General features: G+C 38.0%; 1 pseudogene; it reads left to right on the forward strand.

Moving 5' to 3' along the window:
* Window positions 1-33,660: 33,660 nt before the first annotated feature.
* On the forward strand, window positions 33,661-37,103 carry LOC131817619 (AP-3 complex subunit beta-2-like; annotated as a pseudogene).
* Window positions 37,104-72,089: the final 34,986 nt, after the last annotated feature.

The raw sequence follows: 72,089 nt of genomic DNA on the forward strand, positions 1-72,089 counted from the left end.
AAAAAAAAAATCCAGAGATATTCTTGGCAAAAGACTCATTTGATAAAACACACATGCCATTGGTTCTTCTCTAACATTTAACATTTGTGATACTGTTTGCTGAACGAAGAGAAATGCTAAGACTCCAGACCAACTGTTTACTGAGCAGATTATTCCTGATGGCCTTCTGCTTAAAAGTTTAAAATTAAAAATAGAACACTATTCACTATGTGCCCCTGCCAATAGTGTGGGAGCAGCAGCACAGGCTGCAGGGCAAGGCTCCCAAAGCTTGAAGCTCAGCAATACATCTTCCTTTGCCCCCGGTGTTAATATCCTCTCTCCTTTTCTTTCAGCACAGAAAATAGTAACTAATAGCTTTAATAGCTGCCACTTTCATCACTTTAACTGCGAATAAACTCCGTTTTTCTTCCATCCTTCAGAATCTACAGACCATGGATGACCACCTATGGCTGTATGGAGTCCTGGAACTGCTGCTTTGAGGGAATTACCGCAGTGCTTCCCCAAATATGTTTCACCACAAAAATGATAAATAGTAGCAAAGAAGCAAGAATAGGATCTTGGGAGACTGTAAATATGTCCCTAAGTTCTCTGAATGTACTCTGGGTTTCTTACCTCAAGGGAATGTGGCTGTAGTTGTCTTACATGCTGGGAGTAAATGAGAGTGCTCTTTTCTCTTCTAACAAAACTTGGAGAGTGGAGGGATTTTGCCTGGAGAAGAGGTAGAATAAAATAAAATATTTCTGTTTGTCTTGATCTATTTAGCCAGGGAGAAATGTATGTGTTGGTGGAGACACTGTTCGTGATTCTGCAGTCAAATGTGTTAGTGTGTTTTATGAGCATCAGGTCACACTGGAAGGAGAACTAGAATGGGGGGAAGCAGGCCTGGGTTTAATCTCCCTCCTTGCCACTTGCTGGCTGTGTGATCCAAGGAATATAATGAAAGTTCTCTGAACCTTATTTTTTCCAACTGTAAGATAGGGCTGCATTAGCCTACCTTGCAGAATTCCCATGGAGATACAGTTGCCAGATTTGGCAAATAAAAACACAAAGCTCCTAGTGAAATTTGAATTTCAGATAAACAGCAATTTTTTACTATGTCTCAATATTGCATGAGATATACTTATACTAAATGATCTGTTATTTAATTGAGATTCAAATTTAAATGGGTGTCCTATTTTTTATCTGGCAATAAAATGCTTGACACAGATTTGTTGCTGAACAGAATTTATTTCCCTCTCTACCTCCTACATTTTAGTTCCATGCTCCACCCAAGGACTCATTTTTTAACTGTCAAATGAGTCAAAATTTAATTTTTTTCAAGCCATACATTAGGAGGGCATTTTATTTTTTTCTTTGGTTAGCACCACCTAGGAATAAGAAAAGGAATTTCTGATTCTTGTCATCAAAGATTCAAGGTATCAAGATTGAATCTCTTTTAGTAACTAGGGTAGGAACTAAACCAGTCTGTCATCTAGAAAATATAGATTCGAATACCTGAGTTTATGTAGACACAGGTATTTAATCTCATTACTTCATTTGATCAAACAAAAAGGAAATAATAGCAAAAGATAATTCTCCATTTCATAGGTGGAGAAATTAAGGCACTGACTGATTTAATGAATGATTTACTCACCAAAATACAGCCAATCAGAAGGTAGAAAGAAAATAATATTAAAAGTTGATTCCCTGGATTCTAACAAAGTATTATTTTTGTATTTGACTTCACAAAATGCAGAGAAGAGGAAATACAACAGAATACATAGAAGTATTTGAAATACTTCAGGAAAAAAGAAAACGATATAACTGAAAACATTGCTATTATGTAGAAGCTAAGTATGCCATAATTAAGTCTACTTTCCAACATTCTAGTATTAAAATGAAGAGCTAGTAAGCCACACTTAAACAACATTTAAATTATATTAATGTACACAAAGGTTGGAAGTATGAAATATAGTTCTAATTTTCATTTTATAGTTGAGGTTGGTCTAGCATTCTCTCATTGTGTTATTGAATTTAATTAAAAATATTTTCTCTGCTACTAAAAGTAGCCATTTCTTCTTTTAAAAGATAATGATTAGAAACATACCTTTATTTTTAATGTTCACTTACTAAATGTAACATACACTACAGTAAGTGTATATTTGTTTTACCTACTACCCATAAGCAAGGTAATTTTAAACTATCTTTAGGACTATTGTAAAAAAAGGATATCTAGAATTCCTAGATATCCTTTAGATTTCAAGATACATATGTTCTAAAGCCCAAGGTGAGCAGAAAAAGAAATAATAAAGAGCAGAACAGAAAGAGATGACATAGAGACTAAAAGAAAAAAAATAATAAGAGGAAAAAAAGTCAATGAAACCAGAAACTCATTCTTTGAAAAGATAAATAAAATTAATAAACCCTTAGCCTGACTCATCAAGAAAAAGAAAAAGAATTCCAATAAATAAAATCAAAGAATGAGGGAGGAGAAATAACATTGATGTCACAGAAACACAAAAAAATAAGAGAATACTATGAAAAAATATATGCCAACAAACTGGGAACCTGTAAGAAATGGCCAAATCCCTAGAACTAGAAAGAAACTTCCAAAACTGAACTAGAAAGAAACAAAAAAACCTGAATTGACGAGTTACAAGAAACAAAATTGAATCAATAATCAAAAAAACTACCAAAAAATAAAAGTCCAAAACCAGATAGATTCATAAGTGAAGTCTACCAGACATTTAAATAAGAGTTAATACCTGTTCTCTTCAAACTATTCCAAAAGTGAGAAGAGAAAGAAAAGCTTCCAAATACATTCTATGAGGCCAGGATTACCCTGATAAGACCACCAGAAAAAGAGAGCACAAAACAAAACAAAACAAAAAACAAAAGATACAGGCCAATATCTCTGATGAATACAAAAGCAAAAATCTTCAACAAAATATTAGCAAACAATATACAAAAAATACATTAAAAAGATCATTCACCATGATAAGGTGGGATTTATTCCTGGGATGATTCAATATTTACAAATCAATCACCAGTATACACCACAACAGCAAAATGAAAGATAAAAATCATACAATCATGTCAATTGCAGAAAAAACATTTGACAAGATTCAACACCCAGTCATGATAAAAAATTCTCAATAAAATGCATTAGATGGAATATACCTCAATATAATGAAGGCCATATATGAAAAAGACAGTTAACATCATCCTCAATGGTGAAAAACTGATCTTTCCCTCTAAGATCAGGAAAAAGACAAAGATGTCCACTCTCATCACTTTATTCAACATAATACTAGAAGTCCTAGCCATAGCAATCAGACAAGATAAAGAAATGAGACATTAATATTGGTAAAGAAGTTAAACTATCACTATTTGTGGACAACATGCTACTACACAGAGAAAGTCCTAAAGATTCCACAAAAACTATTAGAATAAACAAATTCACTGAAGTGGCAGGATATACAATTAATACCCAGAAATTGGTAGAATTTCTATACATTGACAATGAAGTCACAGAAAGAGAAATTAGATCACCACCACCAATTATAAGTGCACCAAAAAGAACAAAATACCTAGGAAGAAACTTAACCAGAGAAATGAAAGACCTATACTCTGAAAACTAGAAAACAGTGATAAAAGAAACTGAAAATGAAACAAATGTAAAGGTATTTCAGGCTTATGGACTGGAAGAATGAATACTGTCCAAATGTCCATATTATCCAAAGCCATGTACAGATTCAACACAATCCCTATCAAAATACCAACAGCATTTTTCACCAAACTAGAGCAATTAATACTAACATTTATATGGAATCAAAGAAGACCTCAAATAGCCAAAGCAATCCTGAGAAAGATGACCAAATCTGCAGGTATCACAATTCCAGATTTTAAGACATAATACAAAGCTGTAGTAATCAAAACAGTATAGTACTGATGAATAGAGACACATAGATTAATAGAATAGAATAGAAAACCCAGAAATAAACTCACAACTGTATGGTCAATTAATCTATGAAAAGGAAGCAAAAATATACAATAGGAAAAAGACAGTCTTTTCAATAAATTGTGCTGAGAAAACTGGAGAGCTACATGTAGAAGAATGAAATTGGGACACTTTCCAATACCATACACAAAAAAAAACTCAAAACCAATTAAAGACCTAAATGTGTGACCTAAAACCATCAAAGCCTAGATGAGAACACAGGCAGTAATTTCTCTGACATCAGCCACAGCAACATTTTTCTAGCTGTCTCCTAAGGCAAAGAAAACAAAAGCAACAATAAACTACTGGGACTGTGTCAAAAAAAAAAAATTATATATATAAAGTGTGCTGCCGAAGCACGGGACTGTGTCAAAATGAAAAGCTTTTGCACAACAAGGGAAACCATCAACAAAACAAAAAGTCAACCTACTAAACGGGAGAAGGTACAAAGGACCTGAGTAGATATATATATATATATATTTTTTGCCCAAAAAGACATACAGATGACCAACAGAGAGTACGAAAAGATATTCGACATCATTCATTATCAGGGAAATGCAAATCAAAAACACAATGAAGTATGCTCTCATACCTCTTAGAATAACTACAATCAAGAAGACAAGAAACAACAAGAGATGATGAAGATGTTGAAAAACTGGAATTCCTGTGCACTGTTGGTGGGGTGATCAAATGTACAGCCACTACAGAAAACAGTATGAAGATTCCTCAAAAAATTGAAAATAGAAATAACATATGATCCATTAATTCCACTATTGGGGATTTACCCAGAGAAAATAATACTAACTAAAAAAGATACATGCATCCCTAGGTTTACTACAGTATTATTTACAATAGCCAAAACATGAAAGCAATCTAAGTATCTAATCAACAGATGAGTGGATAAAGAAAACGTGGTATATAAAGACACAATGGAATATTATATAGCCATAAAAAAGGATGAGCTCATGTCATTTAAGATGGATGCTCCTAAAGGGTATATGCTAAGTGAAATAAGTCAGACTAAGAAAGACCAATACCATATGATTCTACTTTTGAGTGGAATCTTAAAAAATGAGTAAACAAACAAAAAGTAGAATGAGGACTATGACTACAGAGAACAAACTGATGGCTGTCAAGGGGGATGCAGATGCGGATTGGGAAAAAACAAGTGAAGGGGAGAAGGAGAGACAGGCTTCCAGATATGAAATGAGTAAGTCACAAGAATGAAAAACAGAGCATAAGGAATACCGTCAATGATACTGTAATAGCAATGCAAAGGGACATATGGTAGCCATACTTGTGATGAACACAGCATAATACTTAAATTTGTCAAACCGCTAAGTTGCACACCTGAAACTAAGCAAGGTTGTGTGTCAACAATACTCAAAAAAAGGTAAGCATTTCCTGTATTTGATATGGAACTTGGTATGTGTCCTGGTTTGTATTCCATTTAATTTATTTTCATTTTTCCAAATCTAAAGTAAAGACTACTTTATTCTGGCAGTGGATTTGTTTATTGTAAACTTAAAAAAAAAAAAAAGATGAGCAAGATGGAAATAGCATTTAAGTGGCTTATAATTAGTTTTATGTTCAAGAAAAACTGAATAAAACTAAACATATAAATTTTATATACAGTGATCAATTCTATATTGCAAAACTGAACATTGCTAAGAGAATAGACCTTAAAAGTCCCCATCACAAGAAAAAAAATTATAACTATGTATGGGAATAAATATTAACTAGACTTACTGTGGTGGTCATTTGACAATATATACTAGTATCAGATCATTATAATATACACTAGAAACTGAAAAAATGTTCATGTAACTTCAATTGAAAAAAAAAAAACATTGTGAGGGAACTTATCTTACATTGGAAATTGGCATCACAAACTAGGATATTATTAATCATTAAAATGTTGGTTATGTTTTTCCAGGTATCTGCAATTGTGCTTTTTAGCATTTTGGACAATTCTCTGCAGTCCAGGTCTTTTTAAGGAAAAGGGATAGTCAGTGGTATTCTATCAATGCCAAGTAATTTTTTTTCATATTTCCTTTTTTTTCAATCTAAATATTTCACGTTTCTATTTTTCTAAAGGCAGTGTGAGGTCCACAGGAGGAAGTCTTGGCTGTTATCTTGACTTATAGATACGATGATAAAAGTTTAGGCTCACAGCTTGTTGCCCACTCCTCTGATAGAGTGCAGCCTATAGCAATGTTCAGAGACAGTTTATCCATAGTTGAATGAAGTTTGATTTTAGTAGTAAACATAGCCTACAGTTTGAACATATTGAATTTAAGTTCAAGCTGCAGAGAATAGACAAGTAAGACTATTCCAGTAAATAATATGCGCTCCAATTAACTCTGTGCCTAAGACCTTTGTTTCCACCGGCCCCCTGCAATCCTTAGGAAGTTAAACTCCAAGTATAAATGGTCGATATACACTACAGACATACTGATGAAATATTTAGCCTGGATGCAAATGGGTTATAACATTAATTCATCCAGAAAATAGCTTTCTTGAATGTTCCATACCTGGCAGACACTACTGTAAGGGCAAAGTCTCCAACCTTTTTCAGGTTGATGATCTAAGAAAATAGGCAACAATCACGCAAATTACAAATAATGAAGCAGATTATACTGGGTAAGTGCAGGACTCTATGAAATAAGACAGCTAAGTATTAGGTAAGGGTACTCTGATGAATTAATATTTAATCTGAGACTCTAAAGAATAAAGGAATGAGCCAAGTAAGTAGAAGGAAGACAACTCTTATCAGAGTTGTACACCCTGAGGTACTGGGCCCAGGGTGTGGTGCTGACCAAGAGGAGGCAAGATCTTGGTGAACCACGTAGGCCATTAAACTGAACCTCTAGAAAGTCAGTAGCAGGAGGACAACAGATTGATTTAGAGTTCCTCTCTTTATGTGGATTAAGAATGCACCAAAGCTGGCAAGAATAGAGGCAGATGAACCAAAAAAGACACTTACTGGAACTGTATAATGGTAGTGGAGATGGAGCGGAATGGGTTGTTCGGAACACAGGTGCATTTTCTAAATGGATAAGTTTGTAGAATAAATATTCTTTGAGTAAACTTGGAGAAGCCTAAAAATCATACTGACAACCAAGAACGTTACAGAAACCCTCCAAGATGAACGACATTAAGAGATGAAATTAAGGGACGCCTGGGTGGCTCAGTTGGTTGGGCAGCTGCCTTCGGCTCAGGTCATGATCCCAGTGACCTGGGATCGATTCCCACATAGGGCTCCTTACTCAGCAGGGAGCCTGCTTCTCCCTCTGCCTCTGCCTGCCATTCTGTCTGCCTGTGCTCGCTCTCTTTCCCTCTCTCTCTCTGACAAATAAATAAAATCTTTAAAAAAAAAAAAGAGATGAAATTAATATTCTATCCCCTGCAAAGGCATCAGGGAACCACAACCTTCCATCAACGGAGTGAGCTCTCTGCTCCTTACCATGTACTTCTTGTATACCACCCTGTAACCATACTACTCTGTAATGTAGAGCAATGATGCACTTCCAATGTTTGCCACCCTCAAAAAGGTCTTAGTCATGCCTACCCTCCTACTGCTTTTCTATCCAGCTCCATAAACAGTACCTTTCACCGAGCAAATTTTCAATACATGTGAACAGGCAGAATAAATGAATGACGGTCTGTCTCTACATCAAACGACTGGAATGAATGTGATTTAACATAGTTGTTACCAAACAAGTCATACGAGATAGGAACTCGCTCATCTCTGCAATGCTCCTAAATTATAAGAAACATGTTATTCCACAAAGGCAAAAAAGCACAGCTACAAAAGAGACATAGCAGTGATGACTACATGAGAACTTGACAGAAAATGACTATAAGACATTTATAATGCTCAAATTAGCATCATTAAAAAATTTAGCAAAGTGATTGCTTAGAATTTTAAAGGTAAAACAAACCAGATCATAGAAAAGCTATACCGTTAAGTTAGATATTCTGGAGAAATGAAATGTTTTCTCTCTTAACAACTGATATAAGGATTTTTGCTGTCTGGAGTTATGCATCTTAGGATTGTTATCAACTCCCTTAAGTTATTAAGATTATTAAGACTCAGAAAACACTCAAAATATAAAGAGATAATAGCAATAAACTTCTGGTAACAAGTTTGTTGCTAAAACTTATTTTTAAAGAAGTTAACCATATAGTCCCGTATTTCACAACACAACGCCATCCTAGACTCATGGTTAAGTCTTAGTTTAAAAGCAATTCCAGGGCGCCTGGAATTAGGCATCAGGCATCTGCCTTCGGCTCAGGTCATGATCCCAGTGTCCTGGGATTGAGTCCTGCATCAGGCTCCCTGCTCGATGGGGGGGGTCTGCTTTTCCCTCTCCCTGCCTTTACTCCTGCTTATATGCTCTAGAAAATAAAATCTTTTTTTTTTTTTTTTTAGAAAACAGTTGTTGAGTGGCTTCAGCGAGAAAGAACAGGGGGTTTGAAATGAACAATTCAATTGGAAGTTTAGATACTTGAACTTCGCAGGGTCTATGTGTGGTATATTCCATTCCAGCAAAACTGCTTTAAGGGTCCCTGCATTCTCCAACTGAGCCACCAAGTTTCATCTCTTCAGAGAACCACTGATTATCCAACTAAACCCACTAGTTTTATCAATGGCAGAGGGGGGCAGAGTATCTCTGGAAAACTGATTATATGTTATATTAATTATACTCTATTATTTATATTTATTTTATATAAATAATTGTAATACTGCACGACATTCCTCTAATACAAATTCCGCCATGCAGTTGCTACCTCTGCACTTCAAAAATATGGACAGAATGGGCAGGAAAGGTCAGGTAGAGGTCACTTATCACCATTTCAGAGAAACGTTAGGTAAAATTTATGTTGTGCTAAGAACGGGTGATCTTCCTGAGCAGTTTAATCACATGGCAATGTGCAGCAATAAAACTTAGTGGGCAGGGAGAAAGTGCCAAAAATACAGCCCTGGGTGCTATTTGTGAATGTCACTCTGACGGGCAGATTGTTTCAGGGAGGCACTGGCCATCACAACAGGGCATTCAACTCCAAGAAACCAGATTGTGTTTTTTCACTACTATCTTCTACGTCTAACCAACAGTCTGCAGCGGTGCTTTCTGCATTTCCCCCCAGCCACTGAACCAGCTCCACAAATAGTTGAGTTCTCCGGCCTGATCTCCCGGTTTCACACAAAGGATGTTTCGATATTTGCAAGAAGAACGAAATCAGGCAACTTTATTATCTATTTAGGACATTAGAGCTGCAGGGAAACTGCCTTTGCCCAAATAAACTTTTTGAAAACCCTCCCTCTTCATGTAGATCCTTAAATAACTGCATGTAAAAATTCACCAAACAAGGATAAACATCAAAACCTACTCTTCCCACGTCTTTTGCTGAGGACCTGGCTCTCAGTAGTATCTCAGCCCTTAACCAAATGGAGAGGAGAATTTAAGACAATGCCTGTCGCAATGCTAGCACTTGGGGTACAAAGGAAAGCAATTCAAATGTGTCTCCTTCTCCCAAGGTGCTGACGGTCCCTTTCCATTATCTACACCATTGATTATTTTTCTTTAACATCCATTTCTTTCCTTTTCTAATTTCTTAACAAAATTATCATCTATAGACCTTTATCTGGCTCCTTGGTCAACATTACTAATATAAGTTGAGGTATAAATTAGGATCCATTCACAAAAGAAAAGGCCACTATCGGATAGTCAACCACCCCAGGCAGTGGAACTCATTTAGAATCCATAGTATCAGGCTCCCTGAGCCGGTATTAAATAGTAAGCCTGTCTGCAGAAAGAGAATAAAAAAAGATATAAAAAAGTGTGAAGGATCTGTTGAAACACAGTTGTAAGCATCATGCAGTAACTGTGAATGGCTGAGAAATCACAGGAGTTTAATAGACCTGCTGGGCATATCTAAGGAGAGGAATGACTTTTTTCTTTGAACAAAGTAGTTGCCTATGTCTGCAAGCACCATGAGGTCTTGAGGTTGGGACTGAAAACTTTTAACAAAATAAAAAAAAAAATAAACCATTCAAAGTCTGTGTAAGATGAGAAAACTGTCTTTTATGTTATTTTTCAGCCACAAGTAATAATCATAGCAATAACAGTAAGAAAAAGAAGAACATTAACTGCCATTAGTCATTGTTTTTATAAAAAGCATCTTATTATGCATTGTAAAAATTATTTATCTGTGTGTTCTTTTCATCTTAGTATAAAATAAAACACTTATAATCAAAGTGGCTGGTGTGAAGGGGAAAATGTGTTTTCTTATGCCATGGAAAGGCTTCAGGTACGGCTGATTCCAGGCGTATAACCAACGCCATCAGAACTCAGATGTTTTTGTTCTCTTCTCTTACATGGGGCTCCATTTACAGACAAGTTTTCCCCCTCATAATGGCAGAGGCTACAAGCAACTCCAGATATCAAAGCTATCTTCTCAACAAGACCCAAAGAAAGCTCCAGAGTCTTTTACTCAAAGGTGTTACAGCTGAAATCCAGTGGTCCTGATTATCGTTCTTGGGTCTCTTGCCTGACACTAATCCAGTGCCCTGCTAGGTCTGGCCTGATGTCTTCCACATCGGACTTAGGTGGAATGAAGAGGCAAGTGGGGGGTGAGGGTGGGGTAAGGGGTGGGGAGGGGAGGGTTCAACGTGGAACTTGGGATGCTGCTATGCGTTTGGATGAATGATTGCTAGACCGTCACAGACACCCTCTAGTCTATCAGAAAGAAAGAGAGAAAGAAGAGCGTGGGACTTAGATCTGAAGGGTGCTAAATTCAGACCAGGAACCAATGTTTAATAAACACATGCAAGAGGAATTGCATAGCACTCTCTTACAAAGTACACGTTTAAAACAAAAGAGGGCTTAAAGAATTCAAGAACAAACTCCCACCAAGTTCTCTTTGTTTTCTTCACATTATCAAGGATGAGCTATACCCATAGAGTGTGACTCATAGTACTGGGGAGAGAAAAGTGAACAGAAAAGGAATAAATGAATATTGCACATCTCAGTCCTCACCACAAACTTCCTGAATGTAGCTATTTTATCAAAACTTCAGAGAGGAGAAAATAGAAGATAAGAGAAGCAATGTAAAGTCTCTAAATAAACCAGCTCGTAAGGCCAGAGCTAGCATTTGAACCTAGATTGGGCTGACTCTAAAACAATTTCTAATCTTAGAACTAAGACCCACACCCTATGAAACAAAGTATTGAGAAATGTTTAGTTATTCATCCTTTCTGATGGCTGAGTAATATTCCATTGTGCATATGAACCTCATCTTCTTCAGCCATTCATCTGTTGAAGGGTATCTTGGCTCCTTCCAGTTTGGCTCTTGCGGACATTGCAGCTATGAACATTGGGGTGCAGGCACCCCTCTTTTTACTACATCTGTAAAATACCTTGGCTAACTGAATTTAAAGGAAAAAAAAAAAAGAACCTTCCATTTTGTTAAAATAAATAAATAAATAAAAAGGAAAGAAGGAAGGGCGGGAGGAAGGGAAGGAAGAAAATGTTTAGCCAAAGAGTTATATTAAAGTGGGGCTCCTGGATGGTTGAATCGGGTAAGTGTTCGACTCTTGGTTTCAGCTCAGGTCCTGATCTCAGGGTCATGATCTCAGGGTCCTGAAATGGAACATCTTTTGGGGCCCCAAGTTCAGTGCAGAGTCTGCTTAAGACTCTCTCTCCCTCTGTACCTCCCCTCCACGTGATGCATGTTCTTTCTTTCTCAAATCAATTGATCAATCGATCTTAACAGGATCTTCCAAATACAAGTTTTTCAAAACCATGAGAAATTTCTCAGGTGGAAGTTTCCAGCAAAAAATGCATAGTGCATTGGTAAACTCATCCTGGTTATGAAGAAATTTGTAATTAAGGCAGAAAAGGTAATGATCTAGGTGCTAAGGTAAAAAAGATTACTGGTTAGTAGTCAGTGACCTCTCTGTGTGTGTGCAGATCAGCACACTGGTTTAAAGATACAGAAAAAAACTTGAGCGCTTCTCAAATAGAATTCATATTTAAGAGGGACGGAATCCCATTTTGCCTCCAGATACAGTAAATTGAGATTGAAAATTTGAACTCTCTGGGAAATGCCAGGAATATGATTATTTAGAATGTGACTGTTGTTGCCTTCGATTGCACAGTATTCAGTCCCCTCTCTCCCGCCCGTCTTCTCTGTGGCTAATGTGAGGGAGTATTTGAAATGTGAAAAATAACCTTATTTTTTTTCTATCCCTGATGGTGCTACCATATGGCTTTAGCATTTGGTTCCATCCTTTTCACCCTCCTACTATTTATTTATTTTAATCACTACTCGTGATTAGTAAAAAGAAGGTCTCTGAGAGTCTATTCCTGGCTATATTCTCACTCACAGTTTGGCCTCAGATCATTTGATTTCCCGTAGCTGCAGAGACTGCCATCTTTAAATGAGCATAATGTTACTCACCAGTTGAATGAAATCCTTAAAAATGATCGTTCCCTATATTTTAAGAGTTTCTATTATCTGTGGATTTTTTTCCTCCCTAAGATCCAAAACCATCTGTGCCTTCTCGTTTATGACCAAGACTTTTCTGAGTTTTGAATTTGCTTAGAGCTGACAAAACACAACATCTGGATTTCAATTCAAGGAGGAAGGCTCATTTGAAAGCTTTTTAATGCCCCTGGACCACAATGAGATCAAATTGAAGAACATTTTTTATGAGTTGAGTGCAAATGAATTAGAAACATGTGGATTAAATTTCTCTTAAACCTCAAAGGGAATTTAAATATTAAGGAAAAGTGCTTTGCAAACTGCTTCTTGGCTTCTGCCAAAGTCAGAACACTTGAAAAAAGAGTCGGTGATATCTACTGAATTCAAATGTACCCAGCATTTTCTTCTGTGGTGTATAAAGGACATTTTGATCTTTGAATAAAAGGGAATATGACTAAAGATTTGCAAGTTTCATATCCAATAATGCTTAGATTTTGGTTTAAAATAAGCATATTGCTAGAATTCAGTCTTTCCCATTTTTTAATAGCTCCCTGTTTTGTGTTAACAATATCCCAGAATAGGAGCAAATGACACAATTATACACATTGCAACACAAAAATTTTGTAGTCATTTCATGTGCTTTACTTCAGAGATGGGAGAAACTGATTAATAGGTATCAATTTGTTTCAAATTTTTGAGTACCTAAGTCTTTTCACTTCAAGTCAGTGTTATCTGGTTGGGTTTTAAACTTTTCTGATCAGTGGAAAATCACCTGGCCACCTCACCTGTCCACACACCTCCTAGTCTCAAGCACTGATTCCATAGCCAGTATTCTCAAAACAACATGTGTGCGTTTGTGAGTGTGTGTGCAGAGATGTGTAGAAACAGTGTTCCCAGTACTTCAGCTCACTACATATGACCCTGAGACCCCTCTACACTCAGATGAAGTCATTCTTCAATTACTTGCAGAGAAAACTCTGCCATGACCGTGGACCTGAGTGAAGTCCCCGTAAAGGACAGCTCTGAAGAGGGCAGATGGAGGGAAGCAGTGATCGGTGCAGGAGCTGCAATTTCCCCAATTTCCTGAGTTGGAAGCAGCTTAAAATGTTCCTTTGCTGGTAGCCACAAAGTCTGGCAGTGACGAGGAGTAATTCACCCCTTCTGCCCTTTCCTCAGAACGCCTTGATCTACTCTTATCCTGAGGGTAACCAATGTCATGACATGTCTGCAGCCTTCCTTATCACCGCTGCTAATAACAAATTCCCGCCTGGAGACAGCACCATGAGCACAATTTTATTTTATTTTTTTTTTTTTTTATTTTATTTTTTTATTTTTTTTTATTTTTTTTTTTTTAAAGATTTTATTTATTTATTCGACAGAGAGAAATCACAAGTAGGCAGAGAGGCAGGCAGAGAGAGAGAGAGGAGGAAGCAGGCTCCCCGCTGAGCAGAGAGCCCGATGCGGGACTCGATCCCAGGACCCCGAGATCTTCTGGCACAAAATGATTTTGTAAAGCAGACTCCGTCGTTGAGGCAAATACTCACAAATGTGCCAGCGATAACTCCAGAAGTCACTTGACGACATTAAGATAAAACCTTATTACTGACAACTCTCTCTCTTTTTTTCCCCCTCTACTACATCTTGCATTTTAACATAAGACCTTCAGAGACATCCTTGTACTACTACCAGTCTCTCTACTCAGGGATAATGCTGAAGAAAGCAGACATTAATCTGAGTGAGAAAAGAAGTCCCATAGACACAAAGGTTCTCTAAGAAAACAATGAGAGCTGGGAAGTTGGGGTTGGAAAGGGGTCAGTTAAAACAAACCTTCCCAAATTATGCAAAAATGAGAGCCCCAGACAATGAAGATGTGTTTTCTGAATAATAAAGCTGATACTTATTGTGCGACAGTAAAATATACAAACAGGCTACTTCAGCCTCTGTCTCACCTGAAGAAAATCTGCAAAGAGGACAAAATTGACAGGGTCACAGCTTCCCTCTTATCCCTGGTAGAAAGTACTGAAGGAAAAAGGGTAGAATAGCCCAATTCAAACGATAAAGCTAACAAGGGGAATTATCTTCCAAGGGGTAAAGAGTAAGCATGCAGCAAAAAAAAAAAAAAAAAAAAAAAAAGTAGGTGAGTTTAAGGGGAAATGCCCTCTTCCAGAGAGCAGAGAAATGAAAATGCACACAAACACACCCAGGAATTCTGGTAAACCTTAACACTTCCACACATTTGCTGGGAATCATGTGCTGGGTTATAATGAACAAATACGCACACAAAAACAATTCAGATACTGCAAAATATTCCTGACCAATTCCAGCACAATAACTGATTTTACTAACATGTTAATTAAGGCATCTGAAATGATCTATTTCCTTTCTTATACTACCCAGTGTATACATTAAAGGAAATGCTGTATTTTTTATTTTCATTTTATAAAACTTCTCTGGAATTCAGATCTGCACAGTACGCTCTTCATTACAATGAATAGGGAAAGGGTGTTATCCAGTTGGAAAGCCACATTCTACTGGTGTCTGATTTCTCACTCCACCCCAACACTCTCCTGTCTTTTGTGAAGAAATGCAGGAGAAAAATTTTATGTCATTGCTGTCAGGGTAACTGGAGAGTGTTTCTTAATGCCTATACCTGCAAAAAAGTGGTTTTCCATCATTTGCTTAAATCCCAACTTCAACACTACACAATGACCACCTATGAAACTGTGTGTGTGTGTGTGTACATAAGTTTTGGAACTGGCCAACATATTTCTGCAAATGATTATTTACCAATAACAAAATGAGTAAGCAATGAACATCAATGGGAACATTAAAAGAATTCCTAAAAGTAATCCACACACCATCTTTTGTCACCAATATGGAGTATTACAGACATTTAATAATATAATTTTATTATTAAAGGCATCACTCATTCAAATTATCTGAGTATAATGTTAGTATTACGATGTTGGAATCAGAGAAAAAATGGTTTATTGGCATGATTCCAAAATCCATATAAATACCAGGCTCTCATTTACTCATTGTTTCACAGAACAATGATTTTTTTAGCTATATAGAGACAGACAGAGACAGAGAAGGAGAGCACGGGGGAGGGGTAGAGGAAGGAGGAGAGAGAGAATCTTAAGTAGGCTCCGTACCCATGCACAGCCTGAAGCCGTGTTCCAACTCACTACTCTGAGATCATGTCCTGAGTCAAAATCGAGAGTCAGAGACTTAACTGACTGAGCCACCCAGGTGTCCCTGAACAACCATTTTTTTCAAAGCTTTATGAGTTTGGGGGTCCCTGGCTGGCTCAGTGAGTGAAAGCCTCTGCCTTTAGCTCAGGTTATCCTGGGATCGAGCCCCGCATGGGACTCTGCTCAGCGGGGAGCCTGCTTCCTCCTCTCTCTCTCTGCCTGCCTCTCTGCCTACTTGTGATCTCTGTCTGTCAAATAAATAAATAAATAAAATCTTAAAAAACAAAAAAAACTTTTAGGAGTTAGAAGAACACAGTATACCAAGAAGACACAGTCCACACTGACAGAATAATAGAAGAGGCAGTATCTAACTTCCTTTGGCCACAAATTAGGGTAGCCCCTGCCTAATCACTTTATATAGTGCCTCACTTAATTATTAGAGCAATGTTATAAGGGAGATACTATTATTAATCTTAATTTACAGCTGAGAAAACTGAGGCATATACAGCTTAAATAACTTAGTAGGAATGATCAGAGATAGGATCTGAATAAAAACTATCTCAGGAACTCTCAATCACCATGCCCTAGTGCACTGAAAACAGATCTAAAATATTTCACGGACTTTTAATATATTGAGCTAAACCATAGAAAACAGAGATGGCCAAATATCTTAGCACAGCTGCCTTCACTATGTAGTTAGAAACCCTCTTTCTGGCATCTAATTTAAAATGTATAATTTCTTGTGCAATGCACTCTGTTGGTGGCACGGGTTGTGCATAGTTATATGAGGAGTCTTGGCAGGACAAGGCTGTGTAGATTGTCTGGGACTCATACATAATTACAGTGATGGAGGCTTGAGCTGCTCTTCAATGCACCCCATGCTCACCTCCAAATATGCTGATCATCAACTTACCAGCTGTGGCAATTATTTGATATACTTTTTTTAATACTTAAAAGAATTGTATTTGTTTGAGATATTCCTGTTATCTGGATTTTTTAAACCTTTAGGGGCACCTGGGTGGCTCAGCGGGTTAAGCCTCTGCCTTTGGCTCAGGTTATGATCCCAGGGTCCTGGGACAGGGCCCCACGTTGGGCTCTAACCCGGCATTGCTCAGCCGGTAGCCTCCTCCCCCCCTCTCTCTGCCTGCCTCTCTGCCTACTTGTGATCTCTGTCAAATAAATAAAATCTTAAAAAAAAAAAATTAAACCTTTAATATGGCATCTGCTATAGTATGAGACCTCCAGGATAATCACATTCTAATTAAATGTCGTTTTCTTCCTATTACCCATTTTAACACTCTGTAGGGAAAGCATGATCTAGATACAAGATTGACTTTCACTTTCTAGATTTTTTTTTTTTAAACCAACCTACACAAAGAAAACAGAAGCAGCAGCAGCAGCAGCAGCAGAATCAGAAGAAGGAGAAGAATGAGGACAGGGAAAGAAGAGAGGGTGATGGAGGAGGAGGAACTACTTTTCATAATTTATTCATTAAGCTCCTAATAGCAAAGAACAGAGTGATCAATGAAGTTCATATTTCATATGCATCCAACAAATGCTAAGCATTCTTTAGAATTCAGTGATACACGGCGTCGTCCATGAAGATTTCCGTGACAATTCCCATCCATCCAGGAATGATGATCACTGCCTCATACTTACTTCCTCTAGAACGCTCACACTACTCTGTAATCAGTTTGTTGGCTCTCTTTCCCAGCATGCTGTGAACTCCTTGGAGGCACTAGATGTGTCTTATTTATCCTTATATATACACTTTTTGTTCCACCTCAAGGATTTGGCAAGTTATTGTAGCTCAAGAAATGATTGTTTAACTAAAAGATGTAAATCAGCATCCTGTAGATAGTCTAAATGTTTCAACATGTTTTCCATAAAACATTCTCCTGAAATTTTACCTTTGTGAGGTGTTGGAGGTTTGAAGGAAAGGCAAAAATAGGAAAAATTTAGAAAAATAATAATAAAAATAGGTATTTGTTGATTGAAATCTACCTGCCAGGTATTCTGCAAAGGGTTTCAAGAACTATCTCCATTTATTTTCCCAACAACTTCACGCAAAGAGAACATTTATTATATATACCTGATAGAACAGAAAACTGAGATGTCCATCATTTCTCTGAGGAAGGATAGTCAGCTCAGAAGTTGTGAGACTGGGTATCAAACAGATCAGCCGTACTCCAAAACACACTCTCAGCTGGCATTTTTATTTCCTCCCTGGCAAATGGTGACCCTTTTGGTGCTTAAACCCAGCTAAGGAGCTTGAAATGCAGCCAAGGAAAGGCTCACTAAGCAAGACTGTAAAAAGACACTGGAGGTATAGAGAAGTAGAGCTGTACCAGGATGTCCACAAACCAGAAACTAGACCCACAAGCTGAGAGTAGAACCCATAAAGAAATCTCTTCTTACTGCAGCAAGCATTCACTGTGCACCTCTGTGTTCCAAGTCAGTACTGGCCCCTGACACAAAGCCAAATGAGACACGCGACAAGCCCTGGAGGGTCTCACAGTGTAATAGATTTTTACTCCACAGCGTCACTGTACAATATGTTAGCCACTGGCTACATATGGCTACTTAATTTAAACTGTAATTAAAATTAAATAAAACTGAAAATTCTGTCCCTTTATCCCTCTCATCACATTTCAAATGCTCAACATCCACGTGTGGCTAGTTGTTACACAGGACAGAGTAGATATACAGTATTTCATGCATTGCAGAAAATTGTATCGGACATGATTGCTCTCGACAACTTATCTTGCTCTGGTAGCAAGGAGACAAATGCCAACTATGCCTCTTTGGGCAGGATATTTAGCCTCTCTATACCACAGTTTCTAATCTCTCTACCAAAGGAATATAATTACAATGCTTGCCTTTGAGGGCATTATTTTCACTAGTTCACATAAACATTTGGAGCACCCACTCAGTTGGTATGTGCCCAATAAATATTAGGCTTTAAAATTATTGTCTTAGAGGTCACTAATGACTTTATTTATCATCTTGCAAAACGCATGATAAACCCTGAGAAAAGAGTGACCCCTTTCCATTTCACAAATGAGAATGCTAAATTTTATGAGAAATTACCCAGACAAATCAGATTCACCTGAGTGGGACACTGAATGCACAACTCATGCAAAACACTTGTGCTCTTGCACACGCTTGACCACTATGGCACAGATCTTCTGGCATTTACATGCTAAATCTATTAATGTATGTTATGATATGTATGATATAATAAACATTGTATAAGCAAAGTAAAACATATGTGATAAATAATAATTATACAAAAAAGCATACTAGCAACAGACACTACTTATCCACAGAATCAAGAGTTATTTAAACTGGGCTTGGCTGTAATACAGATAATTCAAAGAAATTTTGCCATCCATACCTTTTTTTTTTTTTAAATTTTATTTATTTGACAGAGAGATCGCAAGCAGGCAGAGAGGCAGACAGAGAGAGAGGGGGAAGCAGGCTCCCCACTGAGCAGAGAGCCCGATGCAGGGCTTGATCCCAGGACCCTGAGATCATGACCTGAGCCAAAGGCAGCGGCTCAACCCACTGAGCCACCCAGGCACCCCCACCTTCCATACCTTTTCAACTGCATTTGGAAGCTAATAGGCTGGTTTCACTCAGGACATAAACATATCTAGAGTATATCTAGATATCTGGGATAGAGTCTTCACAATGGAAGGTACTGGAAGGGAATAGTAGAGTCCCAGTGGGTCTTTCATAGAACACTGGAGACATTGGGTAAATAAGACAGATGCCATGGATCCACTCTGCATTCATCTTAAAGCCATTCATTGAGTATGATGTTGAGTACACTATACTCATTTATAGGTTCAACAGCTGAAATTCATGTACCGATATATATTTATAAATACTGCTTAATTAATATACTGCATTTGAAAGAATTTTGCTACCAGAACTGTTATACATACATTATTCATTCAAATGAAATTTTGTTTGATCCTCATAGAAAATTAGATACTACTCTAAAACTGATAACTAACCTTCTCACATGCATAATAATGAAAATAGCGAGGAATTATTGTGTGCTTATTCTATTCCTAAGACTTTAGATTGTATTATATAAAATCCATGTAGAAACAACAAACAAAACAAAAACCGTTAATAGATAGGTTTGATTCTGCTACTTGCTAGCTAGGTTAACATGAGTACATTATTCAATCTTCCTGAGGCTCTGCCTTCCTATTGGGATAATTCCACCTACTTCTATATTTTTAGTGAGGATTAAAGTAGATAATGAATATGAAGCACTAAGTATATTGTACATCCTATACCACTTAATAATTAAAAACTAAAATTTCAAAGAATGGTATAAAACATGCCCCTCACAAAAATCATATAAAATAGGTATTATTGTTTCTTATTTGCCAGTGAGGAACTGAGGATCACAAATCTAAAAGAGCAAATCCAAGCTCAAAGCTGTCAAAATGAAACCTGGTGAAATTAACCATTTACCTCTAGATCTGGCACATACCTTCCATTGTCCTTAAAATAATACTACATGTTGCCGTGAGGCAATTTTTTTTTAAATGTTAATGTAATGCTGAGAAACAGGATATATAAATTCAAAATGTCTACAGGCAAGGAGTGAAAAACACATGGGAAAAAATTCCATATCCTGGTGACCCATATTTTGTATCTCTAGCTTGGATCTTCCCCATGGATTCCAGGCTTGAACCCACATACTCTCATGACACCAAGGCTCAAATGTCTGATAATTCCCTAAAAATTAATATCCCCCAAACCAAATTCTTGATCTTACTATTTCTAATTTCCACCTGCGTTGTCTTTTTCTCTACCTGGAAATTCCACCCCCCAGTTGCTCAACCCAAAGCCCTAGAGTTACTCATGATTTCCTGCCTTCTCTTATATCCCATATTTAATCACATCATAATGTATCAGGAACCCAGTCATTCCCCAATTCCTAAATGTTCTAGTTATCTTTTTTAAAGACTTCATTCATTTATTTATTTATTTATTTATTTATCTGAGAGAGAGCATATAAGAGTGATGTGGAGGGGCGTAAGGAGAGAGAGAGTCTCTATCAGGCTATCCAATGAGCACAGAGCCCAACGTGGGGTCCAACTCACAACCCTGAGATCCTGACCTGAGCCAAAACCAACAGACTTAACGGCTGAGTCACCCAGGCGCCCCTCCCTACTCCTCTCTTAATCTCTTCCCAGCACAGAATTAGGATGATTCTTCCAACTCTTTAAAAGAAAAAGTCAACGCCCTGAGAACAATCTGAAAGATCACCTGTCTTCTGAATACTTACTCTCCTTGCATTAACTCTCTACCTTCGAATCACAAGATGGAGCCCTGCTCACTTAACTACACTCATCTCTTCTATGTTCTGTCAATACTAGAGGCATGGTCCCATGCAGGATTATGCACTGCTTGTTGCTTCTTCTGCCTTCCATACTCTCCTCATCCAGCCGGAAGGTCAAAATTACACCTTCTTTACGTCTTTGTTCGCAATCTCTCACTCAGCTTTTCTCTTGCCGTCCTATTTAAAATCACAGTGCTGGGGCACCTGGGTGGCTCAGTGGGTTAAAGCCTCTGCCTTCATCTCAGGTCTTGATCTCAGGGTCCTGGGATGGAGCCCCTTGTTGGGCTCTCTACTCAGCAGAGAGCCTGCTTCCTCCAATCTCTCTCTCTGCCTGCCTCTCTGTCTACTTGTGGTCTCTGTCTGTCAAATAAATAAATAAAAATCTTTAAAAAAATAAATAAAATAAAATCACAGTCCTTTCTACCCATACACACACTCCTTATTCCTCTTCTCATTCTTATTTTTCCATAGAGAGAGAGATAAATATCACCCTCTGAGGAACAGGGTAAGATAGGAAAGGACACAGCATGAGATTTATTCTCTTTTCCCCATTAAGAAATTGTAATCTCCATGAGAGCCCAAATTCGTATGTTTTATTAATTTCTTTATCCACAATACCGAGAATAATGGCTCAAACATTACAGGGGTTTAATAAGTATTTCATGAATGAATGAGTGAATACACAAGGCAAAAAGTTGTTACAGTGGTAGAGTGCTATTTTATGCTCCTTATTTTTCTCTTTTTTAATATGAGCAATAATTCTTTATATTTTAAATGTCATGGTTTCGTAAATGATAGATATTTTTGAGTTTCCATCATTGTGCCTATAATATTTCATTTCTGTTTCCTGTCTTGATTTTGGAGCTCTGCTTTTGGCAAGCAATGGAAGAATCTAAAAATGTCCATTGTTTGAAAACAAACATGTAATGATAAACGTAGTACTAGTTCATGATTTACTCACAGTGGTAGTAACAAGAGCAAAGCAATCATTCACTGAGAACCTTTTATGAATTTTGGATCCTGGCTGATCTTCTACTTGTGTTGGTTTATGTGACACTCAGAAAAAATCCTATGAAATGTCCATTATTAACAAGAGATGCAAAGTGAGGTGCAGAGATCCTAGATAATTGGCTATGGTTATGGAATTAGTAATTGAGAAGTTGGAATGTTAACACTAACAAGACCTTATCTATGCAGTTCACAGCATCTTTATTTCCAAACATTAAAGTACAGTATATTGAAAACAATTTAATTTGCTCAATACAAACTTGTTAACACAATTGACTAATATATGGATTGAACATAATCAAAAGAATTACAGTTTTCCTATATACTTTCTAGAGTAAGGTTTTAAAAGTAATTCATGGCTCTCAAGTGAACTCCCCTGTTTGAGCCAAAGTATCTTATTCTTTGCCTGCACGTATTTTCTGCTGCTGCTACAAGTCTTGTAGGATAAGCCAGTGACTCTTTACACTGCCTTTCTTTCTGGAGTGGCCTTACTGCCTTGAAAAGGACTCATAATCACTCGGTTACCTTCCCTTAGATATGTTTGCCAGACTCCTTAGGGAGGCTTTGAAATTCTGACACTTTGTGTTAAGTGCACTGAGTTTGCCAAAAATACTCTTTGTTGGGGAAGCTGAGGACTTTTTTATTTACTTATGGACACAGCATGGTTTATAGCCTCCCAGAGTGAGGAAATAGAAAAGGAAAAGGGCCAAAACAAAATCAAAACCAGCTAGTTGGTAAAGTAAGTTTAGTTTGGGGGAAAAAAAAAAAAAAAGAGAGAGAGAGAGAGGGAAACTCTGAAACATGAAACTCCTTCAGAAGTAATCAAACTGGCTTAAGTGGAAATGATATTAATTGAGCACCTATTGTGTGCCAAACCTTATATAAAGTACCTGTGTAGGTTTTATAGCATGTCTTTTGGGGGGGCGGGTGGAATCACTGATGTCCATATTATTCCCACATAAAAATTTTTTTTTGGCAGGAGCACTGTGTTGGAAGAGTTTAAATACTTATTCAAAATCAACTGCCCAGAGGCACCTGGGTGGCTTAATCGGTTAAGTGTCTGCCTTCAGCTCAAGTCATGAGTCCTGGGATTGAGCCCCACACTGGGCTCCTCTCTCCCTCTCCCTTCTTTTCCCTCCCTCTTCCTCCCTTTCCCTCTCTCCTTCACCCTACCTCTCCCTCTGAAATAAATTATTAAAAAAAAAAATCAACTGCTTACTTGTCTCATTTTGAAAATTGTGAGCCTTCAGATTCAAGTCTACAAATGAAAGGGGAATGCTAATGGTAAGAACACTGTTTACTGGTATGTAATGTACTCTTTTCCCCCCTTTTCTCTTCACCCTTTTATGCCTTGCTTCCTCTAATCATACCACAATAACACTTTTTCTAAGGTTCTGGAAGGATAGGAAACCTTGTAAAAGTAATAGTGGTGAAACTCTCCTCTTGCTGATCAAATACTTAACATTTGCTTAATAATGATAAACTTTCCATTAAATTTCAATTTATCAAGTGTGCCATGCCAAAGTTCTTTAAAACAGAAGCTAAGGCCAAGAAGGAGTAATGGGACAGATTTAACATTTCACTAAAAATAAAAACAATGAACAAAGTCAATGAAGTACTTTTTTCCAGCCATGCACATAGGGTAGCACAGGACAGTGATCTATGAAAGAGGTGAACTCTATGATTATCCCCAGGTTATGGCCTAGTGAGGGACTTCAGAAGCAGTACTGAGAAGGACCCAGTCAGAGTCCACCAATGCCACTAAGCTGAGAACATGGAGATCGGAGTCAGGTGTATGGTGTGAGGCCTAAAATTAAGATCCAATATTATGTACTGCCTTTATATCTGGTGAAACTGAGAGGTTCTCAAATGGTATAGCCACAAGTTCACCTCCTACTTCTGCACTCATGGATGAGATCTCCTAGCCAAACCACCTTCAGGCTCACAGTGGAATAGTGGGTTCCACTGACAGCTCCTGGAATAAGCCAACAAACCAATTATATTTTCTCATAGGAACTAAGGGGTCACCACACCCTCTCAGTACTACAAAGCCTGCTTCCCATAGCCTCTGGTTGTTCACTGCTCCCAGGAGCCACCTCTGTAAGGTTCTGTGTGGTGTGCTCCATCCCCTCCTCCAGACTGTGAATATATATGACTATTAACACATGTGACTATGGTCAGTCTCCTCTGTCCAGTGTTCGGTGACACAGGTTTGGTTACCCTCAAAGGTCTAGGGTAAAAATCCCTTCCTCACCAATGGGGTAAATAGGAGGTAATTAAAAGCAGGAGGCCAAGATGGGAAAGGTTTGCAGATCACAGTACAGGAGAGAAGTAATTTTACACAGAAGAAAAGCAATGGGAATCTTGGAGCATTTCTCTACATCTTTGCCTCATCAATGATAAACATACATATAGGCAAGACTACTTGAGAGCAGAAAAAGAATCATTCAACCAGAAAGTTAAATCCTCACAATTCACAGGAAATCAGAATATTTAGAAAACCCCATAGTATCTCAGTAGGAGGGCAAAATTAGATATAGGTCAGTCTAATCTAAGGATACTTATCATATAACCTAAAAGCAAACTCAAAAGAGTATCTTTCCAGGTAATTTAACTGTTTTCTAGCATAAAGTTCAAGAATACTTAAAGATATACAGAAGTATCCAGTAACAACAAATTTAAAGATCATAGTGTATGATACTTCATTAAAAACTGCCAGTTAAACAAAGAATCAGGAAGATCTGATCCTTAAAGGGGAAAAAAAAAAAAAAAAGGCAATGGAAAGAGACCAAGAAACAACCAGATAAATGCATACCTCCTTTTACCTCACTTCACAAATAATTGCATTTTTTACAAATCAAAGGTTTGGGGCAATGTTCCATCAAGTAAATCTGTTGGCACCATTTTTCCAACAGTGTCCATTCACTTCAAGTCTTTGTGTCACATTTTGGTAATTCTCACAATATTTTAAACTTTTTCATCACTACATTTGCTATGGTGATTTGTGATCTGTGATTATGACTTCCTGGAATGGCTACATTTATATTATATTTATTTATATTATTTTATATTTATAATTTTAAGTATTTTGCATTAAAGCACTTTAACTTAATTTTTAAATATGTACACTTTCTTTAAGACACAATGCTATTGCACACTTAACAGATTACAGTATAGTATAAACACAACTTTTATATGCATTGCGAACCAAATTTTATTTGACTCACTTTACTGTGATTCACTTTTTCGAGGTATTCTGAAACTGAACTTGAAATACGTCCAACGTATGCCTATAGAATTACTACACAAGGACATTAAAGATGTTATGATCAAACTCCTGTTATGTTCAAGAAGAAACGGGAAACATTAAAAATGTTAAATAGCAACATAAATATGCAAAACAAACTAAGCTTCTAGACCTGAAAACTATAGTGTCTGCCTTGAAAAACACAGTGGTTTCCAATGACAGAGTAGATGCTTCAGGAGAAAAGATTTATGAACCTAAAGACATAGCAATAGAATCCAGGCAAAATGCAACAGAGAGGAAAAAGACAAAAAAAAAAAAAAAAAATAGAGAATATATCTTCAGTGAGCTATGGGATAACTACAAGTGGACTACTACCTGTGTAACTGGAGTCAAAGGAAAATAAATCAGGGCAGGATAATACAAGCAAATAAAACAAAAATTAAAAAAACACATTTCAGGAAATAATGACTGCTGTTCTTCCAAATTTAATGAAAACCATAAGCCCACAGATCCAATAAGCTTGATAAATCCCAAGTACAGGAAACATGAAGAAAACAACGCAATAGCATATCTTAAGCCAACTGTTCAGTTACTATAACAAAGGGAAAGTCTTGGAAGTAACTTCAGAAAAGTAGATTTTTTTTAAACTTTCTTTTTTAAGATTTTATTTATTTCTTGACATTAGTAGGCAGAGAGACAGGGAGGAGCAGCACCCCACCAAACAGAGAGCCTGATATGGGGCTTGATCCCAGGACCCTGAGATCATGACCTGAGCTGAAGGCACAGGCTTAACCCGCTGAGCCACCCAGGCACCGCAAAAGTAGTAGATTTTGAACAAAAGAATGAAGAATGTTAGATTTCTCACTGGAAACAATGCAAACCAGAACAGAACAACAATTCTACTAAAGAAAATGGTCAACCTAGAATTAACACAGAAAAATATGCCTCCAAAATGATGAAATAAAGACTTTCTCAGATATATAAAGCTAAAAGAATTCATCACCAGCAAGTCTATGCTGCAGGAAAATGCTAAAGGAGTTCTTCATACAGAAGGAAAATTATAGCAGATGGAAATACATATCTACAGAAAGCAATTAAGGGCACCAAAAATTATAAATATGTGGTAATTATGACATATTTTCCTTTTTATTTTTTTTTCCTTCTTTTTAATGCCTATAAAAGGAATCAAATGTGTACAGTAAAAAGTAATAACTGTTTTGTAAGACCTATAACATAAAGTAACATGTATGACAGTAATGTTACCAAAGTCAGCAGGGGGGAACAGAAGCATACAGGAAGTTATATAATATTACTTAAGTTAAACTTAAAGATGGTCAATGAGAAATGATGAAGACTTCTCAAAAGGACACAAAAGCATATTGATGGGACTCCCATTCTGAAAAACTCTGAGCATCTAAATAAATTCTATTATAATCCATTAAATCAATTATGACTCCATGAATTCATACTGATGCAAAAAGTGGACAAAAGTAATTAGGGAAGGGAAAGTTCTTCTTTTATTTTATCCCTAGATTTCTTACTTTCCTGAAGTATAAGGCATTTTTTTTTCACCAATCATACACATGGATATTGTTCTGTAGACCCAGTCTATATTCCGCTTTCTGTTAAAAATTGGTAAGCTAGTTCAATAATATGAAAGGCTCATTAAACTGCACAGACTACTTGATTGAAGGCATGAAACAAAACTTTATATATATTTGGAATTTTTCTTGTTATTGCTTTTATTGATTTAGAAACAAAATTTGATTTTTAATTTGCTTAGACTTTGTCTATATAGTTTACAATCTTTATGAAAATTCTGTTTTCATGATAGGCCTAGTCAGTTTTGAAATCCAAGGGGAAAAAAGCATATGATTTTGATAAACAGATAACTCCATTGACTCTTTAAACTTTTAAAATGCAGCTATGTGTTCAACATTAGTACTGAACTTGATCTATTTGGGAATTTTTGAATCCAGAAATAAATACTTATGTGTGAAACTCCCAGATATGTGTCCACTCCCTTCCCCCCATATTTGACAGAGATGTTTATTACTTCTCAACAAGAAAATGAAACTACTACTCTCTTAAGAATCAGCTACAGAAAGAAGATAGAAAAAAATTTTTTAGTCTCTCTTGTTCTTTATATCAGCTACCACATATATTGCAAAGATGGCTATTCCAGTAAAATAGAACAAAAGCTTTGGACAATAGAGCCTTATTATTTAGGGCATATAATAAACTTCAGTACACATATTTTGGAAAAAAATTAAAAAAATAAAAAACGCTATCAGAAAGTAAGTAACAGAACTCAGTTTCCTTCTTTCTAACCATCCCACTTATTGAGTGCCAAAAATGTGCCAAAAATTACTGCAGGTTCAAAATGTAAACTCCTTATATTCAAGTTTCATATGCTGACCATCACCATCTCACCTTACAAAAAATTCTAGTAACATTTTATGGTCAGAATTAAATATGGATTATTTTCTTAAATCTACAAAAATTGCTAAGTATAATTTAAGTATTAGACTAACAATAAATAGTAGAATTAAAGTAATCTGGAATGACTGCTGATAGAAGTTTTAATAAATACAGGTTCTGGGATTTATTTACACACAGCTACTAGACACAACTTAGAAAATTATCTTCAAAGAATAAAAAAATAAATGAAAGCCTTAAGAAGAATAAAGTGATCTTTATAACCTCAGGAAAAGAAATTACCTGGTTTTCACCCTGGATATATTTTAATATGAAATGGCAGAAGGTGAAGACATACTGTTGTCTGAACCAAGAAGCTAAGGATTTTCAAGTTTAAAATTTATTACAGGTGGTTGCCATAAGACAACTCTAACTATATTATAGATAAAGGAAAGGAAAATTTATATTTTTTTAGTTGTTTACTATTAAATCACTGTATCTCTCCTTCATCAACAAAACACATTTCTACACTCTGTGTTTTAAGGCCTTTTTAAAATTTTTTTTAAGATTTATTTATTTATTTGAGAGAGACAGGAAGACTGACAGAGGGGAGAGGAACAAGGAGACTCAGCACTGAGCACAGAGCCCATACTTAAGGCTTTTGTTTGTTTTTAAAAGATTCAATTAACAATATGGTTAACTTAATCATAATAGTCCATACCAGCATGGCAGTACTGAACTTTTCCAGATAAAATAATCATAGACCTTGATAATCCTCAACATGCTCCTTTAAAAATTCAAACCTTCTAAGCCAAAAATATGATTTGAGTTATTTGGTTATTACACAGTAAACATGATCTCAAAATTTGAACATTACAATTAAAGGTAACAACAATAAAAAAAATCCAGTAATCCAAAAGCCACAAGCTTGTCTCCAGGATGATTTCAAGAAGGATTAAAGTTAAAGACACACAAAGAGAACAGAGAGTATTAAAATATCAAGCTCCATCAGATGACATGAAGGAAGCTATATTAAAAACATGAAAAATCAAAATGTAAAAAGGTACTTGCCCCTTATTTAATAACATGGAAAATCATCCAAGTTATGAATAGTGCATTCGCTTCTGGAGCCTAGCAAATCCTTTATTTATTTATCTGCTTATTTTGTTCATGGTAGCACAGACTTCTAAAACCTTCATGCCTGTAGAGATCTGGGTCAACAAGAGGACCAGGATGACTATGATGTGCGCACATACAACCTGATATACGCAAGGGGTAAGATCCCCAGTCTCACTTCCCCCAACGAACAAAACAGTGCACAGGACAGGGAGGGAACAGAGAGACCCAAAGAAGCCAGGGCAGAGCATGTGGGAAATGTCTTTGAAACACAGAATTACAGAAAGCTAATACTTGCTTGAGATAGTCCTCAGGCCATGCTTTCCATAACGAAGACAGAATCATCCAGATCAATGATACACAGGTGTGATTACCAAACAAGCATCCCACTGAGCACTGGGAGGCTGTGTGCAATAAATACATGAACATGAGACTTTATGTATATGTATATGTGTTCAGCCTATGGGGAGGAGTTAGGTAGGACATTTGAATTTGGGTAGTTCTTGATTAAGCAAAACACGAAGTTCTCAGGAACTGCGCTGAACCTGTTTTGTGTATCAGAAGAGGATTGGGGGATGAGCACTTATTTGGCCACCGAACTCCTTTTCAGGTGAATCCTCTGACCCAGCTGATGTTAATAACTCCATTTCTGTCTGGAGCTTTTATATCTGCTGTACTCTCTGAAACATCCTTTGTCCCAGATTTTTGTTAGAGTCGCTCAGGCTTCATTTCACGTATTTTCCCTCACCAACCTATCAAGAGACCCCGGAATCATTCCCACCCCTAGGGCTCTAACACATGACTCTGCTTCATTTAATTCGTAGTACTCATCACTAGGTAAAAATACCTCAAAAAGAAGTGCCTTCCCTGCTGAACTGATCTGCCCTCACTTACAATGCAACCTCTTCGACTGCAGGAATTTTTATTAATTTATTTAATAGATGCTCTATACTCAACTCCTATTAGGTGACCAGTAAATGTTTATTGAACCGTATCAACCAGAATTCAGGACAGTTTTTATTACAAAGTAACCTGCCCAGACTAGAACAGAAAAGATTTACAGAGATCCAATATGCCCAGATATGTAATGAGAACCATTTTACTCCATGTTAATCTGACAGTAAATATAGATAACAGACCACATGGGGGTATATAGCCAAGTTCCAAAACCATTATCTAATTCTTTCTTGCTAGGAAACTGAGAAGAACGGTGAGCCAATGTAGTTGAGAAAGTGGTGTCCAGATTGCACAATGAATACATTATCTCCATGCTGGTCTGGTCTGTCTTCTCCTTTTTAATGTGTCCTCAAGTGCTGCGCTGTCCTGGTGTGTCCTACAACTTGGTTTCTTTCAGGCTTCAGAATCCTAGTTACTAGCATGACTTATGCCTGGTCTTCTAACTGATCACAGTATTCTTCCAGTTTGCTATGTTTATCGATTGATCACTATCGTGTTTGCTCAACTAACAAACTTTGTCACCCACTACGATATATTCTCTTTTTCTAATCTAGTGATTTTCAACGCTACTTGCACATTAGAATCAACTGGGGAGCTTTTAACGGTAATACTGCCAAAGCCCCATTCTAGAGCATTAAATCAGAATTGGGGGGCGGGCATTGCTATGTCATTTTTGAAAGCTCCCAAGGCAATTGTAATGTGCGGCCAAGGTTTAGACCTAAGGCTTCAACCCAAGTGCCATGGCTCAGCATCTCCTTTCTCTCTCTCTCTCTCTCAGTCATGCTGCAGAGAGAGAGGTTTGTATTCTACTCCTCTGGTGGCAATTGCCATTCCCCAGGTAGATCTCAGCCAATAAGGAGTGCCCTACTATGAAAAGAAGTCGATACCATGCTATGTCATGTTTGTTCGAATATGTGTGTGTGTGTGTGTGTGTGTGTGTGTGTGTGTGTGTGTATAGCCTAACATCTGTCAAGATGGTTTCATAACAACTTATTAATACATCCATCTATCTACATATCTGTCCATAACTCTCGATCTTTTCAAACATGCTGTACTTCAGATGAGAATTACCTCACCTCCTTCCAGGTGAGACATTGTAGGGGAGGAAGCCTATTCCAAAATGCTCCCAAAGGGGCACCTGAGTGGCTCAGTGGGTTAAGCCTCTCCCTTCAGCGCAGGTCATGATCTCAGGGTCCTGGGATGCAGGGAGCCTGCTTCTCTCCTCTTTCTGCCTGCTGCTCTGCCTACTTGTGATCCGTCTCTTTCTGTCAAATGAATAAATAAAATCTTTTAAAAAAGTATGCTCCCAGGAAATTTCTATAGATAAATTTGTGAAAGAGGCTTAAATGCTTCATTTTAACTGGAATAAACTCTGCCTAATACACACTTTAATGGGCAGATAATCTCTCACTGTAACCAGTCATCTTCCTATAACCTATTAAAAAAAAAAAAGTTTCTAGGCTGGGGACATTTCTTGTTATAAATCCCCCACTGTTATTAGTATACATAAATGTAAACTATTTTTAAACATATTATCATTGCTAACTTTAAAATTATATTCAGGATATACTGGAACATGTGACAATTGTAAAACAAAATGAAAGCAACTTAAAATAAATTTTGAAATAATGACACTAACAGAAAACTATTAAAATAATGAGGGCCGGAGGACAATTCCCAAATCCTACCTCCTTTCCCTGAGGAAAGCGCAGGGAAGTTCAGGGTATGTTTTCTGGGGCAGGGGGGTGGGGGGGATGTCCTTATGCATTTGCAAATACAAGTAAACACATGGTCACTATATTGTGAACATAACTGGTTTGTTTTTGTTAACTCTTCCTCAGTTGTTATGTGTATTCTCTATCATTCCAGTACCAAGATGGTGAGATGCCCCCTGCCTCTAGACCCTTACATAGCTCATTGTTGGAGCATTAATTCATGCCAAAACTCACAAGAAAACATAGCTTGAGATGAGATGCTGACGAAAAGCCCATTTACTTCTTCAGGTAATGCCTGAAGGTTTTTAATGGGACACAAATTGTTACGGTGATGGAGTCAGAGGTCAATCTGATCATGGAACAGCACTGCAAGGAAAGTTCTCTGGAGCTAGAACTAAACCATCTCATTAATAGTCCTATTTTGCTGTTTTCCAAGATCACACCCTGCTTTCTCTATATTACTCCAGAGAGGAAGGAGATAGATCTGAGCGATACACTGGAGGCAGAAGGAGTAGAAGAAAGGATATTCCAGAATTATTTACAGATATATGGATAGATAGATAGATTAGTAAATTAGTAAGTTAGCACCAGAGGAGTAGAATACAAACATTATGATGTGAAATGTTGGGGTCTGGGAGTGAAAGTTCAAGAAAGAATTCTTGAGACAAGGCCTGGGCGGCTCAGTGGGTTAAAGCCTCTGCCTTGAGCTCAAGTCATGATCCCAGGGTCCTGGGATGGAGCCCCACATCGGGCTCTCTGCTCAGCGGGGAGCCTGCTTCCTCCTCTCTCTCTCTGCTTGCTTCTACTGCCTCCTTGTGATCTCCGTTTGTCAAATATATAAAATCTTTAAAAAAAAAAGTGTTTTGTGTTTTTGTTTTTGGTGGTTTTTGATTGTATTTATTTACTTGAGAGAGCGGGGAGGCGCAGAGGGGTAAGGGCAAGTCCTTAGCAGACTCTACGCACAGAGTTCCGTCTCATGACCCGGAGATCACTACCTTAGCCAAAACCAAGAGTCAGAAGCTTAACTGACTGAACAACACAGGTGTCCTACACAGGTGGTTTCACTAAAGCACGGGACAGGCCCCATGAGCAGAGAAGCTGCAGTGGAGTTGTGAGGAGTGACTGATTACAGATTTTCAAGTTGGGTGGGAGTTATGAGAGCCTAAGTCTCTAAGGGAATTTGGAGCAAGGTTTCCAGGACCTTGAGGGGCTAGCTATTATTAGGATAAGGTCATTTACTACTGTCTACAAAAACCTTGGTCATGAGACCCTTTAGATGCTATCAGCAGACCACGTTTGGAGGATAATTACTAACATATATCTTGGGGGAGGGGGTAGAAATAAAGGAAGCTTCCAAAGGGATTTCACATATTAAAGACAGCACAGGATCCTAGAGGTCGGGTTAATGCCAAGCTAAGGTTGCCTTTTCCTCCTGCAAAGTATTAACATGGAGATAATGGAGCTCCTTAAGGATGGTCACTCTGCCTGTCTCAAGTATTTATCAATGGGCTGTAAATTGTAAGGAAACGTAATTTTTTTCTTTATTTCTTTTGCCTTTGTTCTCCACATTACCATCCATATATAAAAGAACAGTTAACACTTACTCAAAATGTGTAGGACCCTCGCCCAGCCATGCTGGCACCTTGATCGAGGGCTTCCCGCCTCTAGAACGACTGGGTTCAACACGGGAACGTAAAAAGAACCTAAACTCCCCTCTTACCACGGACAAACCAAATTTGCATCTGAAACTCCTCTGTGAAAGAAGGTCCACACAAAAGCAAGCACAAAAGCCTGAGGCACAATCTCACCGCAGACTGCCCACCCCACCCCCGCCCCAAGCCACCTAGAGTCCGAACTGAACTCACAACCTGCAACTTCTCGCTGAATGCAAAGGGTTGGAACCCCACACCAGTTGCCCCAACTTTTAAGACTGGCAGCTGAGGGAAGAGCCCCCCAAACATTTGACTTTGAAAACCAGGAGGGCTCCAGGCCAAAAGACCCACAAAGCTCCGTAACAATCTGAGAACCGCGGACTCACCTGCCCCAGGGGGCGGTGCAGGGGCGGCAGGTCCCCAGGCGTCCAGACTGTTCTGAAAAATGCTTATTTGCTAATCTGAAAGCATCCAGGAGGAGGAGAGGAGGCCTGTAATTTAAGACTCATTCAGGGGATGCTGGTGGAAGGACAGCAACTACACGCTCTCCTCGTGCCAGGCTCTAGCGGCCGCCACCATCTTTATAACTCCGCCCCCACCCGCCAGGTGCCATCCATCATCTACATACGGGCAATTCCTTCCTCCCTAAAATGTCATTGGCTGAAAGGTTGACTGTTAGGCATAAATTACACTACAAAGGAAAACCTCCTCTCAGTGGACTAAAGCTTTGAGACTTCATAGACTGTTCTTAAAACTGGTTACACGCTTGGGGTCCCAGGGTGGCTCAGTGGGTTGGGCCTCTGCCTTCGGCTGAGGTCGGGGGTCCTGGGATGGAGCCCCACATCAGGCTCTCTGCTCAGAGAGCCTGCTACACCCCACCCCTCTCTCCGCTTGCCCCTCTGTCTGTTTGTGATCTCTGTCAAATAAATAAAATATTTAAAAAAAACAAAAACAAAACAAAACTAGTTACATTATTAAGTCTGAACAGACTGAAGAAAAGGCTTAAATATTTATAATAATCATTAGCAGGGGTGCCTGGGTGACTCAGTTCCTTAAGCGTCTGACTCTCCATTCTGGCTCAGTCCCTGATCTCAGGTTAGGGAGATCAAGCACAGCCCCTGAGTCTGTGCAAAATGGGGAAAATCTAGTTGAAGAGCCTCTCCTCTCCTTCTGTCCCTACTTACACCACCCACCCCCCAAGCCTACCCCCACCCCCAAGCTGGTGCATGCAAGTGCTTGCCCAGGCATCCATGCTCTCTCTCCCTCTCTCTCAAATAAATCTTAAAAAAAAAAAAAAAAAAAAAGTAATAATTTCTGTATGTTCTTCCAGGAGAACATAGTTTGCTTACTATTTTAAATCGAAGTTTAGAAACTATAAATGTGTATTTAGCACAGGTCTTCTCATTTTTCTGGTTCACTGGATTATCTAGGAAAGACCACAGAATGTTTTCCAAAATGTTCTGGAGAATGACTGGATTCATATTCTTGTCACTTTGAAAAAATTGGCCTCATTGATGGAGCAGTCTCTTGTATCAGTGGTCAGCACTTGATGTGATGATTCCTAAAACATGAGCCTTCCTGGCTCCCTCAGCTTGTTCCAGTCCAGCCCTGCCCATTGCTCTCTGTGGCAATTTCCAGGACTTTTGATTCAAAAAACCTTTCTCTGAGGCAGGAGTTTCTATTTGTCTAGAAGGCAAACTTAAATAAAATATTTTGCGCTGAAAAGAAAAAAAAAAGTCTTCTCCACTTCTCCAGCATGTTGGGCACATCACCCAGCCTCTCTCTCTCTCCTGGCCCACCTCCCCATACACTGACCCCAGTCCTGCCCTCTTCTTACTTTTGTCCTCCTCCAACTTGTCTTCTATGCCATTCTACTTAGTACACCTCTCTTCCCCATACCTATCACCCTTTGCCCCAGCCCAAGTTCCCCATACCTCTGGCCCTGTCCTCTCTACAGTGAGGGGCAGTACACGGCCACCATGCCCATCGAGCATCCAGTGGGTTTCAATCCTACTGAAGAGCTTCTGCATCAGGTCAATCAACAATCCTATAGAAGTTCCAGACCTATATTCACAGCATGGACAGGGACTTTACGGCATTATGATCCAGGCCACTGGATGCTGATCAACTAACATGGGACAAGTCTGTGACACCTGCCTCAACGGACTGGTGCAGCCACTATTTCAATGTGATTTCAATCACATTGAAATAGTGGCTGCACTGTGATTTATCACAGAGTCAGTGGTCATCATTAAGAAGCTGCTGCAGATGCAGCCAGCACAGCCTGAGGATGTCAGAAGTTGGCAAAGCTCATGTTAATACCTAGGCGCTCCTGGCCTGAGCCAGCATCCTGTGGCTCATTGGGGAATACAGTGAGCATGTCTCCAATATTCACCTGATGCCCTGGGAAAAATGGCCAAGTCCCTCACAGCAGAGCAAGACATCCACAAACTCCAGGTTATCAACCTGGCAGCCAAGCTCTACCTGACCAAACCCAAGCAGACCAAACTGTTGACCCAGTATACGCTAAATCTTTCCAAGTCCCACCAGAACTGTGATATCTGTGACCTGTCACCTGGCAGCTTATCCTCTCTTCAGAGTAGGGTAGAGCCCTCAGCCACCATGCCAAGAAGCTCTTCCGGGCACCCAAACCAGCCCCCGGCTTGGAGTCATCTTCAAAGACCAGACCACTTCCAGCTGGACTCATTATCCCACCCATTAAATGCCAAGGCCACAGGCTACCTAGAGCTCCCACACTGGCCAGAGGAAGCTCCAGACACATCTGCGTGCAACATGGAGGTACCTGAATGGACCAAGTGCTCAAACAGGGCGAAGAGGAAGGAGAAGAGGAGGAGTCAGGCCCCACAGAGTCCACAAATAGACTCCCAGAGTCCAAGAGTGAGTCAGTCAGTGAGAGGGCAGCAGCCAGAGCAGCCAAAGACTCCAGCAGTGAGTCTAATAATGAAGACCACAATGAGGGTGAATAGAAAGGAGAAGGAGGGAGAGTGAATACAATGAGGAGAAAGAGGAAAAGAGGAAGATGAAGAAGGTGCCAGAAGGACAAGGAGAAGGCTTGTCTTTGCATGAGGGCAGAAATTCCAGCTGTAGCTCATCAGAGTTCGAGATGATATTTGATCCCAAGGAGGGGCAGGAGGAATCTGGCTCCTGAGAAGAAGAAGGAGAAGGAGAAGAAGAAAAACCTCCCAGTGGATCATGGACTCCTGCAGCCAAAGAAATGTCTTTGTTTGATCCAGAGAACTTCCCCCTCCTACTGTCCACCTTGTGTCTCCCACCATGGCTGTGTTCACCTGCCTGGCTACTGACATGGGAGGTGTGATAGTCACAGACTCTTCCCTGATGCCCTTGCTGCTGAATTCACTGTCAGGGGTTGGAAGGCAGGAGCAGCTGCACCTTGTAGCTGGTGAGGAGCCGGCCATGGACTAGCATAGTATCTGTGCATACCCATTGCTCTAAGAACTCCCATATCCCCATCAAGGGCCTGCATGTGGTCACCCTTAAACTATCTGCTGGCATTAGCATCCTGAAATTGAGTCCCTAGCATCCAAAGAATCTGTCACTGCTTCATGGGCATTAATTTCTGTGACTCAACCTAGGTGCTCAACTTCCAGCTGTGAATCCAAACCCAACAGTTCCACATCTCCATTCAGCCACCCAATGAGTAGTGGTCCCTGTGTTCATGAGTGAGAATGAGTTCACGAAGGTACGGGGAAAGCAGATGGACATGAATGAAAGCAGAGAAGCTGAAACTGCCAGATACCTGTTGGAAGTGACCACACGGTGGTACAAAAGTGCCTGCGTGGATAATGTCCTTTGTGGGACATCTGCCAAGTAAGGTTTGAAGGGAGGAAGGGAGGATGCAGACTAGTGAGAGCTTCGTCCTGCTGACCCTGGACACCCTGCCTGCTGGAGCTGCCTAGCTGACAGTCAACAGCTGTTAGTCTCTCTTTCTCTCTCTCTCCCTTTTTCTCACATCAGATAGCATATAAGGGAACCTCTCTCCCTTTCTTTGGTCATGACCATAGACCGTCTCCCAATTCCCCTGCCCATGAATTCCTAGGACCTGTGCAGAGGGAGACAACAGCTGCTCCCTCCAGTCATCCCAGCCTTCTGTAGCTATTTATGTAGCAAAATCTCAGTATTCTCCCGGATATAAAACATACATGAAATATGATACCTAGACTTATTGTGGCCATTTTGCAATATATACAAATACCAACTATCATCTTGTACACCTGAAACTAATATAATGGTGCATGTCAGGTATATCTCAATACAAAAAAAAATACATAAAATAAAATGTGTATTTCTGGACTATAGTTCAGGAACACTGAATCAGAGTATCTGGGGCAAGCCTAGAAATCTTCCTTTAAAGTGTCCAAGATGATTTTAAAGCAAAGTAAAGTTTTAAAAAGGCTGATAGTATGCCTTATAACCCTCCAGTTTCAGCAGGACACCCTCTCCATCCTGGGCTCTTCCACACTGGACCAGCCCTTCTGGTAAATGAGTACAAAGACACCTAAAAAAGTCACCGAGAAGGAAAATGTCTTCTGTCTCTGGAGCCTGTTCCTTCTAAGGAGCTAACTGACAATAATCAACCAAATGAGTTCTACTAAGACCAACTCAGGAGAGGCAGTTCTCAAAACTCAAAGAAGGGGGGGGGGGGGGGGACCTGGGTGGCTCAGCGGGTTAAGCCTCTGCCTTCGGCTCAGGTCATGATCTCAGAGTCCTGGAATCAAGACCCGCATCGGGCTCTCTGCTCGGCGGGGAGCCTGCTTCCCCTTCTCTCTCTGCCTGCCTCTCTGCCTACTTGTGATCTGTCAAATAAATAAATAAAATCTTAAAAAAAAAAAAAAAACTCAAAGAAGAGTGAGATTTCTAACTTAACAGAGTTTATAATCTGACAGAAGACAAGACTACACATAAGTTATGTAAGGAGAAAAAGAATATATAATCACCCTAATTCCTTAGATAATTATTTTAACTTTTACATCTACTTTTTTTTTAAAAGATTTTATTTATTTATTTGAGAACACCAGAGAGGGAGAGCACAGCGGGAGCATGAGAGAGAGAGAGAGAACCAGGCTCCTGCTGAGCAGAGAGCCTGATGTGGGGCCTAATCCCAGAACCTTGGGATCATGACCCGAGCCAAGGGCAACAGCTCACCACACAAGTGGAAACTTGGAAGAGTATTCTAATCTGCAGTCCAGGATTTTCCATTAAATATCCTAAATGCATAAACATAATTTAGTCTGGATTTTCTAGTCTCTTATTCTAGAAATTTCTTTTGCTTTACTCTAACATTAGACTATAAATCTAGATTTAAAAGCTATGTTGCCTTTCAAATATCCTGGATTATTTTCTCAAATCATTAAAAGATTCCAGAAATTCCATCATTTTGAAATCTTCTTTTGCTTTTGATAAGACAGCTGTTATTTTTTTCATTAATTCACTCAAAGTAATAAACTGAGAGTAATCTATATCCTAGGATACTAAAGATCATTAAAACTTAGTCCCTGTTCTTATGGGCCTGAGAGAGAAGGCAGAAATATAAATGATCATGATCATATGCTCCAATTTTAGGATATATATATCATCACTATATAGAATATATCTTGTCCCCTTTCCTTGGCAGATAATGATTTTAACAGGCATGAAAATGACTGGAATTAGTACACAGAAAATAGTTCTATCTGAGCTGGGTGGAGAGGGAGCACATATTTTAAGGCAGCAAGGATATGGGCAGGTGACAGATAAGGCAAAGAATCTTATTTTAGCAATGCAGAAGTAAAGGACCTGTAATGATCTACTCAGTGAAAGGAACGTGCTCCTTAAATAGTCGCTATCTGACATGCTTTTTCCATTTGATAACTAGATTAACCGTGACACAATAGGATTTAGGGCATGGGGAGGGAAGGAAGAAGAGCTCTCAACACAGAACAGAAATAGGGCTAGAGTTCGGGGTTGCCTTGCCCCACCAACCAGAGATCTATCATGTGTGAACGAAAGCACCCATCAAAGAATTTCCACCGCGAGATCCTGGGATGACTTCGTTTGTCACCCAGGCTCCAGCTAGCTGTGGCAGGAGTCTCAGATGCTAATTGCCACCATGAGTTCCGAGATTCACACACTGAACACTATGACATAATCCTGGAAGAAGACAAGGAGATTGGGGAAGACAGATCTCTTCAGTCCTGCTGTGAGACTAGAGAAAAGCAAACCCGAAATGAACTTGACAACTTTCCCTTTAATTGATTTAAATTAGGAATTCCTCCAACATCCAAACTGTTTTCTAATTAAGTTCGATATGAATGATGGCCCATGTTGTCGGTGGTTGAAAGGTGAGTTTTCTAAAATAATAATGAATTAGGGATGTAATCTAGTTTTGTGGAGGAGTAATCCAAGTGATTCAGATGACATCTTTTAATTGTGGGGTGTAGGGGGAAGGGAGGTGGCAGTGATTAGATTATTTGAGATTTTAGTAAAATGAGAGATCCTACTCAAAAAGCCTTCCAAATGCTAGGGTTCATGTTAAAAATAATTTTGATGAGATTTATTTTTATTCATTTTAAAAATTGATATGTGCTCATGAGAAAATATTTGAGATACAGAAAATAGAAAAATAGGGGGAAAAAAAAAGTACCTATTATGTCAGATGCAGTCACTAATAATTTTATAACATTTTCGGTATACAGGTTTCCCTGCTATTTCTTGCTATTATTATCCCTCATTTTCTTTATACCACCTCGCTTTTATGAAAAACCTACATTAGAACTACCGATTTTCACTAACCAAAAGAAATCTGAAGAAAATTTTCACTTTTACGAAATGGTAATTGCATTTTTTGCTTTATGCCATTTTAGCTTACAAAACGTTTCATAGGAAAACTCTACTTTTAAATAGTGGGGAAATATGTACTTCACTCATGCTTTATATTCTAACCTGTACATAATTTTGAGATGATATGAAGCACTGTATGTTTTAAATATGTATCTTTCTATATAATAAAAAGCAAACCTGTTTCCATGATATTAAAGTATTTTGCAAAGGCAAAGTTAATCCTTGCATACTATTTCTTCATATAAAGCATGCCATAATTTCTTTGTTCTCTTCTTTCAATCATATATGCCATTTCCAAGTGTTCAAAAATATTAAGGAGGCTATACAATGTGTATATTAATGTGAATATTTTAACTTTTAGCTGATTTTGATTTTTTGTTTGTTTGTCGAATTCTCCGGATTTATTGCCAGAAATAAGATTAAGTGTTAAGGGTTATGGACATATCTAAAAGTTTGATGTATTTTGTGACATTTTCTGATACGTTTACCTCAATTTTTGCCTCACCATCAAGGTAAAACTGTAAGCATTCTCATATTAAATATTCTGATTTTTACATTTCCTCATTTTCTCTAACTCTGAAGCTGAATTTGGATTTATTTGATTGCTGCGAGGTAGAATATTTCCATATGTGCTTTTCAATCGGTATTCTCTTGCAAAATGTCTATTCAAAACTTTTTTTAAATACATGAAAACAGGTTCTCAATTCCTTATTTTTAAAGGATATGGTTGTTTTGTGGATAGCTATGCAATAAAAATGTGTATGTAATCTCAGTCTTCTATAGTTATGGCCCTCACAAAATTTTAGCGACATTACCTCCAAGTAAACAATGGCGGGAGCCCCCCCCCCCCCCGGTCACACAGACACTCACCCTCCTATCAAACTTCTTTCAGCATTGAGCAGAGAGAAAATATCTTCTGGGTCCCTATCCTCATTCTTCTCCCTGCATCACTATACACACAGCTCGGCCAATTTGATGGGCTCCAGCCAGAAAGACTGATTTCCTCTCCAAAGGAAATCAGAGAAGTTGGTTGGATTCACCGGGAAGAGAAAACAGATTTAGTGGTGGTAAAAAAACCAAAAACCAAAAACCAAAAAACCCAGCTCATATATGCAACCTCTGATTAGAGAAATATTTGTGCTTCATGGGGAGTTCATTTGAGACACATAAATACATAAATGAATAAATATATTTATTTTCCTTATAGGGGAGAACACTGAAAATTCAGTGAAATCACTTTTATACACCTTTTTTTTTTTTTTCTCCTCCACACCAAATCTCTACTGTGGTCATTTTCTGCAGGGATTTCAAAAGTATTAGCTTTGTTGTTTCTGCTACTACCTAAGAGTTCTGACGGTTAATAAAAATATCTAAAATAACATACATTCCTTTATGAGTCAACACACGTTTATACTGAGCTAATGTAAAAGGGGATTTAGTCTTGGCCAGTTCTATAGAAAGTGCCCTTCCCTATCACAAGAATGTGGTTTCCTTAGCCAACTGCTCTGTAAAATTTGGGATATGCTTCAGCAGCAGGGGGAGGGGGAGGACTGAAGTAATTCAATAAGAAAATTGTAACTAAAAGTTCTATTATTCAATTCATATTAAAAATGAAATAAAATGAAAATATAATAAGACTCAAAATAAATTTGAAGTGTGAATATAACATGAACTATTAGTAATAATAATATTTTTCCCTGCTAGAAAGTGAATCAATGGAATACATTTCCCATTCTGTTTCTCTCAAGCACCTCTCCTACATGCATTGTTTCATGAGGGATTTTTTTCATTTTCATTTATTTTCAACCTTCTGACCTTCGTTTCCTTGATTGCAAAAGAAGGTTAATATTTCCTACCCCATTACACCTTTGTGAGAATTACAAGAGAATTACATGTAAATTAAATACCATAAAGCCTAGTGTTCGGTCGGTAGGTGTTCATTAAAATGTATTTCTATCAGGTTGCCTTTCTTTTAAATGCTATAAATTATGTATGGCATGATCCATAATTCTCTATTCTTATTTAGAGTGGGGGCAATGAGAACCATCTGCTGTTTTATCATTTGAGATTTGGGAGAAATGGCAAAACCTAAGGAAGAAAGTCTTCATTTTGAAAGCTTACAGGGATCAATTGATTCATTTTCCTCAGCAATGTCCCTCTTTTTAAAGAGATCAATACAGCGAGATGCAGAAGAGAATCTCTCTCCTCTGATCACTAATAAAGGGAAACGTTAGCTATACTTTTTAAACATATGTGACTAGCAGAGAGAACAGGGAATGACATTTTAGGGTACACAGTAGATGAACAAAATGGGATGTTCAAGGGAAAGGCAGAGGGACTCTTAAGGGTGTCTCACAAATCAAGCCCTTATTAGGTGTCTCCCGGTGACTGGGGAGCTGTCCAGGTCTGTTTGGCTAATGACACGTGTTAAAATTTTAACCATGGCTTCTTTTGCTGCATTTCAAAGGATTCATAATATTCCTTTTATTATTTGTTGCCTGTTTGGAAAGATGATTTCCCACGAATATTTCTTATCATTGAACAATATAAGGACATTGATTCAACTCTCTGGCCCTCCATCCTCCACCTTATTTGTTCTTGTTCTAGTAGACTCACCTGTCCTATTCTCTTCTAGTTAGAGTTCTAGATTTCTGCCAGGGCCAGTAGTGCACACAGGTATTGAGGAAGTGGGACAGAGGTGAAGAGGAGGTGATACTACTTGTCATTCTGGGGCATTTGGTGAAATTGTTGAATAGTTGAACACTTTAGGGAAACGTTTTGCTCAAAAATTGAGTTATATCCATTATATCAATATCCATTATAGCCTTGTGAGATAGCAATTATTTTCATATTCATTTTGTGAATGAGAAAACTGAACCTTAACAAGAATAAGCAACTTATTCAGTGTACACTAGTGGTAGGTTTCCAATAACCCTGGCTATTCTTCAGGAAAAAAAAAAAAAAGAAAGAAAGAAAGAAAGAAAAAAAAAAAAAAACCAGAAAGAAAGAAAGAAAGAAAAAAAAAGACAGCCTTATAAAGTTTCCTGAAATAACCGATAAGGCTTTTTTGGGTTTCCATGTTATAGATGGCAGTTAATTAATTCACCTGAGTTCACACTGCTAAGTAAGTGACATAAATGGATTTGATCACAAACCTATAAATTTGGTCTTAAGTCTCTTTCATAGTTCTTGACCATGTCATGTACCTCTTCTGGTACCTGCCTGTTCATGGGTATTTTAAGTGATAGAAAAAAATAATAAAATTTGGTCATTTCCCTCCATATGCTTAGAACCTATCAGGACAAGTAATTCTGATACTTAAAATGATGTCAAGTCTAATGTATATAGTGAGAATGGTCACCAGATAAAAACAACAGAGAACTATGAGCTCCGGTGAGAAAGGAGAGATTTGAAAACAAACAAAACCAGGATGAGATATGGGAAGGCCTCAAGCCATTCTCTAAAGCAGTGAGATTAGGTAAGAGGGTTGGTATTAGTAGTTATGAAATCAACTCGGAGAACGGACAATAACCACTCTGACAAAATGAAGCTCTTCATTTCACCCATAGTGATACAACACAACTTAGAAACTTTACTCTTCGCCTATTAAGAGATTTAAATAATGTTGATAGTGATTGCTCTGCAATTTACCTTAGGTTTAATAAAAGCAAAACAAGTTCGCTGAGAAATTTTGGAATGAAAACAAAAATACTTGGGATGGTTCTTAATGTGTTTGATATTTCTACCTCCTTGTAAAAACCTCTAAAATATTTGAACTTACATTCCTATCAATACAGAGACTGCATTTGAAAAATATGTTAATAATATAATAACTCTAAGAAGTGTCGTTTCCAAGATCCCCTAGTTGTTAACAGGAGTTTTACTTTCCTGGTCTTACTAACTTGGTATTTTTGAAAGAGTAAAATAGAGGGAGTTGTTCAGACCTGTTTAATCCCTGCCTCTTCTACATACTTGCTACATCTGCAAACCTTTGAAAACTAGTTCTTCACTTGCAAAAAAAGGTATTATGTTCTGTGGAATCAATGAAATGTGCATATAAAAAGTAGCCTGTTTTCTAGTATCTAGCAGACAACTTAGCAAATGTCAGTTCTTTTTCCTTGGGTAAAATGCCTGCTATTATGCCTGGTAGTTACTGGGGAGTCAAACCATACAGCTCTCTTAAGTCTCCCCCAAGTTAACAGATAATAGTTAACAGATAAAAACGTCCATTGTCACTTGGATGTCCAGGCAAAGGCTGAAGCACTCTTGATTGCTCCTGTTCTTCCTCCTCATCAGCATTTTGCTTTCTCTCCTCGCTGTCAGCTGTGAATTAGAAGAAACATTGGTTACGGACTGAACAAAACACACATCAGCAGTGAATCGTAAATACTGGAAGTTATCATTGTAATTAAAGACTAAGCTCCTCCATGAAATCACTGATTTTAAGTTTAATGAATAAATGAGGCACTCTGCTAATATTTAACTTTAATTTTCTGGCAGGCAGAATGTAAGGAGTAGCTTTTAAAACTTCACCGGAGAAGAGTGAAACTGGGGCATATTTATCTCAGGGAAAGAGCGATGAAACAATTTAGAGAACAGACAAAACTGACATAGGAACAGAAGGACCTGTGATAAAAAGGGAAATATCGGCACCAAAAACATTGGTGACCTGGAAATCCATTAGTCGTTGTAATATGGCAAAGGTTTAAGGAGAGAGAAAATAATCACCGGTGTGTCCTTTGACTTTTGAGAGGTAATATTGTTTGTGTTTCTTGATGGACTTCTTTGCGAGAAAAACATGTAATTTTCAAAATACGTATGTGAGTTTATCTTCCCACTTATCTTAAGTGTCATAAGGGACAGAGGGAAAGAACAAAGGAAATAGAAGAGTAGTTCAAACACCTACTTGGTTCTAGGCACTTTGTATCCATGATCCTTATGTAAGGTAAAAACACTTGAAAGAATTGACTCAGAGCTATTTGACAAATTACTCAAATCACAGAGCTAATTCATGAGGACTAAGGATTAATAGCTAGGTAAGTCTCACCAAATCCATGGTTTTCCATGATACTCCTCAAAGAAAGAGATCTGGTCTGCTTTGGCATTGGTTCACTATGACCCCAGTGCTTACATCAGAGATCAGGCACGTATTAAATACCTAAATAAGAAAACACTCCCAGACAAGATCTCCAAAGTCCAATCAACAAATGCACTAGTCAACTAGGATTGCTGTAATCTTGGGGGAAAAAAACCAAATCAGTGTAGAAGAGCAAGTGGATACCACCCATTCAAACACAGTCCTGGGGAGAGAGAGGAAAGGACAAATCTGGCTGACCAGGAGTTAAAACTCCATCGTGGGGATAGAAGCATCACATTAAAGGTCCCTGACATGGGTGCCCACTCACCTCACATCACAAACCTCTTCAAGCCAAGTTCTGAGAACCTGGCTCCTGTCTAACTTGATTATATCGCTATTAGGGCAAATGTGAAAGTCCCTTCTCTAGACACTTAAACAATCATTTGCTTTTCCATTTTCATTTGCATATAGGCTTTCTTGGGCCCTACTCCTGAAATCAGCACTCCTGGGAGGGATCTATATTGTATCATGGATAAAGTAAAAACGGAGCCCCTGGGCCTTCAAGGTGGAGGGCCTGAGACCGACCTACAGTGAAAGAAACATCCCTCCACGTAACTTTTGTTCTTTCCCCTTTCATAGGGGAAAAGTCCATTAGATCCTCCTCCTACTCAGAAGGATACACAAAACTTCTGGTAAGTCTGTGGCAATATTATCAAAGCAACAGAACTCATATTTTATTAGCATGTTATTTAGCAGTATATAGATAACTGTCATCCCCTAATCTAATGCTTTGTGTTATTTTAATTTAGCATGGCTTAGCTTTGATTCAAAGTCAGCTCGTCCACCAAGGCCCAACTACACTGTGAAGACCCTTGAGAAATGGGGTGGGGAAATAGAAAGTAGGGGCGTGGCCTTTCACATACAGTCTCATAAAGATGTTTTTTCTCCTCAAAAGGAGAAATAGAGTTTGGAAACCACTGATGCATTACATTGCATTACATTGATCTGTTTCCAATATCAAGGAAATACAAAGACATTATATTACATAATGTATCATATTATCTCTATTGTACTACATTATATTATATTTTGGTCCAAATGACTTTTCAGGCACAAGACCACACTCTTGTCTCTCCTCTCCTCTAATTTTTTTTTAATTGGGTTATAACTAACACATAACATTTTATTTCAGGTATACAACATCATGATACAGTATTCGGATACATGCTGAAATGATCATCACAGTTAAATCTAGTTAACGTCTACCACCTCAGACAGCGACAAAAAAAAAATTACTTTCTTGTGATGAGAACTTTATAGTTCTACTCTCTTATCAACTTTCAAACATATAATACAGAGTACTAAGTATCATCATGCTACACAGTAGTCTTGTGATTTATTTTACAATCCTTTTTTAAAAGATTTTATTTATTTGAGAGAGAGCGAGAGAGAACACAAGATCATCCTGTGTTCACTGACCACAGTGTTCTGGTGGGTCAGAGAGAGAAGCAGACCCCTTGTTGAGCAGGGAGCCGGCTGTGGGACTCTGGGATCATGACCTGAGCCAATGGCAGACGCTTAACTGACTGAGCCACAAGGCACCCCTAGAATCCTCTTTTTTAAAAGATATTTCTTATAAAATATGTTTTAATATGCACACAACCCTATTTTGGGGGGGAATACTTAATACAATGTCAGAACCTGCTGTAGTCTATGGAAAGACATGCTTTCAGTGTTCTGCTTTTAGTACAGAACAGCGATCTGTGTATCATGATCAGCATTTTGCATTTAGTGTGTTTTCTATGTTGAAATGATTATGATACACAAAATCAGTGCCCCTCCCAGATGCAGCCGTGTAGGAGACAGCATTTGACACAACTCACAGATGATCTGAAAGGTTTCCATTAGCGCTGCTTTCTGAACAATTGGAAGGGGCTGATATCATCGCTGCTACTAAGGGCCTGGCTGCTTCAGGAATTTTTAAAAATGTTAATGTAGTGACAAAATTTCCAGTTATCTGTAGTATGTAAATATGAATGCATACCATCAATATCACCACAATGATGCTGGACTTATTTTTTTCCAGGAATAGACACATTGTCAGTTTTAGATTAATTTTAATAGGAATTAATGGCTCCTTAAATAAATTGTTGATGACAAGCAACACTTTCGGAATCAAGTATTCTCAGATCAGTGTAACTTGGAGCAACGTCTGTATATATTTATACCAATAGCTCATTAACTGACTCATATTTTATTTAAAGAGTCAGCTTTATGGCATATTGAGGATTTTTTTTAATATATTGAATACTACTACAGGCAAGACAGTATACTAGGTACTCAACATCCTTTCAATCAAATTCCTTAGTCTCAGTGTGCCACAGAAACTATTGTTCTTATTCTGTGTTAAAGAAAATAAAGGATAGCAAAGGCTCACGTGTCACTGCAGGACACACGGGTGTGGTGAGTGGTGGAAAGGATATGAGAGGCCACTGTTATTTGCTGTTTCTCTGTTATATGCCAGGTGTTTCACAAGGGGCCTATCATTCAATGTCCCTAACCCTGCACAGACAGATATGCTTTTAACTAAATGGAATTTACCTCTGATTTCTTTTTCACACGTGGAAGATTGGGGAGACAATTATCATCGTATGGTATTATGTTGCATTATGATAATCTGGCAACCTGGGGGGGGAGGTGTGGGAGGGAAGAACGCCACACAGTTTCTACAGAGATCTCTTTCGAGTTACTAACATTCATGAGTTTCATAGCTGATCACAACTCAACATGTGAAAAGTTTTTGAGCTTGGAGTGGTGTATCATAAACAGTCATTGCGGAAGGTCCCTCGAGGCACACAAGAGTGCTTCTAGCGAATTGAAAGCAACTATATTTGCATGTACCCTAAATATCTCTAATTTAACTGACAGCAAAATTGTCAAGGCAGATGTAAAGTCAACCATGCGCTGGTTGGCGACGAAGGCCTCTGTCAGAAATAAGCTCCACATTCACAGACTCAATCCATGAGAATTTATTTTTCATTTTCGTTGTTTTGTTTTACAAAATGTCAAATTTTAGGCCCTCGGCTAAGAATAAATGTGTCCTGTTGATCCACAGGCAGCCGACTCTGGCTTCCTTCATGGGTGGCATAGATATTGCCTCAACCGAAGTCCCAGGCATGGCAGTCAGGCATCAGGCTGAACTTGAATTACAGTCCCAGTGGTCAAAGTTCAGAGTTTTATCCACTTAGCCGTCAATCTTCTTTGTTCTAGTCATTCAACTTTATTAAGCATGGTGAAAGCTTTATATCCCTGCTGCTTTGTTTCTTTCCCTCAATACCAACCGGGCCCTGGACCATGCACAGACTTTCTTATGCTCATACACCTAGACGCACTAGTCTGCAAACATTCTCCGTTTAAGCTCAAAGTGTTCATTCATGAAAGGCTTTTTTGATTAAATCAATAGTGCTGTGACAACCAGAGAATATTCTTAGTCTCTCTCAGATGGAGGAATCAATCCACTACTTTAGGGAAGGAGGAAAGTTGCCTAGAGCTTTGGGTTGAGACTCAAACTAACGTTTTATTAGTATCATGTGGTTTGGTAGAGCAACAAGTGTCCTTTTTTTTTTTTTTTTTTAAAGATTTTATTTATTTATTTGTCAGAGAGAGAGAGAGTGAGAGCGAGCACAGGCAGACAGAGTGGAAGGCAGAGGCAGAGGGAGAAGCAGGCTCCCCGCGGAGCAAGGAGCCCGATGTGGGACTCGATCCCAGGACGCTGGGATCATGACCTGAGCCGAAGGCAGCTGCTTAACCAACTGAGCCACCCAGGCGTCCCAACAAGTGTCCTTAATACACTGTTGCACATAATCTTCAAAAATTATTTTTGAAATTGGAATCAATATTCTTCTTTATAAAGAGGAGATTTTTTTTTTTTTTTTTGTAGAAGCTCAGGGAGTTAAATAGTCACTACATTTTGGGTAATAGTGGACAGGGAATTTGAATAAATTTGAAGGTTATTCCAAAAACACAACTTTTGATTGATGTTTACCAACATGAATTAAATTGAAATAAAAAGAGTGAAAAAGACAGAGATTGTTCTTTAATTCCCCAGAGCTCAAGTGTTCCTTTTCAGATTAGGTGCCAATGCCTCTACTACTTCAGATTATAAAAGGAGAAACTGATAATTATTTACAGACACAAGGCCCTTGTGCTCGCTTCAACAGCACATATACAGACACAAGGCCCCATCATTATCTTTGTAGTCAGGTCTTTCCTTCTCCTTCCTTTTTTTTAAGATTCTATTTATTGGAGAGACAGAGAGCATAAGCAGGGGAAGAAAAAAAGGGGGAGGAAGAAGCAGACTCCCCCCTGAGCAGGGAGCCCAATTCCAGGACCCTGAGATCATGACTTGAGTGGAAGGCAGACGCTTAACCCACTGAGCCACCCAGGTGCACCAGCAGTCAGGGTATTGTTATACTTGCATATTTTGTGTGCATGTTGTGAAGTGAACTTCATATATGGAGATTATGAATTATCTGGTAGGTAATAGTTTCAAATTTTCTAGATATTTATTGTTTCTTGAGATCAGCTTATGCTCCAGGCCTGACATACATGGACTGTTCCAAGGAGGCCTCCTTGCTTTCTGGAGTCCCACTGGGTACATCCATTGGGAAAAGGTGGCTGGAGATAAGAGGGCAGGAAGAGACAGAGATCATGGTATTTATATTCTTCGCTCCCTTCTTGCCGGATTTAGGTTTGGAAGTATGTGTGTGATCCTTTTGGAGGGATCCCTCTGCTAAAGTTACAGCACCTTCCAGGTCCCCTTATACCTGAGACCTAGGAATGGTACCACTTCCTGTTATTTCTAAACCCAGGGCGATCTACTGTACTTTGTTCATTTTTTACAATCCTAGTGACACTTTGTGAAAGTCCTAACATTAAACTCTATTGCTTTTGGATATATCATCATTTTTTCTTTTGGCTGGGATCCTGATTCAATTATTATAGAAGATCTTAGGATGCAGTTGAAGGGAAAATGCAGAGATTCTACTGCATTCCTAACAAAACCCTAAAACAAAAAAGATAGAGGAGGTGATCACCACTGAAGGAAGTCTCTTGAAAATTATTCTGTATATTATTTTCCCTCTAGTCATAAATATATTTGCAAATACAATATGCATGCATGTCCTTCTCAACTAAGAGCATGGACTTTTTTTGAAAATCTAATTAAATCAATATAGAAATTTCCCTCAGATAAATATGTGTAACCCTAAGTAATCTGTTTTATGTTTGTCTTAATACTTAAACAACATGGCCTTGCATTAAAAATAGAGTCTAGCAAATAAAAGTAATAATAAAAAGGTTCCGAATATTCCCTCCATCTCTTAGGGAATATTAAAGGTGATCCTGTTCATATCCCAAAGCAGCACTTCATCATACACTTCTGTTTATACTCAAATTATCTCTCTATCCAGCAGTGCTCAAGCTGCTCTCTTGCTTAAACAATTATTCAACATACAACATTCTCCTTGAATTTCCAGCCTATGGAGACCTTATCATTTTCTATGTCTTTCTATCTCTTCCTGCTTCTCTACCCTTCTCTCTCCTCTTTCCCATCATTCACCTATGTTATAAATTCCATATCCTACCATACAAAGTCATGCAAACCAATAAAACTCACTGATATAGGTAGAGGAAGGAGGAAGATGACTGGACAAAAAAGTTATATATATATTTTTTAAAGATTTTATTTATTTATTTGACAGAGAGAGATTACAAGTAGGCAGAGAGGCAGGCAGAGAGAAAGAGAGAGAGAGAGGAGGAAGCAGGCTCCCCGCTGAGCAGAGAGCCCGATGTGGGACTCAATCCCATGACCCTGAGATCATGACCTGAGCCAAAGGCAGCGGCTTAACCCACTGAGCCACCCAGGCGCCCCAAAAGTTATATATTTTTTTAAGTTCCTCTTCTAGTGGAATGTGTGTGCTGTTCTGTCAGAAGAGAATACATGATGAACAAATATTTCTATGTGATTTCGGTTTCCAAGTACCCATAGAGACAGTGAAGCTCTGTTATGGAAATGCTAGACACTCAGAGAGTAATAGGTCTCAAGTTTAAAACCAATGGGAAAAGTAACAAAATCGCAACAAAAACAAAAGTAAAAAGTAGAGAGGAAAAATCTATACTCAAAAAATCCACACATATCCATTGATGACATTCATTGATGATAAATGTGTACTATAAACAATAATATATTTTCTATACATATGCATATCCTTTGTGTATATATGTACATACCCATATATATGTTTGCATATGTAACTTTTGCATTGACCTGTTTTTCATTTTCTTATTTTTTAAATTCCTTGTGGCTTAATTTTTTTTTTTTTTAACATAATCTCTATGTCCAACATGGGGCTTGAACTCACAACCTCAAGATCCAGAGTTGCATACTCTACCACCTGAGCCAGCCAGCTGCCTCATATTGACTTGTTTTAAATGCTTCAGGGGAGATTTTTAATTGTTTCAAAATATTGTTATAAGATTTCTTATAATTTATTTATCAATTTCTCTCTTAGACATGTATCTTATTTCAACTTTTAAACTCTATATCTGTTATTAAAATCAAATATTTATCACCTCTATGATCATTTCTCTGACAGATTACTAACAAGAATGTACTGGGTCAAATTTTAGGATATTTTAGTTTTTCTGATTTACATTACCAAAGAGATTTCTAAAGGGATGAAATCAATTCACATTTCTACCAGCATGTTGTTAGTGAGGCTGTTTTGCTATAAAATCTCCATTTTTCAGGTGCTAGTTAAATAAGAAATGGCATATTGTTGTTTTCATTTGCATCAGTATAAAGTTTATTACATATTTTACAAGTTTATGGACCATTTGCATTACTTATTTAGAAATTATTCCATTAATATCCTTTTTAAATTTTACTACTGGCAAATTTTTTATTAAATTTTATAGTGCTTCAAATTAGGGCATTATTTATTTGTCATTATTTTTGCATTTTTACATTTCTGTGGTTTCCTGTTAATGTGATATTTTTCTAACATATAACTTTCTATCCAAATATATTTCTTAAGAATTTCATCATAACTATTATCAATTATTATTGTCCCCAAATGTGGGTATGCTTATCAGTACTTGTTTTCATAGATGTCATCTTTTTCACATATAAGCTTTTTTTTTTTATCAGTTAAAGCATTATTGATACATAATATGAAGGAGTAATATATCTTGATGCCTAACTTATCCCTAAGTTGTAGAATTTTTAAGGAACATTTGTTGGATTATCTATCAATATTCTCACTGTTTATGATAGGTCTCCTCCAAGTAGGCTGAAGTTCTATTTGTTTTGTCCTACTGATCAGTTTGGTTTCATGTATGATGTCCACATTTTTTAAAGTAATTTTCATTTTTTTTTAAAGATTTTATTTATTTGTCAGAAAGAGAGACAGAGAGAGCATAAGCAGGGGGAGCATCAGGTAGAGCAAGGAGCTCCCTGCTGAGCAAGGAGCCAGACACAGGGTTTGATCCTAATTCCCTGGAATCATGATCTGAGCAGAAGATGGACACTTAACTGACTGAGTCACCCAGGCATACCTGAATTTCAATTTATAGTATCTTCTTACAGCTGATAGGAAAATAATCTTTAGTCTTTTTATTCAGACTATACTCAATATTTCTGTTTGAAAGTCTCTATATTTTTTGCAATTTTTTTGGTTTCCAAAGCTTCCCAAAGATTGAGATTTTGATGTTTTCACAAATTAATGCATAAATACACATATTTCATATGTATATTTGTATTTATATGTATAAATATATGTATTGTGTGTGTATGTGTGTTGATGATGCTGCATTATTCCCTTCAAATAGATTCAAGATTTTTTCCATTTCTTTATGCGCTGTTTTAATACATATTCTGCTAGTCAGTTTTTGTCAGGATTATTCTTAAATAATTCATGTCATTGATATTCTGGATATTTTTCATGCATTGTAAACTAATTAGGCAGAAAAATAGGAAATTTTTTTTTAAATTAACTTATCCCTGATTAATTTACTGAACCAAAATTTATTTGAAAATGATTAAAGATTCCTTTGAAGAATGTCACCTCTAATTATTTTTTGAGTATTATCACCTGTATTTTCTAGTATGTAACCTAATTCCTATACAAAAACAAAATTCAAAATGATTAAATAGACAACCCAACAGGCAAATGATTGAATGCATGAATGAATTCTGCATCTTGCTGAAATAGTCAGAATTTCTAAAATACTATTGAAGATGTCTGATACCCAATCATTGTGGCTTTTATTCTCTATTTTAAAAGTAATGCCTCTTGAATGCAGGAGCACCTCAAATATTACATTTAATTTCTGGGGTTTGCAAGCCCCCTGAAATATCCTAGTTTCAATATATTGTGTGCATATGCCTACTACCTTCCCAAGACAAAGAGGTTTTCAAAAGAAATCCATTTATCAAAGGAAACCTATTTGTCCCCAAACATTAAAATTCCAGGGGCACCTGGGTGGCTCAGTGGGTTAAAGCCTCTGCCTCAGGTTGTGATCTCAGGGTCCTGGGATTGAGCCCCCCATGGGGCTCTCTGCTCAGCGGGGAGCCTGCTTCCCCCTCTCTCTGCCTGCCTCTCTGCCTACTTGTGATCTCTGTCAAAAAAAAAAAAAAAAAAAAAAAAAGTTCCAGGAAATATTTTATTAACCCAAGTGTGATTTTGGTTAAGATTAACCTTCTTTATACTTTAATAAATGAAATCTAGGGGAAGAAATTATGATTTGTGAGGAAGGGAAATTGACTTTATAGACCCCATTATATTATTCATATTATCTTATTTATTAATGAAGTATTTATTTGCTCTAATAGATAATAAATTAATACTAAAATAATCCTATATTTCTGCATTCATCTCCCTTAACTATGTAGGGTTAATATTTTGACAATTGTATTAAATTTTCTGGTGTTTTATTCGGTATTTTTACAACACTATAATTAAAATTGTTCTAAGTGTTTTTGTTGGTTTTATTTTCATACTATTCATGTTAATAACATAAAATAAATTATAGATAGGGGTGCCTGGGTGGCTTGGTGGGTTAAGCAAGCCTCTGCCTTCTGCTCAGGTCATGATCTCAGGGTCCTGGGATCGAACCCTGCATGAGGCTCTCTGCTCAGCAGGGAGCCTGCTTCCTCCCTCTCTCTCTCTCTCTCTCTGCCTCTCTGCCTATTTGTGATCTCTCTTTCTCTCTGTCAAATAAATAACTAAAATCTTTAAAAAAAATAAATTATAGATGACAGAATCACATATACAATTTATGTAATACAGTGATTATAATTTCAATGTTTGAGACACAAATGTTTCAAGCCTCAAGCTCTTTTTGCAGAAAGTATTTTTTAGATACTTTCTTTAGATACTTTTTTTAGATACTTTTAGATAATCTATTAAAATTTCCTTTTTTAATTTTTCTTTTCTTTTATTTTGTCTGTGTGTGTGTGTGTGTGTGTGTGTGTGTTAATCTCTAGTTTCTTCCTGTCTGTTGTCCTACTTGGATATAATTTCCATCTAACCTAACCTTTACATTTGGATTCTCTGCAATGTCACAAGTCTCATCTAAGTGTCTTGACAGAGCAGAGGGGAAGTCAGAGGATAACTTGAGCTCCCTCTACAGGAAGAATTGCACACTCACCCTTACACAGTGCTGTGACACGCTTATTTCCTTAAAGGAAAAAAAAAATCATTGATTTGCAAGTGGCTCATATTGTCTATTATAATGCTCTGCACTTTTGTATTTTTTTTTCCCCCTCCTGGAAAGCATTCTCTCTAAATGCTTTTGAGTCCAACCTCTGAACCTTTGAAATCTACCTGACCCATCAGTTGTAACCCATTTCCCTACAACTCCTAAAGCAGAAAAGTGGGCATGCAACCCAGTATGGAATCTAAGTGCTTCCCTGGTACTTACATGATTGAAGAAAAAAGGTTTTCCCCTTTACTGGGATTATTTAACCAGGAGAGTGGAACTCTAGAGCTAACAGTAGCCATCTTTTATGGCATAAGGAGAGAGCAGAATGTCTCCAGAACGAAGTGAGCAAGAGAGAAACAATAATGAGAAATAGAAGACTAAAATCTTTGAGATACTCAATATCTGTCTCTAGGACTCCAGTTTCTTTAGCTCAGGTTTTGATTCTGTGATTTTTTTCCAGTTTCATCTTAGATAAAGTAGTCTTCATTTTCTTCTGGCTTAAACCTGGACATGTTGGAAATTAGTTACCTGGAATCAAAGAGTCCTAATTTCTGTCAGCCGTTCTTTAAATGCCCTGTTAATGGATATTGATGCAAATTATACAAATTCAGTATTCAGTAATCTCACTGATTTATTCTTCGTGAAATTCTTTTTTGAATACTGAGATAATCCTTCATCTCCAAGTTGATCATCTTGTCCATTCTCCCAGGCTATTTAGAGACTAGTAAGAGCATCATCTAGAGGTCTGAACAAACCCTTCTCCCACCCAGAGCAGAGCAGTAATGGAATTTGGTGAAGAGCAGTTAAGGAGGTTAACTATGAACAAATGAGCCAATGAAATTTCTTTAATACCTATAAGGCAATACCTGCTGTACTCTCCTCCTGACTAGTCCTCTCTCTCACTCTTGCCATATCCATTTCTATAATTCTTTTGACCTGCCCAAAATTCTGCAATATGGAATTTTACTGCACATTTTTTAACTTGGGAAAAAAAAAATGTTTAGGGCGCCTGGGTGGCTTGGTTGGTTGAGCAACTGCCTTCGACTCAGGTCATGATCCCAAACTTCCAGGATCGAGTCCCAGCTCGGGCTCCCAGCTCCTTGGGGAGTCTGCTTCTCCCTCTGACCCTCTCCTCTCTCATGCTCTCTCTCACTCATTCTCCCTCAAATAAATAAATAAAATCTTTTTAAAAATGTTTAAGTGTTATTTTTTTTAAGTTTTTATTTAAATTCCAGATAACATATAGTATATTACGTTTCGATATAGTGATTCAGCACTTCTGTACACCATCCTGTGCTTGGCACCTGTTTCTCTCATTCTTCATCCACCTCCTTTCCAGTAACCACCAGTCTATTCTCTATAATTAAGAGTCTGTTTCTTGGTTGTGTCTCTCTCTCTCCCCCTCCTTCCCTTTGTTAATTTGTTTTCTTTTTTTTTTTTTTACTTTCTTTTTTTTTTTTTAATTTTTTATTTTTTATAAACATATATTTTTATCCCCAGGGGTACAGGTCCGTGAATCGCCAGGTCCACACACCCCACACCACTCACTGTTTTGTTTCTTAAATTCCATATATGAGTGAAATCATATGGTATTTGTCTTTCTCTGACTGGCTTATTTCACTTAGCATGTGAAATAATCCATTCATGTTGTTTCAAATGGCCCTATTTCATTCTTGTTATGGCTGAGTAATATTTCATTATATGTGTGTGTGTGTGTGTGCGCGCGCGCGTGTGTGTATGATGTGTTCATACACACGCACACACACACCCTACATCTTTATCCATTCATCAAATGATGAACTTAGGCTATTTCCATAATTTGGCATGTATTCAACTGAAATCACTGACCAGTACATGTAACGGGGAAGCAGTACGTTTCCTGACTTACCTTACTCTCTTACATTCTGACAATAAATTTATTTCATCATTCTCATGAATAATGAAATATTGTAACTTGCTCTTACCATTATGTCTAATGGGAAAAAAATAAATAAAAGGAAAGAAAAGAAAAAGGAGAAGGAAAAAAAAAAAAAGGAAAAAGAAAAAAGAAAAGCCACACTATAGAGTTTTCATCCCAACCCCAGCGTGTTTCAGCCTTCTCATTCCACTGGATTAGGGAAACCATAAAAAAAACAGATGGTCTATTCTTTTACAAATAACTACTCCTTAACACACTTAGTCAAGGTGTTACTAGGTCAAAGGCTTACCCACAGGGCTAACAATTGCAATTGCCTGATCTGCATAGCCTATCCTTTCTTTTAGGGAAGTTCGGGAGAGCCTACTCCTCTGGCAAGTCTTAATTAAGGTCATTTTCCCTAGAAGTCCTCAGTGCTGCCACAGACTAGAGTAACAGTGTGACTTACACAGCTGTGTGGCATATTCTGATTATTCTTACCTACAATTACATATACAATGACCTTCCTCTATATTAGACTATAACCTCTATGAGGTCAGGGACCATGTCTAATTTATCTCTCTAGGATTTCTTATATGGATAAAATGCATGTTTTATTTCTTTATAAAGAAATACCATGTCCAGGTTTTTTGATAGGGTTAATCATCAAAGATCTACAACCACAAAAGTAAAAATCCCATTTTCTTAATACAAACAAATGAAAATGAAATAAATACTTGCATCATGCTGACTATATTCTGGGGGGGGGGGGCGTGACATCAAATCAATTCCAAGAAAATATTTGGGTCTATAAGTTGAGCATATACAATATTAATTCTTTTCTAATTAATTTTACACCAATACTCTGTAATGGGAGCATTAGGGAATGAGTTGTCTCTTGTTATTTTCACTGCAAATGTTAAAAGGGAATCTACAATGCAAATATTCTTTCAGAACTCTGAACAAAGTCCAAATGTTTTCTTTGAGGGTGGGGTAGAGTGGAAATGCAGACAGAGTGTAAATACCAAGTAGTGAAAGCCTCTTTCTTGGCACTCGGTTATGGAGGCTCGAATGCATGGACATTAAGAAAGGAGAAGGGAGTTAGAAGTCAATTCACAGCAGGCAGATTGCTACTTATGTTTTTCAATTCATTCATGTGTGAAAGAATATCATATCATAAAATGAACCATTAGAAAGCTAGAGGATGGAGCATGCGGGAAATAAATTCCTGAACCAGGCCAAGAAGCAGATGTGTGTGTATGAATGTGTGTGTATGCATACAATTTGTGGAACCCAGAAATCTATTTGTTCTCTGTTCCCATATATGCTACACATATATTGTGTTTAGAACCACAAAAGTTCTGAAGATGTTCCTGGTGGGGTGATGTCATTCTAGACAGCCTATTTTAGCATCTCAAAGCAAAGAACCCATCTCTAACCTCCCATTTAGGCAAACATAGCTGAGTAGTAAGTACAATCTAGCAAACATATATTTGTCTGTGTTTGTTTTCCCATTATTACTTTTCTGGGCATTTCAGAACTGAAGTCAAAGTCAGCTTACAAAGACAATTCAGTGAACTGTCAATTTCGGGGGAAAAAAATTTAGTAAATCATTGTCACAATAACTAGGCAATACTCCAAGCCTTTAATCTCAAATGACCCCTGTACTTACCTCTGGGGCTTTGGACATTATAACCTTGCGTAAGGCAATTATCCTGGACCTTCAAGCTCTGCCTGTTTAGTCCTATTTAGGACTCTCTTCCTAATTACTCTATGTCTGGGTTTATAGTTTGTCTCTTATTCTTCTCCCAGCTTACCCTGAAACATTGTGCTGTACCTAGCTCCCATTTTCCTTTTTTCATATTCAGTGCATGGTTTTTTTTTTTTACATTGTTTGAACCATAACATCATCACTTCCTAATTGTGTGAACTGTTAAAATCAAACACAAACAGAGATCAGACTTGAAAATACCCTGAGCAGACAAAACCAGCTTAGTCATCCAGCAAAGCTTAATTTAGCTTATTTTGCAAGACATATGTGACTAACGTGACCTGAGTCACTTCTTGCTTATGCCTCTGAAAATCACAAACAAAACTTAAACAGTTCCCCAAAATTGATATGAAGTAACCATTCATCAATTCCCTTTCCTTTAAGAAAATTCTACATTGTAACCGCTCCCTGGAAAGAATAAACTGCCTGTGCAGTTTGTATGTTGCTTTAATTCAAATTAAAAAAACATTTTTTTTGAAGATTTTATTTATTTATTTGACAGAGATCACAAGCAGGCAGAGAAACAGGCAGAGAGAGAAGGGGAAGCAGGCTCCCCAATGAGCAGAGATGCCAACGTGGGGCTCGATCCCAGGACCCTGAGATCATGACCTGAGCCTAAGGTAGAAGCTTACACTGAGCCACCCAGGCGCCCCTGTAAGGTGCTTTATAACAATATCCCTCTGCACCTTATTCCATGTTTTGGTTTGTGCTCCCAGTTTGCAAAAGGTCTTTTGGATGTGCGCACGACAAAATTCTTTGAATTACTACTCAAGTTTTAATTTTTTTTTTTATTTACTTTGACAGAACTTACAAACATCAGTTAAGCCCTCTCAACCTCAATTTTTCCATTTGTAAAATTGGTATCATGCAAATTACTCCCTGTATAAAATCTAATATCAAAAAGGAAATTTGTGGTGGTGAATGACTGGCAAATCTGAATAATTTGCTCTCCTTCTCTATAGGCTTCATAGAGTGCTGTAACAGCACTACCTTAACCAGTCCTCATTTCCTCCTAGTTAATGACCACCCACCACCTGAGATTCTAACTGGTCCTACATGAGGTGTGGTAGGGATGAAGGGGGGGTGGGCGTAAGCAAGAGCAGACTTGGGACACAGACTCATATGTTCCAGTAAACATTCTGTTGAAAGTTAAGTAACCACAGGGTGAATCCACAAAATGTAGGAAGGAAAGAATAAACATGAAACCGACTTAAATTAAAGCAAAACACTGGAGATAATCAACTAAACCTAAAACTGATCCCTTAAAAAGGCTAAAAGATGGGAAAGCCTCTGCTAAATGTATCAAGGATGAAAGAGAGCACGAGCAAGAGCAGAACTGAACATTATTTAAAAAAAAAAAAAAAGACACTAAATAAATGGAGGACCTTTGTTACGAAGATTTCTAAACCTTTTGCTAATCATTTTTTAAAAGTATATTTTTGTAGAAATGTTTTATTCATTTTCTCTTATGTATACTGACTCAAAAATATCTTTAAAATCTGAATAGATCCATAGTCATTAAAGAAAACTAATAAAATCATCTCTCTCAAAAACAAAGAAAAAATAAATAACACTAAACCCAAATGTGTGAGAGGCCATAAATCCTATCAAGAAAATTTAAAATCTTTACTAACCTATTTCGTCCAGATTACTGTTATCAACTACAATTGAAAATGCAGATACAGAAATGCCAACATTAGTCATAGTGAATTATTTTAGAGGTGATGATTTGCATACACAAAAAAGTATTTAGCTTAATTCATTTTTACATTAAGTGGTTGACACTGTCTCTTGTCATAAGAGGCAGGCTTATTCATCCCAAAACAACAAAAATCACAGCGTCTTCTATTCCAGAAGGAAGTTGAGGGAAACATTATCTCGACTGTCATAGTAATTACATTTAAATAAATAATTTAAGAGAAGAAAAAGAAAGGGGATGGCATTATCTTCAGAGAAGGGAATACATGTCACTATATAATATACACAAAGCAATGTAGGAAATACAGGAAAAATGTGAGACCCTAAAAGGAGATGAATTTAAGAGAGAATTCCAGACAGTAGTTCTGACTTTTAAAAGGTAAGTAAGAGGGGTTCCTGGGTGGCTCAGTTGGTTAAGTGTCTGCCTCCAGTTCAGGTCATGATCCCAGGTCCTGGGATCAAGTGCTGCATCTGGCTCCTTGTTCAGTGGGGGGGGGGGGGGGGGGCAGGGGGAGTAGGGAGAATCTACTTCTCCCTCTCCCTGTGTCTCCCCACAAGCTTGTGTTTGCTCTCTTGCTTGCTCACTCCCTCTCTGAAATAAATAAAATGTTTTTTAAAAAATGGTAAGTAGGACTTTACAAGTAGGGAAAAGAAAATCTTTGGAAAAAGCATTTTGGAGAAATGGAACATCCTGAAGATAAGAGCTATGAAAAAGCACGGTGTTTGCAGTGTGAGTGAGAGGCACTTCCCATAACTGACTGATGCCTCAGATAGCTCCTTCATGATCACAACCCTATTGCTATGGATTTGATTATGCCCCACCTCCCAAATTCATGTGATGAGGCCCTAATTTTCAAGGTGACTACATGTGGCGATAGGTTTTTTTTTTTTTTTCTAAATATTTTATTTGTTTATTTGATAGACAAAGACAGCGAGAGAAGGAACACATGTAGGGGGAGAGGAACAGAGAGAAGCTGGCTTCCTGCCAAGCAAGGAGCCCAATGCAGGGCTGGATCCCACCTGGGATCATGACCTGAGCCAAAGGCAGATGCTTAACAACTGAGGCACCCAGGCGACCCATGGCAATTGGATTTTTAAGATGTAACTAAGATTGAATGAGATCATAAAGTGGGGCCCTAATCTGGTAGGATTAGTGTCTGTGTAAGAAGAGAGTTCAGAGCGCCCTCTCTCTCCACAATGAGACCACCATGGGTAGGCTGCTGTCTACTAGCTACTGAAAGCAACTTCAGATTGATACCAATACCATGCCAGCACCACGACTTTGGACTTCTCATCCTCTGGTACTGTAAGAAATAAATATGTTCTTAAGCAACCCAGTCTCTGGTATTATGGGATGGCAGCTGAGGCCCACTAATACGCCCATCAAAGCTCTACCGGGTAAAGAGATATGAGAGAGAACGCCAATGATCCTATGTTTGGGTGGTTCAGCAAGAAACAGCCATCAAGGAAAAGGAGATAGGAGGTGTGACCGGGTCCCCAGAATATCAAATCAGTAAGGATTCTTACCGATCCCATTTTCAGCTGCTTCATTTTACAGGAAAGGAAATTAAGATGCAGGTTTACCCAAAGTTCCATCGAAAGCTAATGACAAAGCTGTGGTAAGTGCTCAGATTTTCTCTGCATATACAGGGACCCATTCTTCCAGAGAGGATATTGCAGTGTAGTACTGTTTTTGCTGTGAAGAATGCTATTTTATTCTATACCCATATAAAATTCTGTCCTTATTCAGTGTTCCTGATACAGCTTGATGCCTTCATTCAAGCAGTTGATTAATTACCAAGAACTATCAAACTCTGCAGTGATATCCCCTAGGCAAAGGCTGCCTTTCTGCCTGAAGTGCCAATCTTGGTGAAGGTCTGAGACACCCCATGTTTTCTGACATTCTCAGCTGTGTAGACCCTCTGCCTGGGGCTGATTCGGTGGGAAGAGGGTTGAGTTTAACAAACAAGATGCTGCTTCCCCACCAGCAGGCCTGCTGCTGCTGTTGTGTGCAATCCTCCAAAGGCAAGAGCCTCCATATGCTCACCTACCACCGCCTCGGCATAGTATTAAACGCACGAACAAGTGAATGGGAGGAGCAGGAGCAAGACCATCTAAAGAACAGGGCAGGCACTAAGCCTCACTGGGCAACAGAGAAAGGCAAGTGCTCTACCATAAAAGACTGGAACACCTGGGCCCGCATGCTACCAACACAAGGACTGAGCTTCTGTTTCCATTACACCCTAAGCAATGCCAAAAGCAGTCCAAAACACAGCTTTGCAATCCAATCCAAATATCACTTTGTGAATATCAAACTCATGAAGACTTAAAATTAGTAATAAGGATACCATCCAATGGTGGCACGTGTATAAGAAGGTGCATTCAACTGACACATTTATGAACACATCCAACTTTGCCCCTAGAATTTGCACCCTTTGGAAACATTTATAAAGGGCCTTAAAAATGCCTATATCCTTTAGTTGGTAATTAAAAAAAAAAAATGTTAGGGATCTGGACATATAGGAACAAACCTGGAGGAAACAAAGATCTATTTATCAAATGACAGTCATGAAAATGTGCTGTATGTCCTGAGCAGACACGAAGATTACAACTGTTATCTTTCTTTATTCTCCATCGTATTTGTGCCAAGGCTAAGCTACATGTGGGCTGTTCTAAGCCAGTGATGGAGGACGGTGGGGTTACTAAGGAATTATATGAGATGAACTCCTTCAAGGACTGATTTTAGCTTGAGGACTTCCCAGTGGCTTGGCTAAAAGTTTTTCTTTTTTTTTTAATTTTTAAAATTTAGTTTAATTGAATTTTTAAAAGATTTTATTTATTGATCTATTTGATAGAGAGAGATCACAAGTAGGCAGAGAGGCAGGCGGGGGTGGGGGGGAAGCGGGCTCCCCACTGAGCAGAGAGCCCGATGCAGGGCTTGATCCCAGGACCCTGAGGTTATGATCTGAGCTGAGGGCAGAAGCTTAACCTACTGAGCCACTCAGGCGCCCCGAGGCTAAAACTTTTTTTTAAAACTGTGAGGCAGTCTGAGATTTTTCCTGACACCATTACTCTCCGGTCTCTCCTTACAGGAGTCAGATCTGCATTTTATTCTGAAGAGTCTACCCACCTTCTCCAACTCCCACCCCCAATCAATCTGTTGAAAGTCTAATCCTGTCCTGTTGCCCATTTCTCAGGAACCCAAACTAGTACATTTAAGAATACTCAAGAGCCAGTTTAAGACGGTGATGTATGGAGATCCAGCACTCACCTCCTCCCACAGACACACTAAATCTACAGCTACATGTGGAATAATTTCCTCCTAAAAAAAATCTTAAAAAAAAAAAAACCCCAGTGGAACAACTCCTTCACATCCGGGAAATGAGAATTAAAAAAAACAAAAAACAAAAAACATTGAAGCAGGTAGGAAATGTAGAGACACACTCTACCCAAACACTCCCTATCCTGCAAGGTGACTCATAATTGGAAGAGAACTCAAAACCTGGACCTTCTCCCCCAGGAGCAAAGGGTTCATACTCCAACATCAGACACCCTAACTTTTATACCTTCATCTGAGAGATGAGCCCCCAAAATATCTAGCTCTAAAAACTAGCAGGGCTGGCATCCAGGAGACCTGCAGGGCTAAAATCTGTATTAGCAAACAATGACTCAAGCAAGTCACTGAGAAATGACTCTCAAAGGGCTCTTGCAGACTTGCCGGCTCCAGGGCCCAGAGCAAAAGCAGTCCTTGACAGGCACCCAGACTTTATATGAAATAGGCTCAGTGCTACTTTTAAAGAACCAGACTGAGAGGTGGGGTGTGACGGGAATTTCTCCAGGGACCGAGTCTGGTAGACACTGTCCCTCAGTCTTGCTTGGGCGGCAGATGCCATCTTTGATACCCCCCCCCCCCTCACCACAGTGAGCTCCCACTTTACACTCTAGAGGCCAAATGCTGTATTCACACTTTCTCTCAGCCTTGCTGAAGCCAGAGGGTATCACCTTTTTCTTTTCTTTGATCTTTTTAATCTTTATTTTTTCTTTTTATTTCTTTTTTCAGCGGCTGCCATCTTTACACTGTCCCTCTGCCTCGCTCCCACTCACCAGTATCTCCCAAATGGGAGCTTCTATGCACACAACTGATGACCTACAGACCAGGTTTCACACCTTAATGCTGGACTGTGATGGCCAGGGGGGCCTGAGTTCCTGGGCCCCACAGAACTGTAACAATCAGGGAGACAGTTCTTGGCAGACTACCACTCCTGGGGCACTGCACAAATAAGCAGACCCCCAGTTGTACACCCCCAGATGTTCTGAGGAAGAGACCTGTTCGCTCATCCAGGAGCTGTGGTCTGAGGTTCTGGCTCTGGTTTGGCACCCTTCAAAGGGCCCACAGAGCTGCTCACTGGGAACAGAGGCTGGTGGACACAGTTTTTATGCTCCTCTCTCCTCACCCCTGCTCACTGATAATATGCATATCCGGCATTTTACTGCAAAAGTGGTAATACCTGTAATTTAAGTTAAATAATCATAGCAGTATGTCTCAAAATAAGTTGTATGAGATATACTTACTGTTTGTTATTTGACCTAAAATAAGTGGAAATATTCATAACACCTAAAAAGTTGAGGAAATGTGAAAAACATCATTGAATAAGTTTATTTAGTCTGTGAGAGGTTGTTGAGAGTCCTAAAATAATGTGCATCTTGAATCACTAAAAAGGGGATTTGACATACATTGATAATGGAACATTTCTTTTTTTTTTTTTTTAAGATTTATTTATTTATTTATTGGACAGAGAGATCACAAGTAGACAGAGAGGCAGGCAGAGAGAGAGAGAGAGAAGCAGACTCCCTGCTGAGCAGAGAGCCCGACGCGGGACTCGATCCCAGGACTCCGAGATCATGACCTGAGCCGAAGGCAGCGGCTTAACCCACTGAGCCACCCAGGCGCCCCGATAATGGAACATTTCTTAAAATATTCAGTCCACAATTTAATCAAAATCTGTATTAACTACTTAATATGAGTCCAGGGATGTCCTAGGTTTTTGTATTCCATGAAACATACTTTACAAAACAATGTTAAAGAAACATTTCATAAAAGCCAACATTCTTTTTATGTCTAGTAAGTATGTCATACTTACAGTAATAAATTTACTTTTTCATGTGTACGTAAGCACTTACAGATCAATTTATCAGTTTTATCCTTCTTCTCCTCACATTTTCCTCTCCTGATAATCCAGGTTCCTTGGATGTAGTAAGAACTTGGTAAATATTTCCTTCCATGGAGTGACCTAATTTTCATTCCTAACAGGTCTGATTTGTCATTGTAAAACCGACATTACAAAATAATAAAGTGATCCAGGAGACACAGCATTCTTAGGAGATGCGATACCCCTTCCAACCCTTCATGTAGTTTCTTACTTACCTGGTGATTGGTAAAAGCACAGACTGCCAAGTTGCAGGGAGATCAAGAGTCTTCTGCTGGCATTGCACAATAAATCTCACAAAAGCTTTAAATATGTACCTGGTGTTAATAAAGACATACATGATTTAAATAAAGCCCATAGTTTACATAGATATATCAGAAAATCCACGCAGTAGCGGATCATGAAATATTTGCTTTGGCAGGTCAGAATTACAAATGGTAATCCATGAAAAGCAAGGGCACGCTAAAGTGGTACTCTATGAATGCAACTTCCATATTGACTTTCAATACCTATTCATTTTGGCTTCCTTTCTTTATACATCTATCATTTATACTGTTTACATAACTGAACCGAGACGCACTCTAGAAAGCACAGATTAACATTGCCTCTGTTACCCAGATCACTGTACCTTTAACCCATTTAAAACTTGAATGTGTGAAAATAAATTCAACAGCACCAAACACTTTCCTATTAAAGGGATTTAATTACTGCAGCAATATGGTATTTATTTGTCCCAGTAACCATTAGGAGATAATAGATATTTCTTTTGCTAACATAGCATGAACACACTGAATAAATGGCATTTAGAAAGTAATTAACATCATTTCCACACTTAATGTCTTTTCACATATCATGAATATCACGCCTCTTGATCTGCCCTCATGATGTGTGACATCCTTATTTTATAACAGACGTACCATTGCTTCACAACTATCTTCTGTTATCACACGTTTACAGTTCAAATTATTCATATCACAAATGCAGAGGCATGAGACAGGGCTACAGAAAGAACTATTTATGACAGTATACCATGGAGGTTATAAATCAATCCCATCACATTTTTATTTAAGACCCAGGAATGCCATTGTGGCCGGGAATCAGATTAATTTACCCCTCAATTTTGATATTTATTTTTAAACAAACAATATCACCATTATGAAAAACTAGTCATTTCTCAATTTCATATCCAATTTCACATGTTGCTGTCTTGTTCCTTTTAAATAATTTACAAGAATTCTATTTTCTTCTAATAACAGAACCTGCAATTTTCCCTGTTTGATAAAATCATTCAATATTAACCATTTTTGGCCAGGGATCTTTTAATTACCTTCTGTTCTTTTAATAATTTATTTTCTACTTGAATCTTTTGGTCATAGCTGAAACAGAAACTGAACTTGCCTTGCTCTACAAATTCCTAATAATCTATAAACAGTTGGCCAAAGCTCTACTCATGGAAGTTCTATTTCAATTGCCACATTGGTTTTCTGTATTACACATATGTGTTTCTTCACTGTGTTTCTTCACTCATTTAGAAACTGTGGGCAACTACTCTGAATCTGTTGGTGGTAGGTGCCTGATACAATGTAGTAAACAAAACACACGAGCTTCCTACCCTCTTGAGGCTTATATTTGGGAGATATAAAAATATAATTATAATTTGGAATAAATTCACAGGAAAAAAAAAAATCAGAGCATGAAAAGAAACAAGTGTGGCCTGTTTAGATTAAAGTGGTAAGGTGCAACTTCTCCAAGCTGGTAACATCCCAAAGAGAACAGTGTAAATGCCTGGGGTCAAAAAGAGTGTGTTGTCTTCAGAGTGTGAAGGAGCCCAGTGTGCTCTGAGAGCTGTGAATAAGGAACACAGAGGCAAGAAATTAAGCTGAAGAGGGAGCAGAGGCCAGAACACAAGGATCTTACAAGGTCCACCATAGTTTAAAGGAATTATGCAGAAGCCTTTGTTTTCCAACCCTCTGAATTATGTTCTGTCCCTTGCTGCTTTACCATTGTTACTCCTGGGCTAAGTGCTGTTTGTGAATGAATTCTAACCAGCATTCTATCCGTGTGAACACTATGATTTGGAGATAAGAATGTTATTACAATAGGGGGTAATCTTGTGGGATACTTGACGCTCTGTCCTTCATGTTAACCCAAGGTATGTCAGAAATACTGTAGCTATAGCATAGCCACTTCTCTTTCCACTTAAAAAGAAAATGATAATATTTGCCTTGGAAAAATGTTTATTAATGTAGTAATTTAACATTTAAGAATCTTATACTTTGGTGTCTACACACGCATCCATGTACATATGTATAATTCTTATGTGGGGAATAGACAGACATGTTGGTATAAATAGGTTGCCGTGAAGATAAATTAAGATTATCTTAATTTAAGATTACATATGTATCTTTATACATATCTTTTTGTATCTTTATTTGTATCTTATTCGTCTCTTACATAAGGCAGTAAATTCGTTTTATTTCTCCTTCAGCCATACAAAAATGGATTATATCAAATTAGTATCAAGTCTCACAAGTAACATTCTTTTATGCATAGGAGATTTTTATACCAGCCTTGTGAACAACCATTTTTTCCTTGACTATCATCTAAGGCAATGGTTCTCAACTTTGGCTGCTCAAGAGAACCACCTGGAGAGCTTTTAAAATCCCTATGACCAGGCCTCTCCTGAGATCAATCAAATCATAATCTTAAGGGAAGGGACTCTGATATGTCTATTTTGAAAGCTCCCCAGGTGCTTTCAGTGGGCAGACAAGGTTGAGAACCCCTGTTCCAGGGTACTTGGTATGGTGATGCAGGGTTATCCCTAAAAGAAAAAAATGCATAGACGTGGCTTTTCAAAAAATGTATTTTCCTTTAGAAATCCTACTCTGCTTTTAAATCCCAAAAGAACTGGCTGCTGTGTTGTGTAACCTTCCTATTTGAGATAGCCTTTACTAGTTAATGTACTCTGTGCAAACCTTTATTATAGCCTTTATAGAAATAGTCATCTGTAATGGAAGGGAAAAATGAAATACTGCATTCCTTCTTCTAGAAGGTAAGTTCCTTGAAGGCAGGGAGGTAGATGGCTGGGTGGATAGATGGATGGAGGATGTATGGATATAAAATCAGTACAAGCAAATGTCAAGTCTGACATTCTCTGGGAACTAAGTGGAATTTTCATGTAGTAAACATATAAATCCATACATGTTCTTAAAATGATAATGAAAAAACTTCATCTCTTAAACATAATGGTGCTCCATAAATGTTTGACGATAATTTTTATGCCATCAGTAGAGTTTGAAACATTTTGTTGCATATTAAACCCTAGGAATTATAACATATTCGTTGTTTCAGAATAATGGTCAGGACAGGGAAAACAGGCTTCATAATATAATCATAATTATACAATGGAATATTACCCAGTCAAAAAAGAATGAAATCTTGACATTTGAAATGACATGGTTTGAGCTAGAGAGTATCATGCTAAGCGAAATAGGTCAGTCAGAGAAAGACAAATACCATATGATTTCACTCATAGGTGGAATTTAAGAAACAAATGAGCAAAGCGGAAAAAAAAGAAAGAGGGCGGGAAACCAAGAAAGAGACTCTTAACTATAGAGAACACACTGTTGGTTACCATTGGGGAGGAGGAAGGGAGGACTAGGTGATGGGAATTAAGGCATGCGTTAGTCATGAGGAGCACTGGCTGTTGTATGGGAAGTGCTGAATCCCTATATAGGACACAGGAAACTAATGTAACACTGTACATTAACTACCTAATTCAAAGAAAAACTTTAAAAAAGAGAGGCTGGAGGGATGTCTGGGTGGCTCAGTCAGTTGAGTGTCTGCCTTCGGCTCAGGTCATGATCTTGGGGTTCTCGGATGGAGTACCCCATTGGGCTCCTTGCTCGGTGGGGAGTCTACTTCTCCCTCTGCTTGTGCTCTGTCTCTCACAAATAAAAAAATAATAATAAAATCTTTAAAAAAAAAAAAACAAAACAAAACAGAGACTGGAGAAAGTAAGGGTGACTTTTTAAGAGAAATGGTGTGTGTAGTTTAACCAGGAAATATAGACTCCAGTTTGGAGTCTGACAAACACTTTCTGGTGATTTTCTCTTTCTGCATCTCAGTTTCCTCCTCTATGTTTATGCTTTTATAAGACTTGTAATTGAAGTCCTAAAATAATATTTTCTACATCTTAGAAAACTTTATTAGTATTGTTTTTGTGCAACTGTATTTGGGTGACAACAGCTGAAAGTCAATGACCAAACCTCCTTCCCCAGGTATTTTGTCATTGATGACTCAGAAAAAAGGCTGAGAAAGACTGTGCATTGAAGTTTGTACCCGGAAGCAAAGACACAGAGGAGGCAAGTGGGAAATGCCAATAGCAACACCCTTAAAGAATTCCATTCACCCTGTCAGCACTGTGAAGACTTCAAGATTCTGAAGATCTAGAAATATCACTAAGATTTAAAAGAAAAGAAGTTGCAAAGGCATCATGAATCTACATGCATGGATCTGTTATTATTATTATTTTTTAACAAATAGTTTATATGCAGTGGTACCTGCCTACTGAGCACTTGTTATTTGGCTACTTCAACTGAGAGACTAAATTTTTAATTTCATGTAATTTTAATTCAATTAAGATATCTACACATAGCTAGTCCTGCGGTATTGGGGAATGCAGGATTAGATTCTAGCCTCCATAGGAACTCCTCTGGGGATGGAGAGGTCACTGCAGAGGAAACACTCACTCCATTGCTGGACACCTGGAGTCATCTTCCTTGCTTTGAAAGCCAAAATGTGTCTTCTCATAGTTACCTCAAATTACTTTTAACATTATCCTCTGGAACCACATAAAGAAAGCCATTACTTCTTTGATGTTACAGCTCTCCAAATTCATTTCTTAATCTAGCATTTTATTCTACAGTACAAGTAGTCTCTTTTTCATCAAACCTTGCTCAAGATCTATGCTCTGGTCTAGTCTAGTAGATTCCAGCTTCTAACCAGGTGGATGTGGATTGAAAACCCAGTTGATCCATTTGCTTAAAATACATTCTTGGAAACTGAAACCCCTTTTGTACAATAGAGATAATATTTATAACTATCTCACATTTTATTAAGGAATAATAAATATACCATCATACTGACTGGTATGTAGCAGGTAGGGGAATTTTAGCTCTGTCCTACTTATAGTAGTTTCTATTTCTGTCTCACTGGCTTCTAACCCTCTTAAAGTCTGATATACAAGTTTGAATTCACTGTTCTCTATGTACTTTTATAAGAATTTGACCATAGGCATAAATGATAACTTTCTAAATATTTGACCTCATACATCGACATTATTTTAGGAAAAGGATTTGACTGTTCTTTTCCCAGTGAAAGAGACAAAGGGAATTGCCTTGGTCACAAGTTTGTTTCTAAACTTTCACTGAGAAAAGCCATCACAGGATTTATTGAAGTCATCTTGTCTAACGCTTTCTTGAGTTACTTGTTGTTCCTGGCTGCAATAATTTGTTATCTACAGGATTCCCAATGTTACTGTGGGGGAAAGAAAGCCGTTTTCTATCAATACACCACAGACAGCTTATTCACTTGCCCCCCAGAAATTGTTCATTACTTTTAAGAGGAGAGAATGGCTGACAAATGGTTAGGTTTCCACAGATGGTCTTTTAAAACTACGAACTGCTCCACCTCGACATAAAACTACACATCAAAAAAGGGAACAATGGAATTCTTTTGAAGTGAAGGACAAGCATGTACTTTAAGCAACATATGTGAAAACACTCCTAAGTTTCATCATGTTCAGCAGGTAGAGATAGGTACACTGATGATCAGTTGATAGCTAGGCAGACCATCATAGTATTTACGTGAGGAGGTATGGTATACTCCCCAAAACAATGCTTGAGTTTTCTAATTTATACAAATAGAAACCGGGGGACGTGTGTGCCAATGGCTAAGGAAGGTGTGGGCCTATAATGGAAAGAAAATAAAGATATTTTTCTCTACCAAATTACCTTTGCACTTTTGTGCAAAATTAATTGAGCAAATATTTATGACTCTGTATCTGGACACTAGTATGTGCCATGGATCTATCTTGACACTAATACCACCTCTTGTTCACTCCTGTCACTTTATACCATACCTCCAACTGAAGAACTAGTAAGGCCCCCAAATTTGTTGTTCTTATTTGAATTTGGGCTCCACAGTCGAGGTTATTTGCACTTCTGTATGAAATTTAGAAACAGCTTTTCATTTTCTTCAAAAACACTACTGGGGTTTTGACTGAAAGTGTGCTGACTCTGCAGTTAGTTTAAGGACAATTGACATATTATTAATATTGAGTCTTCTGATCTGTGAATATGGTATCTTGTACTGAGTTGCTTTTTTCTCTCTCAAAAATGTTCTGTAGCGTTCAATGTACTAGAACTGCATGTGATTTGTCAGTTTCATTGCTGAACATTTCATATATCTAATGTGACTGCAAAGGCAAATGTTATTTTAAATGACTGATATTCCTTTACCAGTATAAGGACATACAGTTGATTTTTGTATATTTATCTTATAGACTACAATGTTGCTAACATTCACTAATTAGTCCTAGAATTTGCTTTTTATAGATTCCTTGGAATTTTCTCCTTAGATAATTATGCTAATTAAAAACATGTATATTTCTTC

Source organism: Mustela lutreola, chromosome 16 (assembly GCF_030435805.1).
Source record: "Mustela lutreola isolate mMusLut2 chromosome 16, mMusLut2.pri, whole genome shotgun sequence".
NCBI classification, from domain to species: Eukaryota; Metazoa; Chordata; class Mammalia; order Carnivora; family Mustelidae; genus Mustela; species Mustela lutreola.